The following is a 56,894-nucleotide window of genomic DNA, read 5'->3' as shown; positions in this document are numbered from 1 at the left end:
ACTATGACAGTACAAGAATCTCACCAATCTCATGTTAGCTTTTCTTCCAATAGATCTTGGTGAGGGTTTGTGCTCAGAGCAATATATCTGCCTCTGTGCGGTAATCCCTAGCTACTCCTAGATAGAGATGCTAGTTGTTGAGAGTTGGTGCTAATTTTATGCAGCTTGTAAATGGATAAATCAAATGGAGCAGTTGCTGCCTTATTGAATTGTTCCATTTCCGAGCTGCATAAAATTTGCATCAGCTCGAAATGACGGTATTAGTGTTTCATGGACCATCCCTACTGCTAGGCGTTCTTACCTTGTTGAGACCGGCTTTTTCTTACAGGTATCAATACTTGTTTATTTATTTTTATTGAACAGTTACCTACAGCACTCCTTCCTGCACCTCATCCTGGACCACACCGAAGAATGGATGTGCAAGAAGTGCGGTCTGTTTCTTTCCTATAGTAACTAATCAGCTGCTCCTTTTTTACACTAGAGTTTAAAACTTATCTGTTCCTTTTATAATGAATGCTAGTGAGTAATAAGATTAGAGAGGGTTTCCCTCCTGGTTTATGCACACTTTTTAGCTGTTGCTGGATAGATATGGGGGGGGCATACCAATAGCCCCCAGGCTCGCAGGGGGGCTGTGGGGGTTTACGCCTCCTTTCTCTCCTTACCTGCATGCAGAGTAGCGCAGGGATCGGAGTCACATTTACCTGTTCCACCAGTGAGGGTCTCTTCCATGCATCGCAGCGACACACATACTGCCTTACCCTGGCTGCTGATCACATGACCAATGCAAGTCACATGATTGGGAGCCGTCGAAATGGCAGCAGAGTGTGTGCAGCTGTGATGCATGGAAGAGACCGGCAGCGCTGGAAGCCGATAAATATTACTCCGCTCCCTGTGCTACTCTGCAATGGTGTCAGGGCAATTTGTTTCTCAGTGAGGCCCCTGGGTTGTTTTTATGCTCCTGTTCATACATTTATTATGATTACTATTAATAAAAGTATGAATTTAGCACTTGTTTAAACCCCCTGCTGATGTTTTTACTTACAAACGTCTGGAAATGGTATTTGGCAGTCTTCTAGGTGTTTGTAAGGTGACTGTAGTGTGCTGCTTAAAGGATACCCGAGGTGACATGAGATAGCCATGTGCATGTACAGTGCCTAGCATACAAATAATTATGCTGTGTTCCTTTTTTTTTTCCTCTGCCTGAAAGAGCTAAATATCAGGTATGTAAGTGGCTGACTCAGACAGGAAGTGACTACAGTGTGATCCTCACTGATAAGAAATTCCAACTATAAACCACTTTCCTAGCAGAAAATGGCTTCTGATTGCAGGAAAGAGATTAAAAAAAATCAATAGTTCATAGATTTTAGCTCTGGCATACTCAATGAATGTGTCATTGAGCAAAAACAATAAAAACTTAAGTAGATTTAAACATAAAATAAAACTGTGGTATATTTTAAAGTCATTTTTAGGAGAAGGAAGACAGATACAATTGTTTATTTCATTAGTTTATTTTCGCCTCAGGTGTCCTTTAACCACCCTGGCGTTCTGATAAGATCGCCAGGGAGGCTGCGGGAGGGTTTTTTTTAAATTAAAAAAAAACTATTTCATGCAGCCAACTGAAAGTTGGCTGCATGAAAGCCCACTAGAGGGCGCTCCGGAGGCGTTCTTCCGATCGCCTCCGGCGCCCAGAATAAACAAGGCAGGCCGCAATGAGCGGCCTTCCTTGTTTTGCTTACACCGTCGCCATAGCGACGAGCGGAGTGACGTCATGGACGTCAGCCGACGTCCTGACGTCAGACGCCTCCGATCCAGCCCTAAGCGCTGGCTGGAACTTTTTGTTCCGGCTGCGCAGGGCTCAGGCGGCTGGGGGGACCCTCTTTCGCCGCTGCTCGCGGCGAATCGCCGCAGAGCGGCGGCGATCGGGCAGCACACGCGGCTGGCAAAGTGCCGGCTGCGTGTGCTGCTCTTTATTTGGCGCAAATCGGCCCAGCAGGGCCTGAGCGGCAGCCTCCGGCGGTGATGGACGAGCTGAGCTCGTCCATACCGCCCAGGTGGTTAACCAGGTGTCAGCAATGCCCTGGTGCAGGACATTCCCTCCCTCCGGGCTAATCGTGATAGAGGGCTGACAACTAGAAACCCATTTACCACACGTGAGAGAGGGGGAGGATGATAAACTGCCTGACCAATGATGGAGTGGCAGTCATAGCCAGCACAAGGGTTTGTTTTTCCCCATATAGCTTTTAGAAACAGGTTAGACCCTTCCCAGCAGTGTAACATATAAGCCCAGTGCTGCACTTAATGTTTGGGTTTCGCACTCCACAGGTCCCCCCAATACACTGATAGCCAATGTACATCTTCAAACACAGCAGTTCTATCTGAGCTTATTAAAGAGGCACTGTAATGACACATAATAGAATGCAGTATATTACTCTGTATTACCACTTTTCAGTCATTCCAGCATCAGAAACATTTCCTTTAGCTATATATTGGTATGTAGCCCCGCCCTCAAAGTAATGCTTAGCCTAAGCTGTTTTTGCCGACAGGCCCGTCAGGACTGGCCACACGTAGCTTTTTCCGCATTCCTGACTGCAATTAGCGCTATTGCAGGCCGCAACGCATACAAACATATGCGTTGCCACATATCTATGCGTTCGTAATGCGGCAACGCGTATTTTTGTACGCGTTGCAGCCTGCAATATCGCTAATTGCAGTCGGGAATGCGGAAAAAGCTACGTGTGGCTAGTCCTGACGGGCCTGTCCGCAAAAACGAAACTAGCTGGCAGCAGTGGACCAGAGGATTAGTGAGTGGCTGCGAGGGCACAGGACTGCTGCAGGGGGCTGGTAGAAGCCCCAGGTGAGTAAAACTTTTTTTTTTCCTGGCTTAAGTGTCTCTTTAAAAAGATATAAAATTTTATTCACCACGTTATTTTCACTACAGCTCCTCCTTTAATGTTTGCTAATGGATGAGGATCTTTAAATAAATCCTGACGTGAGAGGGATATGGAGGCAGCCTCCTTTTAAACAATACCAGTTGCCTGGCATCCTGCTGGTCTCTTTGGCTGCAGTAGTGTCTGAAACAAGCACGTGGCTAATCAAGTCAGACTTCAGTCATAGACATCCGATCTGCATGCTTGTTCAGGGTCTATGGAAAAGGATCAGCCGGATAGCCAATCTGCATTTTTTAAGGCTGCTGTTACAGGCGCACGTTACAGCAGCCTGTAACGCACAGTACTGAAAAATCAATGGGCTGTTCAGTGCCCACATTGCGTTGGGAGTACAACGCTGCACGTTCCATGAAAGTGCAGCGTGCTGTGCTTTATACTCGTATGTGGCTGCGTTCGGATGTTTGCACATGCTCAGTACTGTTTTTTTTTTTGTATTTGCCGCATGCACCGTTTTCGTCCGATAGTATGCGTCAAAAAGTACCCATCATGGACGCATGAAGAGACTCATAACGCGGCTCTATATAACGTCCAACTTCAAAGCTCACATGCGTTGCGTTAGGGACACGTTATGCGACCTTAACGTCGCATCCAACGCAACGTCTTAGTGGGAAAGAGCCCTAAAAGGAAATAAATATGGCATCCTCCATGTGCCTCTCTGTTCAGTTGTCCTTTAAAGAACATCTGAGGTGAAAATAAACTGAGATAAACCATTGTATCTATATCTTCCTTCTAACAATGACTTTTTTGTTATCCCAGTTTTATTTTATATTTAAATCTACTTTTTAAATTTTTACTGTTTCATGGCCACTTCAATGAAACATGAATTGAAGTGTGCCAGAGCTAAAATCTATGATCTATTGAATTCCTTTTCTTTCCTGCTCTCAGAAGCTATTTACTGCCAGGAAAGTGTTTTATGGCTGAGATTACTTATCAGTGAGTTCTGCTATAGTCTGACCCAGACAGAAACTGTCACTTGCATACCAGATTTTTAACTTTTTCATGCAGAGAAAGAAAAAAAACACAGCCTAGTTATGTGTGTGCTTGGCACTGTACATACATGTCTATCTCATCATGTCACTTCGGGTATCCTTTAAGATTTTTTAAACTCCATTGTGATTTCTGCCTTCTGCTGTTACATAAGAATCTGCCTGCATGTGTTTGGAGATTTACGCTTTGACTGCATATTAGTTAGTGGAAATCCTCAATCCACATCTTTACTAGTGGCAGGTAAAGCACCCACTGTTTTTTTTTTCTCTTCAATTCTGCACTGATGTCTTTGTATCCTACTGGTCAGCCACCTGTGGTGGAACTACAAGTCCCATGAGGCATTGCAATACTCTGACAGCTTTAAGCATAACTCGGGGAGGCAGATGCATGATGGGATTTGTAGTTTTGTCACAGCTGGAGTGCCAAGGTTAGCCATGACTGGTCTAGGGGATTTATTTTCTAAGTGGTCTTGTATAGCCACTAGATTAATTTATATTAATACACTCCAGAGGCCTGCTGTAGGGCTGAGTCACACTACAAGAGATTTTAAAAGCTCTTGCTAATGCAATGCTATGGGGGATTTTTGCAAATGTGAACACACAAAAGATAACATTAGCAAGAGCTTTTAAAATCACAAATCGCTTAGATAAGCTCTTGTAGAGTGAAAGAGCCGTATATACTGAGGTTCTCTACCAGACTGGCATGATTTGTTAAAATTTTGCAATAAGGTGATAAAGGTTTTGCAGACCTCAGCTGGGCCACGACACATACTGCTGAGATTAGTGAAATGGTGATTTTGCAACTTAAAAGTAAAACTAAACTCAGAACTTCCTGTCTGCTCTAAAATATTAGCCGTTATGGTAAAAAAAATATTCATTTCAATTGATATAAAAAAAAAAAACCTAAAGTTTTACTAGTTACAGTTGCTGGTATGCACTGATTAGACACATTGGTCTGACTAAACAAACGCAGAGAAGTGAATTTCTTCTGTAACTTGTTGTGGAATAAAGACTTTTCTTTGTGTGCTGTGCAAGAGTTCAGCTCCATTTTTAGGGAGTTTTACAAAATCTATTCATTTTATTACTTTCAGTGCCTGTCACTCACTTTGTACATACACCTCTAATCGCACAACTGCCATTTCACTATCTTTAGCAATCCTTGCTCGTCTGTTGTAGTCCTGGTGAGGAGATAAACTGTATAAAATCAAGATAGTTTATTTTTTTTAGGTTTTTTTTTTTTTTTTTTTTTTTTAGGCAAAGATAAGTGGTTGAGCTGTACACCGTATCCCTACTCTAAGATCTGTTGGCACTATTCTCATGCTTTTGGCCTTGACACTGCTATTGTCCTGGTGATGAATCTACAGCACATCCACTGAAGGCTGACATTTTTAGGGCATATGAAAGATCACAGGCCAAGTTTTACCCTATTCCATGTAGTATGACAGCATACCTACAGTCTATTCTATTAAGCTGAACTCCCTATCAGGTAAAAATCTTTGCAAGCTGCTGTACACATTCAAAAGACCAGTTCCTGATAAATGAATTCATAGTCTGATATCTGCAAATCTCATACACACCTTGTTTAATCATCAGATCCCCCAGGATAAATCTTCAGATCTGCGAATGAATGTCTGTTAACCTCCTTGGCGGTAACCCCGTGTGTGACAAGGGGTAAGCCGCCGGAGGGTGCCGCTCAGGCCCTGCTGGGCCAATTTACATAATTTTTTTTTTTGCTGGACGCAGCTAGCACTTTGCTAGCTGCGCCAGCACCCCGATCGCCGCCGCCGCGCGCCGGATCGCAGCTATCCGGTGCGGCGCGCGGTCCCCCCCAGACCCCTGCGCTGCCTGGCCAATCAGTGCCAGGCAGCGCCAAGGGGTGGATCGGGTCTCCCAATGACGTCCCGACGTCATTCCGCCCCGTCGCCATGGCGACGGGGGAAGCCCTCCAGGAAATCCGGTTCTTTGAACGGGATTTCCTGATCGCCTATCGCCGGAGGTGATCGGCGGGGCTGGGGGGATGCCGCTGAGCAGCAGCTATCATGTAGCGAGCCCTCGGCTCGCTACATGATTTAAAAAAAAAAAAAAAAACTGCTGCGCTGCCCCCTGGCAGTATTTTTCATACCGCCAAGGGGGTTAAACAAGGCGTGTATGAGATTTGCATTTTGCAGGAACTGAACTTTTGAATGTGTACAGCATTTGGCAAAGTTTTTTTTATCTGATGGGTGTACTCAGCTCAATAGAATTGACTGTAGGTATACTCTCATGCTACATGGAAGGTGGTAAAATTGGTCTGATCTTTCAGTTTCTAAAGAGTGTACTTAAGTTTAGAGGACAAGGCTTTTTTATGTTCTGGACTCGGCAAGACGAGACAAATCACATTTATATCACGCTTTTCTCCTGGCGGACTCAAAGCAGCCACTAGGGCCCACTCTATAAGCAGTAGCAGTGTTAGGCCTTGTTCACATTAGCGTTCGCTGTCCGGATTCGCCTGATCGGATCCGGACTGTATACTGTACAAACGGAACGTACGTTCCGCCTAGCAATGCAAAGTCTATGCGGACGTTCACATGCGTCCGTTCCGTACAGAACGGACTCCGGACACTTTTCCAACATGCGCTATTTTTCGGGTCCGGATCATCCGGCCCACGCACCCGGACCAGAGCCTGACTGCACCATCCGGAAATAGAAACCAATGGGAAGCGGAAAGCACAGAACACACTGGCTACAAACACTTGACGTTCTACCCCACTTCCTATGCGTATTCTAGCGGCAATTTTGGATGGGGACACATGGGCCAAGCATTTCTGGAGTGGAGCAGCAGTGACTAAAGTGCTGGAGCTGTTTGGCAGTATGTCGGAGGTAGAGGTGAGGCCTAAACAGCGGAGGACCTGATTCCACAGGTGCACCTTCTGCTGACCTCCCAGTCCCCAACAATTATATAGTTTTATTTATAACTTTTACCAAACGGATCTGGATCGCAGCCGTATACATACCTGATGCAACCGGGTCGGAACCGTATGGTTCCGGTCTGGTCATCCGGTCCATTAGGCACAGAAACGCGCATGTGAACGGGGCCTTAAGGAGTCTAGCCCAAGCACCCCTTACTGAAAGGGCCGGGATTTGAACCCTGGTCTCCTGTAGCAGAAACAGAGCCCTTAACTAGTACACTATCCAGCCACACCTTCTCACACAGGTGAGGCACCAATTGGCCAAGTATGGTCTGTGAAATGTAAATTATTCCGAGTTGATGCAGGATTATGCAATTCTGTAAATAAATGTATTGTCATTTGAAAATGGACCAATCAAATCCCACCAAGGTGGAGTTCAGTCAATTTTCAAGCTGCATAAATTTAAAATTATATCATCATCTTGCATCAACTATAGTCAGGTCCGTAAATATTGGGACATGGACACAATTCTAACATTTTTAGCGCTCTACACAACCACAATGGACATGATTCATAAAGCTTTTTTACCTTATATATATGTTACATTTTTAAGCTCTCAAAGAGCAAAAAAACAAAATTAAGATAAGAAAAGTAATATTAAAATGAAGTTAATTAGAAACAATTTTTATCATTTTTTCAATTAGGTGATAAGTCATTTATGAGAAGTTCTGTGAATTGAGTCCAATGGATTTGAAATGAAACTAACAAAATGTGCTTTAACTGCAGACTGTCAGCTTTAATTCGAGGGTATTTACATCCCAATCAGGCGAACGGTGTAGGAATTACCACAGTTTGCAGATGTGCCTCCCACTTATTTGTAAAAATAATTGTGTATGAAAATTTATGCAACTTGAAAATGAACCAATGAGAGGGAATTTCCTTGGTACAACTTCAAATTTGCATTTAAAATCTGCATACTCCCATGTCAACTTAGAATTATTTGCATCTCGACTCAACTTCAGTATGGCTTCAATGTCAATTTTATGCAGTTTGTATTTGGACCGATCAAATGCACTGTCTATTCTGACTGGCCCAATTCCAAGCTGCCTACGATTCTCACTGACCATTTCTAGTCACACAGCAGTGTACATTGTGTTCTGGGGTTGGGTTGCTCAGTCCCCTTTGCTCTGCTGCTCCACTTACTGGCTGCAGGTTCGGAATATGAAAGCCATGTGCTATTTCTCAGATATTTATTATTAACAAACTTCATACAAAAAAAAAAAAAAAGTAAATACCATCCCTACAGGAAGAGATTTTAGGTAGAAGGATTTTCGGTTGTGGGTGGATTATTCCTACAATTGACCTGTGTTGGGTTCAGGGCTGTGGAGTTAGTACAAAAATCATCCGACTCCTCAGTTTATGAAACCGCCGACTCCAGGTACCCAAAATTGCTTCAACTCCTCCGATTGCCACCAGATCGACTAGCAGATAGATCCCTCTGTGATCGAATCTGATCAAAGAGGGATCTATTGGCTGCCTACACTGCAAACAGATTTTGAATCGATTTCACTATGAAACAGATTCACAATCTGTGGAGCTGCCGCTGATCCCCCCCCTGCATACATTACCTGATCCGGCCGGTGCAAGTCCCCCGGTCTCCGCTGTCTTTTTCTCCGCTGTGGGCTCCAGCTTCACTTTACTTCCTGTCAGGGGAAGTTTAAACAGTAGAGGGTGCTCTACTGTTTAAACTTACTGTCCGGACAGGAAGAAGCCTGCCGGAGTCCAGCGGAGAAGGAACAGCGGGGATACACCCCAGCGGAACAGGTAATGTATTGCCACTTGCGTCGGACATTTGAGCGCCGCTATCAAATCACTCCCGACCCGCCGGCGATCGAGCAAAATCTTCAGTGCGGACAGATTGACGGGAACGATCAATTTTGGACAGAAATCGATCGTTCGGTCAACGTTTGTGTAACTATTTCACAGCAGATTCGATCAGTGATCCAATCTGCTGTATATCAGCAGGAATTAGTATAAGTGTATGGGCCCCTTTAGTCTAATATTTACCAGGGCTGTGGAGTTAAAAAAATAAATCATCGTAATGCTAGGTACACACCATACAATTTTCTGTAAGATTTTCCTGCCAGATAGATATTACAACATGTTGGAAATTATCTAACTATCTGCCTAGCAATTAGGCATGGTTTTACTCAGCAGGAGATAACCAGAAGACAATGCACCAGAGAGAACGACCAGTCTCTACCAATACTTTACAGAAAATAATCTAATAACAGAAAAATCTTAAGGTACATACACACGTCTGATTTTCGCATACAACCCGTCGTTTGGACGTCCAAACAACCGGTTGTTTAGACATCAAATTGGGTGTGTGTACAGTCTGTCGTTCAGCTGATAAGACTGGACTTAAAGTGAACCTAAAGCCGATGAAAAAAAATGAGATTAACTCACCTGGGGCTTCCCTCAGCCCCCTGCAGCCGATCGGTGCCCTCGCAGCCCCGCTTTGACGCTCCAGGACCCGCCGGCGACAACTTCCGGTTTCGCCGTCACCGGCCGACAGGCATGGGAACGCAAATGATTGTTCGCGTTCCCAGCCTGTATATCGCCCCCTATGCTGCTATTGCGACCTCCAGGCCGCAATAGCAGCATAGGGGGCGATATACAGGCTGGGAACACGAACAATCACTCGCGTTCCCATGCCTGTTGGCTGGTGACGGCGAAACCGGAAGTCGTCGCCAGCGGGTCCAGAAGCATCGGACCGAAGCTACGAGGGCACCGATCGTCTGCAGGGGGCTGAGGGAAGCCCCAGGTGAGTTCATCTCATTTTTTTTTTTTGATCGGCTTTAGGTTCACTTTAAGCGATCCAGCAAAAGTCAGACGTGTGTACGAGCCTTTACAGAAAATTGTATGGTGTGTACTAGGCATAAGACACCTCAATTTATGAAACCTCCCACTTCAGGTGCCCAAAATTGCTCCAACTCCTCAATTCCGACTCCACAGCCCTGGTTGGGTTTACCTGAAAATACAGTGAATTCATGTCTATCTTCAATGCGGTTTTACACTGTAATAGAATCATGAAATATGTACAGTATATTGTGATAAAAAGGTGCTTTATTTGTGGAAATAAAGCTTTTTAATCAGTTCTGTGGTTGGATGCAGTTCTGTTCTGTTAGCACTCCTGGGTTTAGTCCTCTTTCTTGGATTTCTTGTTCTGCTTCTCCATGATCTTCCTCCTTTCCCGGCCGAGCTGCCTGTGCCACAACCTCTTGGGGTTCAAGCCGTACGCCCGCAGTCTCTGGCTGCTGAAGTCCCGCCCACCCAGCCGCAGCAGTTTGCTGCTCCGAAGGCGCCCACCCTTCCTCTTCGCTTTCTTTTTCTTGTCTTTCAAGCACAGATCATTCACTGTGGCTTCCAGAGATGCAGATTTGGCAGAGTCTCTCTTCCCTGCAGGTACATTGCCACCCGCTGACTTGTCCTGTGGCTTTTCTCCAACACAAGCTTTAGGCAAAGGAGGTTTCACAGATTTGGCTTTTTCCGTAACATCCGGCTTCTTTTTAGCCTCTGCTTTTGATTTAGATTCCACAGGTGGAGGCTTTATGTGAGCCGAGTCCTCAGCTGCTTCTGGTTCCTCAGCTGTCGATGTGAGGACCTGCTTCACCTGCTCTGATTGGTCCTTTAGTTTGTCTCTACGCTTCTTTCCTATCTTTGTCTTGGAGGAAGTCGTAGATTCTGATTGGTCAGCACTAAGAGGATAAAGACAGAATACACATACTTCAGTATTTCAACATGAACCCATTAGCTGTAAATAAAGTACAACCAATCAGCGATAGCATTAGGGTGGACATACATTTAGAGATTTTAGCAGACGAACGGCCAAGAGGCAGGTACCTATAAAGCACTAGGAGGGACAGCGCCAGAGGTTTTGTGGCTTGTTCTGATCCGTACACTCGATCGAGCATGTAGGCCCGAGATATGCCAGGACCTCCGGATCAATACATGCATCAATTTCAGCCAGAAATAGATTGCACTGAAGATTGGGCATTGTTACATCAGCCGCCTAGTCGAATGACATATGTGCACCTTTAAAACCATTGACCAGTGAAACGACGCTGATTATGTAGCCACAATGGCACCTGTCAGAGTTGGCCATAACAGGCAACAAATAGAGATAATGGAAATTAACCAAAAAAACAACAAACAGACAGTAGCTGCCTATTTGCACTGACTCACTTTAATAATTACTAAAGACTTAAAGAGGTACTGTAAGCTCCTCACCTGCTCACCGCCTGTGTATAGATCACATCCACATTATAGGGAAAAACCTGGCTTTTATTAGGATTCGACCTATATTTATTTAGTTTTTACCCCTTTAAGCCTTTAGCCACGCCCACCAGGAGACTTTCATCCGCGGAAGTATATTAATTAGCCCCATTGCCTCATGGGTAGTGACGTGTGAAAAACGTCACTAGAAGCTCTATCTGAGCTGAGGATTACTGCAGCCTCTCCTCCTCCCTGCAGAGTGGAGATCTCCTGTCAATAGACTGCACACGCAGCCTGTAGTGTTATCAGCGATGCTGCTCCTGCTGTCTGTGAGCATCAGCTGATTAATTTATTATGCACAGCCAGCAGAGCCGGATTAAGGCTAAATGGGGCCCTAAGCAAAGTAACTGATTTGGGCCCCCCCATCATGTCGTAATAGAATCAGAAGATGCAGCTGCACAGCAATATGTCGCACACACCGGGCAGCCAAGCTACTGGTTGCTATGGGCAACAGCACGCTTTCCTCTGTGGGTGCACAATGCAGGGAATAGCAGCGGCAAAATGCAGAGTGAGAGATGAATGGCTGGGACATTTGCACTCAGGGGCTGGGGCACCCCTGTGAAGAGGGCGCCAGATATCACAGCAGCAGCACTTTCCCCCTGCATCTCCAGCCTGGCAATAGCAGAAAGCTCTGGACACCGCCAAACCGGAAGCCGTTCCCCAGACAGAATTACATAACCACTCCCACCACCGAACAACCAATTTCCTCCCAAACTAGACAGCCACCATCCCAGTGAATACGATAGTCCAGCAGAGAAGGCAGCTGCAGTGGGGGAGAATGACAGCACCAGATGAATCACATTCACCTATTGCGATCCAAGCAATAGAGGTCCCGTCATCCGGAGCCCATCTGTCTCCTCTAGAGTGCTGCCGCTCTGTTACTACTACTATTACTACTTCCTACTTCATGTCTGATCTGAGAATCAGGAAGTTCAGAGCGAGCGGCTGCACTGTAGAAGAGACAGATGGGTTTCAGATGACGGGATCTCTATTGCTTGGATCATGGATAGGTGAGTGAGCGTTTGCCATCTGCTGCTATCATTCTTGCTGCAGCTGTGGTTCTCTGTGGGAAGGGAGGGTGGAGTGGGCAGCGGCAGAGCGCACAGTAGCAGGAGGGGGACCTAGGAGGAGAGCCTGGCTCTGAAGACAATCAGCAGCGCACGGCATCATTTGACAAGACAAGACAAATAACATTTATATTGCGCTTTTCTCCTGGTGGACTCAAAGCGCCAGAGCTGCAGCCACCTATAGGCAGTAGCAGTGTTAGAGAGACTTGCCTACGGTCTTCTACTGAATAGGTGCTGGCTTACTGAACAGGCAGAGCTGAGATTCGAACCCTGGTCTCCTGTGTCAGTGGCAGAGCCCTTAAAGGGACTCCAAGCAGTGCCTGTGGATATGCCTTTAAGCATACCCACAACTAATTCATTACATCCTCACACCTACCAGCATGATGTTTGTAATTATATCCCCCTGGGTTCCTTATATTTCATTGCATTGTGCTGAATCGAACTGCCAACTTTGGAGAAAAGTCGTCCTGTGGCCGTGATTTCGATCGTGAAAATATCAAAAACTAAAAGGCATAGAGCAGCTGTTTATATATCATTGGAAAGAGGAGAAAAAGAGCTTTAAAATGATATGCATCTTTCCATAGTTACTGCACTGCTCAGAGTCCCTTTAACCATTATACCTTCTAGCCACCGCTGACTTTGGAGAAAAGTCGTCCTGTGGCCACGATTTCAATCGCGAAAATATCGAAAACTAAAAGGCATAGAGCAGCCGTTTAGATATCATTGGAAAGAGGAGAAAGAGAGCTTTAAAATGATATGCATATTTCCATAGTTACTGCACTGCTCAGAGTCCCTTTAACCATTATACCATCCAGCCACCTCTGACTTTGGAGAAAAGTCGTCCTGTGGCCGCGATTTCAATCGCGAAAATATCGAAAACTAAAAGGCATAGAGCAGCTGTTTATATATCATTGGAAAGAGGAGAAAGAGAGCTTTAAAATGATATGAATCTTTCCATAGCTACTGCACTGCTCAGAGTCCCTTTAACCATTATACCATCCAGCCACCGCTGACTTTGGAGAAAAGTCGTCCTGTGGCCGCGATTTCAATCGCGAAAATATCGAAAACTAAAAGGCATAGAGCAGCCGTTTAGATATCATTGGAAAGAGGAGAAAGAGAGCTTTAAAATGATATGCATCTTTCCATAGTTACTGCACTGCTCAGAGTCCCTTTAACCATTATACCATCCAGCCACCGCTGACAGGATGGCAAGGGCTGGTTTATGTGCTAATGGGGCCCCTTTGACTCTGAATGGGGCCCCAAGCGACTGCTTTTGTTGCCTGGTCGGTAATCCGGCCCTGACAGCCAGGGCATCAAAGCAAGGCACAGGAGGGCACCATGGACTGCACTGCATGATGGGGGGCAGCAAGACATCTGCCAAAATAAGTAAATTATTTATCCCTTTTTTTTTTTTTTCTTATATCTTCCCCTGGTCCTGAATGATACCTAGTTGGAATTTAATGCTGAAGGGGGGTGTGGGGTTCTGCAACAGAGCAGAGTATTCTATGGGCAAATGTTCCCCACCCCCTCCCCCTTCATTTCAGGTAGTGCAGCCCGAAGCTGTGAATCGTGTAGCCACTAGCCAGTGCTGAGCAGAGGACAGCCAGACGCTGTACAGCTTCCTTGGCTAGATTGGAGTGAGGTATGCTTCTGATCCTGAGCTTCTCTCCCTCCCCCCATAAGAAACTTTGCAGCCCGACATTTGGAGGCTGCCTGTTCAGAGAGAAGATGGGGCAGTGATTGGGAATCTACTTCTGCAGGCTCAGCTGGCAGCATGAGAGGCGCATCACACACACTATGGAAAGATGCAGGGGAATCACATGATGGCAGCTGACAGAGAGAGAGAGGGTAACCCTGGCTGCAGAGAGAGAGCTGCTTGTGTAATATTTGACACAGCACACAGGCAGGAATCCTGGTCTGCAGAGGTATCCCTCTGACCAGCTGTAACCTGGGATCTGTGTAAATATCAGTCAGCTCGCCTCTTGACATTTGTCCTCCTCCTTTACTTCTCTCTAAGGCCTTGAGCACATTGCGTTCCATTCGTGTTAGCGTTTGCGTTGGGCTTTTCTTTACACATTTTTTTTTTTGATTCCTGGCGCTTGGGTGGGGGTTGCGTTTTTGTGAAAAGCGCTATTCCTGAGCGTTTTTTAATTCACTCCCTGACGCAAGTCAGGAAGTGAACACTTTGAAGCTTTGCGCTTAGAAAAGTGTTTTTCGAATCGCTTTTATTCTGCGAATAATTTTGGCACTTTGTGAACTCGTGAACCCAGAAATAAATAAATACAAAGTATTCATTCATTAAACCACTCGGGAAATCGCAATTCAAAGTGCATTTTCAAGCACTTTGCAATTTCCCTATATTTTCTATTGAGCACAAACCGCTCAAAAAATGGTACAGGTAGCGCACTTGCGATTCAATAGAAAGCGGAATGCTCATATATGAACACTCCCATAGGAAATCATTGCACAAGTGCTTTCAGAGCAATTTCCGATATCGCCAGCACTTTAAAAAAATCTGCAAATGCTCATAGTGTGAACAAGCCCTTAACCCTTGAAAGGCAAACACTAAGGGCTCCTTTCCACATGCGCACTTTCAGACGCACTTATGGAAACGCAATCGCAGCAGACAGTGCATAGACTGCACTGTCTGGTGTTTCCATATATGCATTGCGATTTATCACTGAATTAGTGCCTGCATTTTGGGGCGATTGCGCCTGCGATTCCATTATAATGAATGGGATCGCAAGCGCTGCCCCAGTGACAGACACAGGCAACGCAGAGCTGCGCTGACGCATGGCTGCTGCATTGCTAAATGGAAACGAGCCCTAAGCCTTTGAAAACACGGGCCAGCTAGTCCTCTCAGAGCATGCTGAGACTTGCAGTTCCCTAAAATATAGTTAAAGGGAGGCTTAAATTGATTAAAAAAAATAATTTTAACTTCCCTGGGGCTCCCTGGAGTACTCCTGTGCCTACGATGTTGGTTCAACTCTCTCCAGTAAGCAGCGGCGACCTGTGCAAAGCTGGCTGGTCGCTGCCAGTCAGCGTCTACTGCCCATGCGCACCCTGATTGCGCTCCTAAGGAAGGGAGCAATTTGCGCATGTGAAATAGCGATTTTCGCATACTGCACATGCGCAGAACACTCCCAGCCACTGGAGCGTGATGAGGTGCATGGCAGGCTAGCATTGTGGGGTTGCCGCTACTTGCCGGAGGGACTTGGACTGACGTCATGGGCACTGGATGACTCCAGGGGGCTGCAAGAAGTAAGTTAAAATCATTTTTATTATTTAACTTAACCTCCTGAGCTTTACGCCACTCAGGAGGTGATGCAACTTTGTGCCCCCCGCTGAATAAATGTGCTGCAAAACCTTCTGCTAGCACTAGGCTAGCTGGTAAATGAGTCCTGCACCCTCCGATCCCCACCGCTCCCCTGTTTATACATTACTCTCCCTGGATCCAGCGATCGCGCAGCCTCCCCGGCCAGCTCCGGTCTTCACTATGGGGAGGATCGCACATGACGTCGCTGACGTCATGCGTAAACCCGATCCTCCCCATAGAGAGACCAAAGCTGTGCAGGGAGGCTGCGCGATCGCTGGATCCAGGGAGAGTAATGTATAAACGGGGGGATTTCGGAGGGGAGCGGAGGGTGCAGGACACATTTACTAGCTAGCCTAGTGCTAGCAGAAGGTTTTGCAGGTATTACAGCACATTTATTCAGCGGGGGCACTCAGGAGGACAGATAACGGTATGTCCGACACAGTGTCGGGCATACCGCTAAGGAGGTTAAATGACACATCCGAGGTCTCCAAAAAAATTGAGATCTACTTACCCGGGTCTTCCTCAAGCCCCAGGCAGCTGACATGTCCCTCGCTGCAGCTCCGATGGCTCCCGTTCCCCTCCGGTGCAGACGCAAGGTCGGCATCTACTGCGCCTGAGCGAGCGCCGCTGTCAATCACTCACACGTAGTGGGGAGTGTACTGCGCACAACGCTCCTGACTATGTGCGAGTGATTGACAGCGGCACTTCTGAAGACGCAGAAGATCCCGATCTGGCAAGGTCAGCATCTGCACCGGAGGGGACCGGGAGCCACAAGAGCTGTGGCGAGTGACATGTCAGCTGCTGGGGCTGGAAGACCCGGGTAAGTAGATCTCATTTTTTGGCAACCTCAGATGTGTCCTTAAAGAGAGCCTGTAACAAAAAAAAGTTCCCCTGGGGGGTACTCACCTCGGGAGGGGGAAGCCTCAGGGTCCCAATGAGGCTTCCCCCACCCCTGTAGCTGCAGGCAGTCCAGCGCTGGCTCCCTCGAAGACTCCCGGTGTCCTCCCTCAACAAGCCTGTCGAGCACTAATAAGCGCTGACTTATTTACCTCTCCTGGCTCCAGCGGGGGCACTGTTGTGGCTCTCCGCACAGAGATAGATAGGCGAAAATAGCCGATCTCCGGCGGGTCCGCTCTAATGCGCAGGTGCAGGAGACTTGCGCCTACGCAGTAGAGCGGCCCGACGGAGATCGGCTATTTTCGCCTATCTCTGTGCGGAGAGCCGATACTGCGCCTGCGCTGGAGCCGGGGAGGTAAATATTTACATTGCTGCCATTCTGGGAGGATTTTCGCCGCTGCTGTGGGACTGAGGAGGACGGGGGAAGCCTCAATAGGATCCGGAGGCTTCCCCCACCCGAGGTGAGAACCCCCAGGGGAGGTTTTCTTTGTTACAGGTGTTCTTTAAAGAGACGATTTAAAATAATAGATTTATACATACCTGGGGCTTCCTCCAGCCCCATCCTCATGGATCACTCCCACACCGCCGTCTATCGCCGATACCTGGTTTCGTAACTTCGGCCAGACAGTTCGGCCAGTTTTCCACATGCCCAGTGACTCCCTCTGTCTCTCTAGCACAAGTAAAGCGCGTATCAGCGGCTATGCAGAGACCAGCAGAAATTGATCGGCGATTGGAACGGCATGGAGGTGAGTTGCTCAATACAACTTTTCCCTATTCTAACTCAGCAGTGAAGGAGGGAGCACAGAGCCCTGACCTCTCCCTCCCCGCAGCCAGGGCTCCCCCTTCCATCACGGAGCCCCCCCCTCAGGGCAGCCGCACGGCCTGCACACCCCTAGAAACAGGGCTGAAGCTAGCACATCTTATATTGAGAGAATATATATATATATATATATATATATATATATATATATATATATATATATATATATATATATATATATATATATATATATATATATATATATATATATATATATATATATACACAATTATTTCGAGTGAGGCAGGGGAAATGGAGACAATTATGCTAGGTACACACCACACAATTTTCTGTAAGATTTACATTCCATAGATAGATGTTCTGATCGTTTATCATTTTTTTGATAGTTTTGTAATCGATATTCATAGAACTGAACGAAAATTGATGGAAAAAACTATTAAAAAAAGATTAAAAATGATCGGAAAATTGATCTGGAAGGTAAATCTAACAATCGATCGAAAAATCAATCATAATTCAGATCGGACATGTTGGAAATAATCGATCTGGCAGGTAAATCTAACGGAAAATTGTATGATGTGTACTTAGCATTACTGTCCAGTTTCACACTGTAACACAGCTCTGAACTGAATTGTCATTTCATTTCAGTAATTTCAGCATGAAATTGTTTGGGAATCGGCCTGCAGTGTATTGAAAGCCAACTAATCTCTCGCTAATCAGATTCGATCAGAGAGAGATTTGTCTCTTGGTCAATCTGCCCATCATCACTAGATGTATGGCTAAATTTTGCCTTTCACTCATGCATCATACCTGCATCTACAATCTAATGTGGGGAAAAGTGTTTGCCTTTATTCAGAGGGGCGACATGAAATAGGCAGCACCTATTTCATGCACTGTCCTTCAGGCTGACATTTGATACACACAAACAGAAATAAACACAATCTGCATACTCCTCTATTCCAGTTCATCATAATAAAACATCCATTTATTTACCCTGCGACCATTACTTACTGAAATAGTTTTACACCCACCCATCATCACCTTGCTTATACAGACAGCACGCTCTCATCTTTTAGGCTCCTATAAACAATATCCGAATAGCTATTTATGTAAATTGCACATACACTACACTTTTCATAGTTTCCTAGGTTTCCTGCTCTATTCAGCTAAAACATTACAGTACACTACTTAGCATCTACAGCTGATTCCCTGTCTGCTTCTCTTCACACATGTGCATATTACACTTCCTGGCCTTCTGCAAATGTCAGTTAGAAATATAAAAAAAAAGGTTGGTGGAGGAGGGTGTAACAACCTTCACTGTGGGCGTGGTTTCAACTGCTAGAGTGAAGGAAAAAAACTTGCTAATCCTGCCAGAAGTAAACAGGGATCCTCCCACACTGCCTATGGCATTTTTACAGCACCTTGCTGACAGGGTTTAGGAGATTTATTAGTCGCATGTTCTTATCTATACACCTCGGTCACTCTCATATACTACTTTTTAGGGAATATGTTATTCTGCTTACAGTTCCTCTTTAATAAATTAGTATCACATTGATCATCTTTTGAAGCTGACAGTTCTAGAGGATGATGTGTTGGAAGCAGGAAAAAATTTTTTTGAAGTGTATGGATTTAACCACTTCACCTACAAGGGTTTTTTTTCCCCATTAACCACTTGAGGACCTAGGGCTTTCTACCCCTTAAGGACCGGCCACTTTTTTTCCATTCAGACCACTGCAGCTTTCACGGTTTATTGCTCGCTCATACAACCTACCACCTAAATGAATTTTGGCTCCTTTTCTTGTCACTAATAAAGCTTTCTTTTGATGCTATTTGATTGCTCCTGCGATTTTTACTTTTTATTATATTCATCAAAAAAGACATGAATTTTGGCAAAAAAATGATTTTTTTAACTTTCTGTGCTGACATTTTTCAAATAAAGTAAAATTTCTGTATACATGCAGCGCGAAAAATGTGGACAAACATGTTTTTGATAAAAAAAAACCCATTCAGTGTATATTTATTGGTTTGGGTAAAAGTTATAGCGTTTACAAACTATGGTGCCAAAAGTGAATTTTCCCATTTTCAAGCATCTCTGACTTTTCTGACCCCCTGTCATGTTTCATGAGGGGCTAGAATTCCAGGATAGTATAAATACCCCCCAAATGACCCCATTTTGGAAAGAAGACATCCCAAAGTATTCACTGAGAGGCATAGTGAGTTCATAGAAGATATTATTTTTTGTCACAAGTAAGCGGAAAATGACACTTTGTGAGAAAAAAAAAAAAAAAAAAAAGTTTCCATTTCTTCTAACTTGCGACAAAAAAAAATGAAATCTGCCACGGACTCACCATGCCCCTCTCTGAATACCTTGAAGGGTCTACTTTCCAAAATGGGATCATTTGTGGGGTGTGTTTACTGTCCTGACATTTTGGGGGGTGCTAAATTGTAAGCACCCCTGTAAAGCCTAAAGGTGCTCATTGGACTTTGGACCCCTTAGCGCAGTTAGGCTGCAAAAAAGTGCCACACATGTGGTATTGCCGTACTCAGGAGAAGTAGTATAATGTGTTTTGGGGTGTATTTTTACACATACCCATGCTGGGTGGGAGAAATATCTCTGTAAATGACAATTTGTTAATTTTTTTTACACACAATTGTCCATTTACAGAGATATTTCTCCCACTCAGCATGGGTATGTGTAAAAATACACCACAAAACACATTATACTACTTCTCCTGAGTACGGCGATACCACATGTGTGGCACTTTTTTGCACCCTAACTGCGCTAAAGGGCCCAAAGTCCAATGAGTACCTTTAGGATTTCACAGGTCATTTTGAGAAATTTCGTTTCAAGACTACTCCTCACGGTTTAGGGCCCCTAAAATGCCAGGGCAGTATAGGAACCCCACAAATGACCCCATTTTAGAAAGAAGACACCCCAAGGTATTCCGTTAGTAGTATGGCGAGTTCATAGAAGATTTTATTTTTTGTCACAAGTTAGCGGAAAATGACACTTTGTGAAAAAACACAATTAAAATCAATTTCCGCTAACTTTTGACAAAAAATAAAATCTTCTATGAACTCACCATACTCCTAACGGAATACCTTGGGGTGTCTTCTTTCTAAAATGGGGTCATTTGTGGGGTTCCTATACTGCCCTGGCATTTTAGGGGCCCTAAACCGTGAGGAGTAGTCTTGAAACGAAATTTCTCAAAATGACCTGTGAAATCCTAAAGGTACTCATTGGACTTTGGGCCCTTTAGCGCAGTTAGGGTGCAAAAAAGTGCCACACATGTGGTATCGCCATACTCGGGAGAAGTAGTACAATGTGTTTTGGGGTGTATTTTTACACATACCCATGCTGGGTGGGAGAAATACCTCTGTAAATGGACAATTGTGTGTAAAAAAATCAAAAGATTGTCATTTACAGAGGTATTTCTCCCACCCAGCATGGGTATGTGTAAAAATACACCCCAAAACACATTGTACTACTTCTCCCGAGTACGGCGATACCACATGTGTGGCACTTTTTTTGCACCCTAACTGCACTAAGGGGCCCAAAGTCCAATGAGTACCTTTAGGATTTCACAGGTCATTTTTGTTTCAAGACTACTCCTCACGGTTTAGGGCCCCTAAAATGCCAGGGCAGTATAGGAACCCCACTAATGACCCCATTTTAGAAAGAAGACACCCCAAGGTATTCCGTTAGGAGTATGGTGAGTTCATAGAAGTTTTTATTTTTTTGTCACAAGTTAGCGGAAATTGATTTTAATTGTGTTTTTTCACAAAGTGTCATTTTCCGCTAACTTGTGACAAAAAATAAAATCTTCTATGAACTCACCATACTCTGTACGGAATACCTTTGGGTGTCTTCTTTCTAGAATGGGGTCATTTGTGGGGTTCCTATACTGCCCTGGCATTTAAGGGGCCCTAAACCGTGAGGAGTAGTCTTGAAACCAAATGTCGCAAAATGACCTGTGAAATCCTAAAGGTACTCATTGGACTTTGGGCCCCTTAGCGTACTTAGGGTGTAAAAAAGTGCCACACATGTGGTACCGCTGTACTCAGGAGAAGTAGTATAATGCGTTTTGGGGTGTATTTTTACACATACCCATGCTAAGTGGGAGAAATATCTCTGTAAATGACAATTGTTTGATTTTTTTACACACAATTGTCCATTTACATAGAAATTTCTCCCACCCAGCATGGGTATGTGTAAAAATACACCCCAAAACACATTATACTACTTTTCCTGAGTACGGCGGTACCACATGTGTGACACTTTTTTGCAGCCTAGGTGCGCTAAGGGGCCCAACGTCCTATTCACAGGTCATTTTGAAGCATTTGTTTTCTAGACTACTCCTCGCGGTTTAGGGCCCCTAAAATGCCAGGGCAGTATAGGAACCCCACAAGTGACCCCATTTTAGAAAGAAGACACCCCAAGGTATTCCGTTAGGTGTATGGCGAGTTCATAGAAGATTTTATTTTTTGTCACAAGTTAGTGAAAAATGACACTTTGTGAAAAAAAAACAATAAAAATTAATTTCCGCTAACTTTTGACAAAAAATTAAATCTTCTATGAACTAGTCATACACCTAACATAATACCTTGGGGTGTCTTTTTTTTCTAAAATGGGGTCACTTGTGGGGTTCCTATACCGCCCTGGCATTTTACAGGCCCAAAACCGTGAGTAGTCTGGAAACCAAATGTCTCAAAATGACTGTTCAGGGGTATAAGCATCTGCAAATTTTGATGACAGGTGGTCTATGAGGGGGCGAATTTTGTGGAACCGGTCATAAGCAGGGTGGCCTTTTAGATGACAGGTTGTATTGGGCCTGATCTGATGGATAGGAGTGCTAGGGGGGTGACAGGAGGTGATTGATGGGTGTCTCAGGGGGTGGTTAGAGGGGAAAATAGATGCAATCTATGCACTGGGGAGGTGATCGGAAGGGGGTCTGAGGGTTTGGCCGAGTGATCAGGAGCCCACACGGGGCAAATTGGGGCCTGATCTGATGGGTAGGTGTGCTAGGGGGTGACAGGAGGTGATTGATGGGTGTCTCAAGGTGTGATTAGAGGGGGGAATGGATGCAAGCAATGCACTGGCGAGGTGATCAGGGCTGGGGTCTGAGGGCATTCTGAGGGTGTGGGCGGGTGATTGAGTGCCCTAGGGGCAGATAGGGGTCTAATCTGATAGGTAGCAGTGACAGGGGGTGATTGATGGGTAATTAGTGGGTGTTTAGGGTAGAGAATAGATGGAAACACTGCGCTTGGGTGGTGATCTGATGTCGGATCTGCGGGCGATCTATTGGTGTGGGTGGGTGATCAGTTTGCCCGCAAGGGGCAGGTTAGGGGCTGATTGATGGGTGGCAGTGACAGCGGGTGATTGATGGGTGGCAGTGACAGGGGGTGATTGACAGGTAATCAGTGGGTTATTACAGGGGAGAACAGATGTAAATATTGCACTGGCGAATTGATAAGGGGGGGTCTGAGGGCAATCTGAGCGTGTAGGCGGTCGATTGGGTGCCCGCAAGGGGCAGATTAGGGTCTGATCTGATAGGTAACAGTGACAGGTGGTGATAGGGAGTGATTGATGGGTGATTGATGGGTAATTAGTGGGTGTTTAGAGGAGAGAATAGATGGAAACACTGCGCTTGGGTGGTGATCTGATGTCGGATCTGCGGGCGATCTATTGGTGTGGGTGGGTGATCAGATTGCCCGCAAGGGGCAGGTTAGGGGCTGATTGTTGGGTGGCAGTGACAGGGGGTGATTGATGGGTGATAGGTGATTGGCAGGTGATTGACAGGTGATCAGTGGGTTATTACAGGGAAGGACAGATGTAATTAATGCACTGGCGAATTGATAAGGGGGGGGGGGGGGGTCTGAGGGCAATCTGAGCGTGTGGGCGGGTGATTGGGTGCCCGCAAGGGGCAGATTAGGGTCTGATCTGATAGGTAACAGTGACAGGTGGTGATAGGGGGTGATTGATGGGTAATTAGTGGGTGTTTAGAGAAGATAACAGATGTAAACGATACATTTGGGAGGTAATCTGACGGCGGGTTTGCGGGCGATCTAATGGTGTGGGTGGGTGATCAGATTGCCCGCAAGGGGCAGGTTAGGGGCTGATTGATGGGTGGCAGTGACAGGGGGTGACAGGGGGTGATTGATGGGTGATAGGTGATTGGTAGGTGATTGACAGGTGATCAGTGGGTTATTACAGGGAAGAACAGATGTAATTAATGCACTGGTGAATTGATAAGGGGGGGTCAGAGGGCAATCTGAGCGTGTGGGCGGGTGATTGGGTGCCCGCAAGGGGCAGATTAGGGTCTGATCTGATAGGTAACAGTGACAGGTGGTGATAGGGGGTGATTGATGGGTAATTAGTGGGTGTTTAGAGAAGATAACAGATGTAAACGATACATTTGGGAGGTAATCTGACGGCGGGTTTGCGGGCGATCTAATGGTGTGGGTGGGTGATCAGATTGCCCGCAAGGGGCAGGTTAGGGGCTGATTGATGGGTGGCAGTGACAGGGGGTGATTGATGGGTGATAGGTGATTGGCAGGTGATTGACAGGTGATCAGTGGGTTATTACAGGGAAGAACAGATGTAATTAATGCACTGGTGAATTGATAAGGGGGGGTCAGAGGGCAATCTGAGCGTGTGGGCGGGTGATTGGGTGCCCGCAAGGGGCAGATTAGGGTCTGATCTGATAGGTAAAAGTGACAAGTGGTGATAGGGGGTGATTGATGGGTGATTGATGGGTAATTAGTGGGTGTTTAGAGGAGAGAATAGATGTAAACAATGGATTTGGGAGGTGATCTGATGTCGGATCTGTGGGCGATCTATTGGTGTGGGGGGGTGATCAGATTGCCCGCAAGGGGCAGGTTAGGGGCTGATTGATGGGTGGCAGTGACAGGGGGTGATTGATGGGTGATTGACGGGTGATTGACAGGTGATTGACAGGTGATCAGGGGGATAGATGCATACAGTAAACAGGGGGGGGGGGTGGTCTGGGGGGGTGGTCTGGGGAGAATCTGAGGGGTGATCAGGAGGGGGCAGGGAGCAGGGGGGGGGATAAAAAAAAAAATAGCGTTGACAGATAGTGACAGGGAGTGATTGATGGGTGATTAGGGGGGTGATTGGGTGCAAACAGGGGTCTGGGGGGTGGGCAGGGGGGGGGTCTGATGGGTGCTGTGGGCGATCTGGGGCAGGGGGGGGGAGAAATCAGTGTGTTTGGGTGCAGACTAGGGTGGCTGCAGCCTGCCCTGGTGGTCCCTCGGACACTGGGACCACCAGGGCAGGAGGCAGCCTGTATAATACACTTTGTAAACATTACAAAGTGTATTATACACTTTGTATGCGGCGATCGCGGGGTTAACATCCCGCCGGCGCTTCCGTATAGCCGGCGGGATGTTGCGGCGAGCGAGCGGTGACAGGCGCCGGCGGAGGATCGCGTCACGGATGACGCGATCGCTCCGCCCATGCCCTTAAATGGACCGCCGCCTCTGTGGGTGAGGCCGTCCTGCAGGGCTCCACTTCCCCGCCGCCCCTGTGTAGTGGGCGGTCGGGAAGTGGTTAAAATGAACCTGATCTCTTTAGACAAAAACATTTCTTTGTTACCACTAATACAAATCCTAAGATAAATCTGCACAGTTTATACTTCCTAATTCATAGAAGCAGACATATTGTTAACACCCTGTGCTTCCAAATGAGTTTATTACCATATCTGCCATAGGCAGTGATGTGACACAGGGAGAGATCAAATTACAACCAGTGATTAGACACAAATGAGGGGGAATTAGACAGGCTAAACTCTCAAGTACGTACAACAGGGTGCATTTCTTTAGGTTTTCCTTCTGTCCAGTGCAAGCATTCATGTCCACTTAAAAAAAAAAAAAAGTCAGCCTCCATATTATTATCACTTCAAATTGAGATGGCTAGACAACTGGCCCGCAGCATCTCAAAACTGGCAGGTGTTGTGGTGTTCTCCCGGTATGCATTGGTCAATACCTGATAAAAGTGGTTCAATGGACAAGCTTGGCAAATGGGTTGCGGGCACCTGAGGCTCACTGATGCATGTAGGGAATTCATGCTGGCTGTGAGAGAATGGCGTCAGAACATATAGTGCATAGCAGCTCATTATCTATGGGGCTCCAGACCAATCAGTGTTCCATCAATAATAGGCCTGGCCGTGGTGACGGTGAGACAGGTGTTTTGATCACCAGGATAAATTAAGAATAAAAAAGGAATCAAAGAGGAATCACTCACCTCTCAGACAGGGACTTTAAGATTTGTTGTTTCTTCCACATGTTCTGTCCTTTCTGGCTGAAGATATTCTGATCATAAATATCTTCTTTGTCAGATCTGTAATAGAGAACATTTTTAATTTGAAGCCATTTGTCTTTGCTTGTTAACTCTCCTCTGGAACAGTGGTCATTACAAGCATAACATTATTATCCACCGATTGTGGCTTCAGTGAAGTGTAAATATGCCTTCAAATGACATCAGACTAGTCTTAAAGTGGAAATGAAATTCAGCATTTTTTCTTTGCTCTAAAATATTATTTACAGCCTTAAACCTACTACCACACACACACACACGACAGACAGACACACGACTCACAGACAGACAGACACACACACACACACGACTGACAGACAGACAGACAGACAGACAGACACACACACAGTCCTTCAGTGGAAAGCTCCATTCTTCAGTGGGCAACTTCTGGCCACATCCCAAGAGGTGATAACATTATCTTTTGTTTACATTCCTTTGTCAGACACATTTAGCAAACATTAGCAATGTGCTGAAACGGAGCTCGCTCTGCTTCTAGTATGTGTGCAGTTGAGAAGTGATCACTAGATAAGTTTAATATATAAATACAACAGCTATGCAATAAAATGCAATGACAGCTTTCAGGACAGATAAACTGCACTTTGGAACCTTGTCATTTGTAAACACACAATATTACTTGTGCACAAAAAGTTACTTAGGCACAAAATTAGAAACCTAAAGAGAAGGAAGCCTTAAGGCCCATACTCACGGGCGAGAAATGTGGCCTGTCGCCAGCACACGTGAGCGTGTGGGCGACAGGCCGGCGACAGCTTCTCGCCAGGTCCCTCCGCGTACACACGCGGAAGAGGGACCAGCGGCAAGGCGTACTCACGCGGACTAGCGACAGTTGCGGCGGGGGGGCAGCGGCGACTGTCGCCATGCGATTGAAAGTTTCAATCGCCTGGCGACATGAGCGACAGTTCGGGGTCCGCGCGCGTGCGGCGGCCCATACTCACGGGCGACCTGTCGCCGCAACACGCGCGCGCCGCGTGTTGCGGCGACAAATGTCACTCGTGAGTATGGGCCTTTAAGATCCTATTGAGGCTTCCCTCTGTATTCTAATGACCCCCCATTGCTGAGTGCAATCCCCTGGAAGATTAGCGACAAGGCACTGTCGCTAATCAGATCGGGCCACGCATTAGCTGATTGAGCCCGCCCATGTATGCACAGTAAGCCGGAGCCGCGGGCGCCGTGTTACTGTGCATGAGCGGGCGGGGTCATGCGGCTACAGCGCAGACATAAATAATGAAGTGGAGCTGCGTGGCCCTGATGTGGAGGGGGCCGCGCTCTGCAACTGGGGGCTTTAGACAAGCGAGGTAAGCCTAAATCGGATCCTGAGGCTTCCTTCTCTTCAGAGTAAGATTACACCACACATGCGCAGTACTGTCACGCCGGCCTCTGATGACGCGAGGCGGCCGGCGTGGTGACGACTGCCGTCCGCTTTCAGGAAGAGAAGCCCGACACTCGGGCCCAGTGTCGCCGGGAGCCATTTCTGATCAGGCCCTGGGAGAAGAGCCAGATGGACATCGAGGGACCTGTCGACCTACGGTGGGCTGGAGAAAGCCCCAGGTAAGTTCAGATTTTGATTTTTAGTTAGAGCTCGGAGTCCGTTTAAAACTTCAGGAATGGGGATATTATACTTACCTTATCAAGAAGCCTTCCTCTGATACACATCTTTCTGTTTTGGGATCAGGACTACCCATATCCCCAACTGCTGCCTTTCCATGATGAAAACCTTCAGATTGCCACCCCCATAGATGGTTGCTGCTGTACTCCCCCCTACACGGAATTCATGTCATTAAGGTGCCGGGAGATTTGGGTGCAGGGCAAAGCAAAAAAAAATGGCTTAACCTGCTCCTGCAAAACTCCAGGTGGCGTTAATTACTATTCCCCCTCCAGGCCGCCATGGACTCGGGCAAGATGTAATTTGGCTGTCATCTATTGCTGGCAACCGAATTATGCTGTTTTTATAGTAATTTGGCCTCTGTCTTTTGATGGCACCCAAATTACCATCTGAGCACCACTTTAGGCATAATTCACATTACGGCCTATGGCGGCGCATGGTGTGTCCAAATTTCCAGAGCCCTTTTTACCTGTCCCCAGGACCCTGCACTGAAACAGTTATGGGAGCTGCCTTGAATTGAAACAGACACTACCCACCTACAAGCAAGGCATCTAGAAGCTTGTGGGGCTGACTGCCTTTAAGTTGCCTATGTAGTGACAGCAAAAACAATCGGGGAGAGGCGCCCCAAAAAGAGAAGGGAGACTTCCTACCAGGATTGAGGAGTCGGTACAAAAATCTTCCGACCTCAACTCCTCCGTTTATGAAACCACCAACTCCAGGTAACCAAAATTGCTCTGACTCCTCAACTCTGTCTCCACAGCCCTGCTTCCTACAGTAGGACAAGTATATTGTATCCTCCCTACAGGTAACATTTTATGCCCAGAAATGGCTGTTTGAAGGCCAATCAGACTCACCTGTACATACAAGTTTTCCTTAGCGAACACCATCTGTTCAGATCCTTGTCATCCGATGACAAAATCTGTAGGGAACAGTGACAAGAGTGATGTCAGCTTTAGATACAAATAGTACCAGAATTCATGTAACCAGCATAACATAAAACCCAGTGTATGGAAATCTAGTTAGATGAGATTGAATGTAGAACATTCTTCTACTCAGATGACAAATTATTTCACTTGCAATTTACAGGTGAAACTCAAAAAATTTGAATATCGTGCAGAAGTCCATTTATCTCAGTAATTCATCTTAAAAAAGGTGAAACAAATATTAAATAGGAACCCTTTACAGGTGTTTTGGATGAAATAGCCGATTAGAGTGACACTTTGAGCCCAGACTATTGACCATGTTCATAATATTCTAATGGTCTGATCTTTTGATTTGGGAGTTTTTATAAGCAGTAAGCCATAATCGTCAAAATGATAAATAAAGGCTTGAAATCTCTCATGTTGCATGCAATGAGTCTATTTCATATGCTTCACCTTTTACATTGAATTACTGAAATAAATTACCTTTTGCACGATTTTTTCGAGTTTTACCTGTACTACTGAAAAAATGGAGTTGGTCCATGACCAACCTAAGCCAACAGCCCCACATGCACTTCTGTACGGGAAACACTGGTCCTCTAACACCTGCAACAAATATGATAAAACTATTCCAAGAGACAAATGTCGGGTGTGTACATGGCTATTATCCTTATGCTGCAAGTTAAGATCCCACCTGCTACACTGTTTCAGATAGGCCTCTCAGACATGAGGTTGAACTGCTTGCCTCTCGAGTAGTTCAGCCTCCCACAAGCACCATCCTAGTGCAATTAAAATGCAGTGTCAGTGCTTGACACAACGTGGTGTTACTACGCATCAGAGAACCACGATATGTCCCATCTGAGCACGGCTGCGGCCACACTCAGTCATAACTGCATGGGTGGGGCCTCCTGTACAGTGCCAGTACCAAGCGCTAACAAGCCCCAGAATGGTGCACGACAGCAGCTGACAGGCAGTGAATTCAACATCTTCAGCTGTTCATATGAAAAAAGCATGGATAGCTAATAATTACCACCAATAGGGTCTTGAAAACAAGTTGCTGAAGGACATCTTAGACCTGTTTGTAGAGAGTGCATGGTTTACCCAAATACAGTTCTAGCTCTGCAAATCTCACCTCCTCTGTGGTGAGTCCAAAGTCACAAGGAAGAACCTGGCGATATCTGAATCGGCACGGCAGATCATCCACAATATCCTCATAATCCATCTTATAGTACTCGTCCACGTATTGCTGGAATGTTTTTTCATCTGTGGAAAATATACAGGAAAATGGTGAATTTATAATCTTAAAAAAGGAAGCCAAGTATCATAGACCCTGAACAAGCATGCAGCAGATCAGGTGTTCCTGACATTGTCAGATCTGACAAGATTAGCGGCATGCTTGTTTCTGGTGTGATTCAGACACTACTGCAGCCAAATAGATCAGCTGGGCTGTGTGTTTATAGAGAGTAGCCTGTCTAATTATCCCTTCTCAGCAGGTAATGAGCTAGTGCAATTTGAGCTGTTGGCCAATATGTAAACAAACCCTTTCTGTGCTCCCAGGATAACAGCAAGTACTCACGTTGCAGCATCTCTGTAGGCGTTCTATATGCTGTAACAAAGGTTATTATGCTGTTACTTATCTTTTAGAGCAGAGAGGAAGTTCTGAGTTCAGATCCACTTTAATGGCAGAAGTTTCTTCCCATTTTCTACTTATATTGCTGTATACAGCCTTTATTAGAAGGCGAACAGAGGCACTGATACCCCTACACACAATATACTGAAGTCTACCAGTCTGTACCACTATCTTTATAATACACCCACCATGCTACACTGACCTGGATTAAAGACAGGCTTCTGTTTGCTCACAGCTTCTGCAAACACAGACTTCTTCCTCTTCTTGGCTTCCTTCTCTCTTTCCAATCGCAGCCTCTTCCTTTCCTTTCGAGATGGTGCTGAAGAGGTCTGGGGGTCAAAATCTGCATCCATCTGTGACAGGAATCATAGCAGTATGAACACAAATTCCTCTTCCACAATGATGTCAGGTTCATAAAAAAAAAAAAAACCAGGGCTTTGGAGTTGGTACAAAAATCATCCGACGACTCAGTTTATGAAACCACCGACTCCAGGTACCCAAAATTGCTCCGACTCCTTAATCCAGAGTTCCCCAACCCTGTCCTCCAGGCCCACCAACCGTACAGGTTTTGCAGGAAACCACAAACATTCACAGGTGGGATAATTAGTGTCTCAGCAGAGCCGATTATCTACCTCTGTGGATTTCCACAAAACATGCACTGTTGGTGGGCATTGAGGACAGGGTTGGGGAATACTGCCTTATGGTGCCCATACATGGTACAATATTTTCAATTTTTTTTCGATTACATTCATTCAATTATTCCGTTAGATCCAATATAAAGATTTTTTTCAACATGCCTAATCGGATTTTTATTGAAAAAAAAAAAAAAACTGGATAATCGTTCATTTTTCTTGATAGAAAAAAAAAAGGATTCTTCTAAACTTTTATTCGATTTGATCGAATAAACTAGAAATTGGAACATTTTTATTGTACCGTGTATGGGCACCAAAAAAACAGAAGTTTGCCTTCTTAAAACAGACAGTACTTACATTTATTCAGGTTGGAGTCGAGTATAAGAGGTCTGACATGTTTCGGGCAGCAATGTCCTTACTCATAGCTATGAGTAAAGAAATTGCTGTCTAAAACAGGTCAGCCTTTTTACCCATTTTGTTGTTGCCCGATAACCATTTTGGACTTCACCTGGTGAAGTGCGCGGATACTACCTCTAAAATACGTTACTTGCTGACACCGGTTTCCTGCACCTCCTGATGGGGAGCGCAAGTGTAGCGGTTTCTTTCCTTATTTTTGAGTATATGAGATCTACCACAATATGTATCACTGCTAAATAAGGGCTCGTTTCCACTAGGAGCAGTGCGATGCAGCTACATAGCCGCATCGCACCGCGGGTGTCCTGAAACACATGCACAGCAATGGAAGAGTTTCCACTGCGTGCATGTTGTGCGGAGCGATCCGAGAATCTGCAGAATGCTGCAGAATCTCGCACGGCAGCAGCCGCGTCCCATCTCTTCAATTCACTTCTGCATCGGGAGATGCGGAAGTGATGCTGCCGGCGGCGGAAGTGATGCGATGCGGCTAGGTAGCTGTATTCGCATCACTTAGTAGTAGAAACGGGCCCTAAGCCAATCATCTCTTTCTTGTCCTTGAAAGCTAGCCACACCTCCAAAACCGCTGGAATGCAATGATGTGTCAGCTTGTTTATTGTACAGAGCCACAATAATCCAACATGCCTACACACTGTTTCAAATTGGTTGGTTCTCATCAGTGCATGGAATGGATTCATATGGCTCTATGGAGTAGGACTACAGTTACAGATTGCCCAGCAAGCTCATGGTGAACCAGAACTCCTAGGAGTATGTAAGCGGCTAAAAAGGACTTAAAAGCCCTCTTACTACTGAGGAGGATCAACTAGTCTGAAACAGTCTGTATGCTTGTTGGATTGTTGTTGCTCTGTATAATTAACAAACTGACACATCGTTGCATTCCAGCAGGTTCTGGAGGTATGTTTAGCTTTCAGGGACATCAAAAGGGATGATTTGCAGATTTGCATTAGCATAAAATTTGCATCAACTTGGGGCTGTAAGCCTGTGGTCCTTAAGTGGTTAATTATCAGTTCAGGTTTGCTGTAAGTGTGAACGCAGTTTAGGATGTTCATTTGTGGCGGCAGGAAATGGGGGAGCAAAATCTGACTTTGATATACTGTCATTCACTGCCACTGGAGGCAGTACATCCATTTACACTAGAAATAGGTCGAATGACTATGCAATAGTCACATTACCACAAAGTTTGGGTCATCACAGTAGGGCAGGTCTTCCTCTCCCTCTTCACGCTTGTTCTCCTCAGCTGCCTCTCCATCTGCTTCAGCACCAGTCCAGTTGTCCCAGTTCCACTCCTCTGTGAGGAAGAAAGCAGGAATTAAGAGCTCTGGGTTAAAAAAAAAAAAAGAACTCCAGCAGGAAGACCACTGACTTCTGAGCAGCAAAAAATCAAGTCTCAGTCTTTGTCATTACTCAAAAAGACTTGAAGAAAAATGTACCACAATGAACTCTTCTGCAGTATGGAAATCTCTACAGGAGATCGCCAATTACAAACAAAGTACCACAATCAGACAACCAGCAGTTTGCAAATGAGCAGAATACATTCTACTGTAGATTTGACAATAAATGCCTTCCATTTATAGAGATAACCCACTGGATTTGTATCTCTTTACTAACAGGCAGACAACACTTTCTACATCTGAGCACTCCAACAGTCATTGTCTCCACCCCCTGCTGTGCCTCTGCACGCTCTAGCACAGTGGTTCTCAACCTGTGGTCCGTGGACCCCTGGGGGCACATCAGCACCTGTCAGGGGGTCCCCAGGGACCGCAGACCAAATGGCAGATCTCGCCCCCCCCCCCAGGAGAGTACAAGTGGCAGGCAGCATCCACGGCAAGGGGCGCCGTAACTTACATAACCCGTTCCAGCGCAGACTCCTCTCACTGCTCTCTCCTGTGTCTGTTAGGTAACAACAAAGTCACACTCCTTGTAAGTGTAAACCTATTTGGCCAAACAAAATTGTTTCTGATACTGGACCCAAGGCAAAGCTACCTAATGTTACTACAGAGGTATGTTCATGCTGGATCCACCTATCTCTGTGTGATGTTCGTTCATATTAATGTCGCATGCGCAGTAGAGCCCGGAGGACGTCCGATGACATCAGAGCGCCGGCGTGGGACACAGAAGTTCCGGGCCTTGGAGCGCAGAAGAGCCCGACCTGGCAGCCGGCCTGGCCAGGTCGGGCGCGCCACCAGAGACCACCGGGAGCCTGCGGAGCGGCGGCGAGGGCACCTCCTGCCTGCCACGGGCTGGAGGAAGCCCCAGGTAAGTGGAAATTGATTTAGATTTTTTTACCCACCCTCCCTGAACCTTCGCTTTAACATGTATAAATACATCAGAGGGCAATATAAAAGATTGGCGGATAAGCTTTTTGTCCTTAGGCCTTCACAAAGGACTAGAGGACATGATCTGCGCATGGAGAAAAACAGTTTTAGCCATTTATTTAGGAAAGGGTTCTTTACAGTAAGAGTAATTAAGATGTGGAATGCATTGCCACAGGAAGTAGTTATGGCAAATTCTATACCTGCATTTAAAGGGGGCTTAGATGCTTTCCTTGCGTTGAAAGACATCCATGGCTACAATTACTAGGTAATGCCAAATGATGTTGATCCAGGGATTTTACCTGATTGCCTCCTGGAGTCGGGAAGGAATTTTTTCCCTTTGGGGCTAATTGGACCATGCCTTGTAAGGGTTTTTCACCTTCCTCTGGATCAACAGGGATATGTGAGGGAGCAGGCTGGTGTTGTACTTTGTTTTCTGGTTGAACTCGATGGACGTATGTCTTTTTTTCAACCCAAATAACTACTGTGTTAAGATGAAAAATGTATCCCAAGGGAGAACATGCAAGAGAACTCACCATCCAACTCCTCCTCCTCATCATCAAACTGAGGCTTCTGATCCTCCTCCACCCCATAGTACTCATCACCAAAGCATTTCTGCAAGAAAATAGATTTACTGTTTATTTAAAAGTGTGTACATGATAAGATACATGCACAGTGAAGTGCAGTTAAAGGACAACTAAAAGCGAGAGGTATATGGAGGCTGCCATATTGATTTCCTTTTAGAGGAGTTAGGGAAAAAAAAAAAAAAAAAAAAAAAAGTTTTACGTACCTGGGGCTTCTATCCAGCCCCATGCAGCCATCCTGTGCCCTCGTAGTCACTCACTGCTGCTCTGGTCCCCCTCCGTCAGCTAGTTTATTTTTTGCCGACCTCGGGGTCGGCGGGACATACATTTTTACGCGTTAGTGGTTCAACACGTAAATTTTTATCTTTTAGAGCAGAGAGGAAGTTTTGAGTTCAGGTCCGCTTTAATGGCAGAAGTTTCCTCCCATTTTCTTATATTGCTGTATACAGCCTTTATTAGAAGGAGAACAGAGGCACCGATATCCCTACACACAATATACTGAAGTCTACCAATCTGTACCACTATCTTTATCATAATACAGCCACCATGCCATTTGGTCTGCGGTCCCTGGGGACCCCCTGACAGGTGCTGATGTACCCCCAGGGGTCCACGGATCGCAGGTGGAGAACCACTGTGCTAGAGAGTGCTGAGGCACAGTAGGGGGTGGAGACAATGACTGTTGGAGTGCTCAGATGTAGAAAGTGTTGTCTGCCTGTTAGTAAAGAGATACAAATCCAGTGGGTTAGCTCTATATGGAAGGCATTTTTTAGCACTTTTTTTTTTTTTTTTTATACCACCACAGAATCCCTTTAACCTGTATAGCTGCGACACGCTGATAGTCGTGACCGCGGTGGCAGCCCCAGGACCGCGACACGCCGATCGGCGTAAAGTTCTGGGGCTGGCTTTTGCAGGAGATGCGCATTTCCGCTTCAGTCTCCCAGCAGCGATCGCTGCTAGGAGAATATTAGATGACGAAACCGCCGTCTATTTAGTACGTACAGCGCTGTGATCTAAGGCAGCGCTGTACAGGGGACATCCGTGTCACTCGGCTGTCCCCTCCAGAGGGACAAAAGCGAAAAGCTGATCACAGCCGATTGTGCTGATTGTCTGGCGGGGAAATAGTAAAAAAAACACACAACACCTGGGGTGCGATCAGACCCCACCAACAGAGAGCTCTGTTGGTGGGGAGAAAAGGGGAGGGGGCGGGGGGGACAGGACACTTGTGCGCTGAGTTGTGAAAAAAATGGCCTGGTCTTTGGGGGGGGGGGGGGGGGGGGGGGGGAGACTGTGGTTGTGAAGAGGTTAAGCGCTTGCAAGCCAGTTATTTATTAGATTTATAAAGCACCAATGCTGGACAATAAATACATACAACGATACAAACGATACAAACGATGACAGACGTAACGTAACAAGGTTATACAACATAGGACAAAGTTATACAAGGCAAACAGTACAAAAATAACTGATCATGTTATTGTGGGCTGGTTAGGTAGGCCCAGTAATACAGTACAAGTACGTCATAGGAAATGAGCACACAATCATGTAAAATGCACTAGGGAAGGGAGGACCCTGCTAAGGGCTAACAATCTAGTGCGATGGACACACTAGGTAGGGCTGTAGAATATGTATTCAGTAGACAGTTTGGTAGGTAGGGTGTGCGGTAGGGGTGGGTAGGACATCTTGAAGAAGTTGGTTTTGAGGGCTTGCTTGAATGTGTTGAACGAGCAGGCAAGCCTGATGGGAGGTGTAAGGGAGTTCCAGAGGGTGGGGCAGCTCTTGAGAAATCCTGCAGGCGTACATGAGAGAGGGAAATGCATGGGGAAGTTAGGATACCAATTGATACTCAAGACCCACAACACTGGCAGCTGTCACCTTCCCGCTCTCCCCGCGTGAAATCAGAACTGTCTCTGGGTAACATAAGTACTGTAAGGGGGAGGACAGTGTATACTCACCTCCTCAATGGCTGCCTCAGTGCTTGCAAGTCCCTTGATACCAGTCTCCCACAACAATAGCAGTTGCCACCTCCCTAAGACCTTTACAGGGCTGGGGACAGATTAATGTACCTGCATAATTTGGTCATGCTTTTCTGGATCAAAATCTTCCAGCAGATCCTCCTCAGTGACACCGAGTTCCTGATCTCCTGTCAGCTCCCTCAGCTTCTGCAACTTCTCCTGCAACTCCTTCCTCTTCAGGTTCTTCAGCTGCTTCAGCTCCTCCTTCTTCTTGTCCTTTTCCTGTAGACAGAACAACACAAAATGGCTGCTATGAGTCTGCCAGCTACTACACCTACCAATCCATACTGTTCCCACAGAACACACTTTCATGACCCACCTTCTTTTTCCTCTCCTTTATCTCATCTCGTTTTTTCTTCCTCCGATCGTCTTTACTCCGCACAGACTGAGCGATGGTTCTGGGGAAAGTCTTGATCTAATGTAGATAAATCAGGATATCCATTACAACAGATGAGCACGAGTGTCCTTGTACACTATATTCTGCTTCTACCAAGTGGTGTAAATGCCCCATAGGAGGGGCATTTTATTTTTTTTCCTGTCTGGCCTCTCATAAGCAGCCCAGATATCCAGTTGTACACCGTGAGGCCTGTTCACTTCTTTGGCTACAATACTCATTTTTTTTATTATTATTTAGTGCATTATTTTCACCCCACTCCATGATAGAAAGAGTGTAGCTAAGGTGTGAATTAGCCTTATTTGCTAGAGTCAGTCAGTGAATTAGAGCAGTATTGCTGTGTGTGTAAAGCAGTAATATTTCTGCCATTCATCAAAGCTGGATTTTAGTTATTTCTCCAGTTCAACCCTAAGGGCTGGTGCACACCGAGCGGGTTTTTCTGCGTTTTTGTAGCAGCTTGCGGCTCCGGATACACTTGGTCAATGTATCTCAATGGGGTGGTTCACACCAGAGCAGGAGGCGTTTTGCTGAAACGCATACTCCCGGGGTGAGGCATTTTTTGGATTGCGGAGGCGTTTCTGCCTCCAATGTAAAGTATAGGAAAAACGCAAACTGCTCTGAAAAAACCGGCAGTTCAGAGCGGTTTTGCAGGCGTTTTTGTTACAGAAGCTGTTCAGTAACAGCTTTACTGTAACAAAATATGAAATATACTACACCAAAAACGCTTCCTAAAACCGCAAAATGCTAGGTGAAACGCTACACAAAAATAAGAAAAAGCATTTCAAAATCTGCTAGCGGGTTTTGGTGTGCACCGGGCCTAAAAGGTGGCAAATTATGTTCATGGTCTGTCACCAGAGACCAGCGGGAGTGCATTTTAAATGGCCATGGCCAAATGTCAGTGTCGGGTGCAGCCGAAAGACCGCCTCAACCTGCTGCAGGCAAACTCCTGTGTAGCGTTGATGCTATTCCCAGGGCAGCACGGTGGTGTAGTGGTTAGCTCTCTCGCCTTGCAGCACTGGGTCCCTGGTTCGAATCCCAGCCAGGGCACTATCTGCAAAGAGTTTGTATGTTCTCTTCGTGTCTGCGTGGGTTTCCTCCGGGCACTCCGGTTTCCTCCCACATTCCAAAAACATAAGGATAAGTTAATTGGCTCCCCCTAAAAATTGGCCCTAGACTACAGTACTTACACTACATAATATAGACATATGGCAATGGTGCAATGGTAGGGATTAAATTGTGAGCTCCTTTGAGGGACAGTTAGTGACAAGAGATAGATAGATAGAGATATATATATATATTACACACACACTGTACAGCGCTGCGTAATATGCGTATATATATATATATATATATATATACATACACACTGTACAGCGCTGCGTAATATGTCGGCGCTATATAAATACTTAATAATAATTCCCCATTGTTGCAACCCAAATTAGTCACTGAACGCAATTTTAGCAGTAATTCTCATTACGGCCTATGGCAGCATCCAAAGCGCTATGCTGGAATTAGCCTATTTGACCAGCAGACTTCTGGCACACATTCTAATTATCTCTTGTTTTGACTAGCACATCACCCAGTCCCATGCACGCCTCCAGGACTTCTCAAGAGTTGCTCCAACACTACGGAAATCTCTACCTTCCACCCATTAGGATTTCCGCCTCATAAAAGTTTCAAGAAGACCTTCAAAACTCACCTTTTCACTCTGGCCTACCCCCCAATAGTGCTCTAAACCCGCAACTGAACTCTGGTCCCCTGCCTTTCGTGTCCCTACCTCTCCCTCTCGATTGTAAGCCTTCGGCCAGGGTCCTCATTATGTCTCCTACCTGTTCACACACCTCCATTATTGTACACCCATCCTATGGATCTTAGTGCTCAAACACACAAAGTATTTTCTAAGCGCTAGTGATTTGAAAAAGCTCTTGCTAATGCAATGCTATGGGGGATTTTTATAAAATCACATTGCTCAAGTGGGATCACACCCATAGCATTACATTGGCAAGAGCTTTTCAAATCACAAAGCGCTCAGAAAAGCTCTCCTAGTGGGTTCCAGGCCTCAGTGAACTCGACTTGCCTAATCTCCACACTCCCATCCAGTGACTGACTAAGCATTACCTGGTACTCATATTGTGCTGCGTGATCTGGTCTTTCTTGTATTCCTGTATTATCATATTGCTGTATGTCACCCCTAAATATAGTCTGTAACCTAAACTGATGTTCAACGCTGCGTAATATGTTGGCGCTTTATAAATACAATAAATAATAACATTACTATAACAGGCTCTTGTCTGGTATTCCGCTAAAAAGAGTCTCTCCTCCGCAATTCATCATCATTTCTAAAGGCAAACATACACTATCTGTCCTCCTCTCCGCTCTTCTGCTCCTCCCCACAGTTCTGTACACTGGAATTCCATTTGAATCAAATTCAAGCTACTGCGCTCTGCCTTTAAATCAATCTGCTATTCTTGTCCTACGCGCACCTCCGACTTTACACATAAATACACCCCTAATTAGCCTTTTCCTTCTTTCAATGAACTTCCAATGACTTTCTCACTAAAAGAAAAAAAGTCTTCCCATAGAGTGAATTGTGTTAAAGTGATAAGAAACTCATTATTAAATGTTTGCTCTGAAACAGGCGTGTTGAACTCCAGCCATCAAGGGCCGAGGTCCTCACATTTCTGGCACAGCTAAAATTAATTGATGGGACTGAATCAGGAAAGGTGTGGCTCATTAAAGTCTGAAGCCAATTAAAATACTTCTTTTTACTGGCAATTTATGTTAAGCAATATGAGCAGTGCTGAAAAGTGCTGAAATGCCGCATTACTGCAGCAGAACGAGGTCTTTATACCCCCCAAATCCCCAGGGCAAAAATCAGGACGCGCTTCCTGGTAGAGGCAGAAATTTGCATTGTAGCTCTGCCTCTACTGGAGTCAATCTCCGCCTCTCCCCGCCCCTCTCAGTGAAAGAAGACAGAGGGGCGGGAAGAGGCGGTGATCGGTGGAGATTGACTCCAGTAGAGGCAGAGCTACAATGCAAATTTCTGCCTCTACCAGGAAGCGCTTCCCGATTTTTTGCCCTGGTGATTTGGGGGTATAAAGACCTCGTTCTGCCGTGGGAACGCGGTGTTTCAGCACTGCTCATATCGCTTAACATAAATAGCAGGTATAAAGACGTATTTTACATTAAATCTTTTAATCGGTAAGAGGTTTTCCTTTAAAGAGTCTGTAATTAAAAAAAAAAAAGGCTCCTGGCGTGTACTCACCTCGGGAGGGGGAAGCCTAGGTCCCAATGAGGCTTTCCCATCCCTGTAGCTGCAGGCAATCCAGCGCTGGCTCCCCCAAAGCGTCCCGCAATCCTGGCTCGACAAGCCTGACAAGGCTTGCTATATTTACCTTCCCGGCTCCAGCGGGGGCGCTGTTGTGGCTCTCAGCATGGAAATAGACAGAAATAGCCGATCTCTGTCGGGTCCGCTCTACTGCGCAGGTGGATATGGAGGCTTCCCCCACCCAAGGTGAGTACCCCCCCCCCCCCCCCCCCCCCGGGGAACTTTTTTTAGTTACAAGTTATCTTTAAAACAATGAACAAGATCAAATGACAGAAAGATATTACAAATAAACTGGACGGAAGCTTGATCAATGTTACTTAACATGTGGAGTAAAGGGATATTCCAAAGCTGTCTATGTATGGAGGAGGAATCTCCCATCTGAATCAACTACACGTAATACCTTTTGGTGCAATATTCTAGCGCAAACCATCAAAACAAGAGACGTGTGAACAAACTATGCATATATGAAGAAATAACACCAAACAGCAACAGTCATCCCAGATAGACAAGTTGAGCTCATTGGTAGGTTGGAGATGTTGTACTGTGGCTCGCGGGGAGGAGGGTGAGGGGATGGATGGGAGTACGGTCCTGGAAATTTAGCATGGATGAGGCATTGCCTTGTGAGGAGAAGCAGCTGGGAGGCCATAGGCACTGCTCCTTTGTTAGTTTAAATGTTCATTCTGACTGAGCAGTGAGATTTCAGCAGATTGAACGATGTATAACACACAGCCTATTTATCTAGGATACATTACTTAAGGGTATGTAGAGACCCTAGGTGACGAGTTGGACATGGGATGTCAAGATCACATGACTAGCCTAAATCTGGGTGAATCAGAAGAGCATGTTAATCAAACTTAAAAAGGAGTACTGTAGGGGGGTAAGGGAAGGAAGGGGAAAAAAAAGTTGAACTTACCCGGGGCTTCTAATGGTCCCCCCCGCAATGTCCTGCGCCCGCGCAGCCACTCACTGATGCTCCAGTCCCCCCCTCCGGTTCACTTCTGGAATTTCTGACTTCAAGGTTGGAACCACTGCGCCTGTGCTGCCGCCCACTCGCTCCCGCTGACGTCAGCAGGAGTGTATTGCGCAGGTCCAGTACGGCCGGCGCCTGCGCAGTAGGCTCCTGGTGACGTCAGCGAGAGTGAGGGGCGGCAGCACAGGCGCAGTGGAAATTCCAGAAGTGAACAGGAGGCGGGGCCGGAGCATCGGTGAGTGGCACAGAATGTCTGCGGGGGACCGTTAGAAGCCCCAGATAAGTTCAACTCTCTTTCCCCCGACCCCCCTACAGTAGTCTTAACATTATTAGACTTTATACTAAGCTGGTTTGGGTAGACCAGGGGAGGTTTCAGGTAAGACGTATTTTTATTGGCTTCAGGCATGGGCAAACTTGGCCCTCCAGCTGCTGCATTGCAGGAGTCTGACAGCCACAGTCATGACTCAAAGGCAAATGCATTGTGGGATTTGTAGTTCCTTAACAGCTGGAGGGCCAAGTTTGCCCATGTCTGCTTCAGACTCTCTTTAAGGAGAACACATTTCTCCATTTTTTCAGTCATCCTAAACACTGGCACTAATATGGCCCTTGAGGACTGGAGTTCGATACCTGTGCTCTAAAACATTATACGTAGCTAAAAAACAAACAAAAAAAGATGAAAGACTGATATTATGTTACTGAAAGACATGTTTGCAATTCACTAAGGGCTCGTTTAAACTAAGAGCGATCTGCTATGTTTGCCATGTGAGTTTGGATGGGGATATAAATAGGTCCTCAGAATCTCCCACCGAACAATGAAGTGATGATACAAGCAAGAACGCAGTGTAGGACAGATCAGACAAATGAAAAATAAATAAATACACTACTTACCAAATCAGAATCAGGCTCTTCAAATCGGAAATTATATTTTCTTTCAAAATCTTCCTGTTTCTTCAGGAAGAGTTCCCCTTCATCCTCGGAATCTGAGACATGCGGAGCTTCCTCCAACGCTGGAGGGCTGAAGGGAAAACAGACAGCAATTCCTCTAATATTCAGTTACACTGTACTAGTGATTAAAGCACTGGCCATCATCAACACAAATCACATCACTCCTTTATAAATACAGTAGTCTAAAAAAGGGGCAATCCTATTTCTAAAACGAGTAAGGCCTGACATTCAGACTATATGTGGTCCTCTGAGAGCTGATACAGTTCATTCATAAGTGTGTTTACAGAAAGCACCCCAGAGATCTCACCATTCCTCGTCCTCCTCAGACTCAGACTCCACATACTCCTTATTCAGTATATAATCTCTGAGGAACTTCTCGCCTTCCTCCAACGCAGGACTGGTCCAATATTCCTTCAGATAACTCTATAGGAAGAATAAACAAGATTACCGTTAATCTTTCCTCAAGAACAGCTGGAAGATGGTCCTCTATTGCTTGTATGACAAACTAAGCTAACCACAAGTTGAGAGAAGCGAGCGTGCATTGGTAGCAGACGTAACGAGCACACACTCGTATATGAGCACAAACACACTTCTGCATGGTGAATTGCCCAGCTGCAGTCCATCATGAATGCGGCAGCCAGAATTATCCAACTCCTCCCATCGCTCCACCACAGCGGCTCCCCTCTGTGAATCCCTCCATTGGCTTCCTATCCAGTCCAGAATCAGATTCAAGATACTGCGCTACCTACAAATCTGTCCACAAAACCTGTCCAACCTACATTTCCGATCTTACTAAGAGGTACACACCTAGCCGCTCACTCCGCTCTTCCAATGTACTTCACCTGACCGCCCCCCGCACCACCCTGTCCCATGCACGCCTCCAGGACTTCTCAAGAGCTGCTCCAACACTATGGAACTTCCTACCTCCACCCATTAGGGCAGCCCCCTCCTTCAACATCTTCAAGAAGGCCCACAAAACTCACCTGTTCACTCAGCCTACCACCCCTTCCCTGGTGTTCTAAATCGGCAGCTGAACTCTGTTCCCCTACCTTTCGTGTCCCTATCTCTCCCTCTAGATTGTAAGCCTTTGAGCAGGGTCCTCCTCCTTGTGTTTCCTACCTGATCATGCACCTCCCTTGCCGTACACACATCCTATGGATCTGAGTGAACCTAACTTGCCTAATCTCCATGCTTCCCTCCAGTGACTAAGCATTACCTTGTACTCATACTGTGCTGTGTGATCTGGTTTTCTTGTATTACTGTATTGTCATTTTGCTGTATGTCACCCCTAAATATTGTCTGTAAACTTAACTAATGTTCAGCACTGCGTAATAAGTTGCCTCTTTATAAATACAATAAATAAAAAAAGAATTGGTGTATGGGGACTTGTTCAACATTTATGCAGATAAGTGCTGTTTGGGAATCATGAATCTCCCTTATGGATCACAAAGTTACCCAATGGGACATGCATCATAACTCCATATCGCTTTGTGCAGGAGGCTTTATAGGCAGGCACAGCAGAAACAGAGAAGAGCTGCACCCACCATTTCCTGCAGATCCTCCTTCTCTTCCAGCTTCTTCTGCCCTTTTAGCCACGAGATGTATTCTTCATCTTCCTCTTCCTGCAAGATGACCATATAACACATTATACAAATATCCAGAAGACAAGTGGAATAAAGGAATAGTAAACTACAGTATGTTCCAGGTCACCACGCAAGATAATCATTGCCTATTACACAGCGGGAAGGTCACTGCAGTTGAGATCATGTAGAAAAATAATCTATTCCTTTTAAGGAGACCCTAAAGTGGTCTGCAAAATGCTTACCGGTACCTAGTAGAGGGAAAGCGCTGAATCCCAGGTCATTTCAGAGCGCACTCTTTCCCACGCTGCACCTGACGTGGTCTTCACCATAGACCTAATGTTATGTCTATGGCCATGCAGCAGTGTAATTGAGCCTGAATTACCTCTTCCTCCGAGTTGCTATGACTTGGAGGGGGAATAGTAATGAATGCCGCCTGGAATTCGCACGGCAGCAGGGAGAGCAGTCATTCGGCTCACCCTGCGCCAAAGTGACCAGGCGCCGAAACAGAATGTACCCATGTCCCCCAGTGAAATTATTCAACTCACAGGTCCAATTAAGTCTTTGGCCCTTCAGAAGTACTGCGCCCGTATCCGAGTCCTTCTGAAGATGAGAGGACCAGTACTAAGCGCTTGAGGTCACAAGTGCTTCTGAAACCTTTCGAGTAGTCCTGAAGTCACCAATGTTGAACGAGTGACAGTGGAGAGTCGGAGAGAGGACCAGGCTCTATGGGACCCAAAAGCTTCCCTCTAAATAGGTATATTTCTTTATTTACTTTTTTTTTTTCTTCTTTGACTTGGTTCAGGTTTGCTTTATAGTGATCCTTTTGCATTTATGAACAGGGCAGAGCAGCACAACTAAGGGGAGCACATCCAAACCAGAGTACCAGTAATTGTTAGGACCTCATATTAAACACATTAGTTTAACAGGTATGGGGTCATTTCAGGTATCCTTTAACAGGGACAAAGACAATCCAGTCATGAACGACTGTCGAAGGTCAACATCTTTGCTTGTGTGTCTCTAGCTTGGGAACTACACAAATGATTGATGTATATGGTCACTTTCTGAGCAGCCAAAACACTGAAAGGGACGCTGAGCGGAGCTTTAAAATGAAAAAAATCGGTACTTACCTGTGGCTTTCTCCAGCCCCCTGTAGCCCACAAGGTTCCTCGGCATTTTAAAGCTCAGCAAAAATGATTGCATTAGGCCCCCTGCAGGGCCGAGCCTGGGCGGGTGCTGCGGGTGCAAGGCACCCAGGCGCCTGCCTCTGAGAGGCGCCGTCCGTCCGGTGTCGCTCTCCCCCTGTGGCCGCCGGTCTGCCTCTCTCCCTCCCTCCCGCAGCAGGTGCACTGGCGCCGCGTCAGACCTCGATCAGGCGGCGACCAGTAGTGCGGGCGCTAGGACCTACCACGCCGCACTGATATGCGGAAGTGATATCACTTCCGCATATAGAGCGGGTGCGTCCGGCGCCCTCTTACTGGTCGGGTCGCCCGCTGATCGAGGTCTGACGCGGTGAGGGCGGCGGCGGCGGCGGCTAGGGAGGGGGGGGGGGGAGACTGTCACTCACTCACTCACTCAAGGGGGTCCCTGTCACTACATCTTTTGAGCACATATACCCCCTGGCTCCATCTACTGGGCACATATACCCCCTGGCTCCATCTACTGGGCACATATAACCCCTGGCTCCATCTACTGGGCACATATACCCCCTGGCTCCATCTACTGGCCACATATACCACCTGGCTCCATCTACTGGGCACATATACCCCCTGGCTCCATCTACTGGGCACATATATCCCCTGGCTCCATCTACTGGGCACATATACCCCCTGGCTCCATCTACTGGGCACATATACCCCCTGGCTCCATCTACTGGGCACATATACCCCCTGGCTCCATATACTGGGCACATATACCCCCTGGCTCCATATACTGGGCACATATACCCCCTGGCTCCATATACTGGGGACACTGGCTGTTTGTCATTATGTGCATTTACTGGTGAAAAGCGGTCTCTTGTTAAGTGCATTTACTGGTGAAAAGCCGTCTCTTATGTGCATTTACTCTTGTTATGTGCATTTACTGGTGAAAAGCTGTCTCTTATGTGCATTTACTGGTGAAAAGCTGTCTGTCATTACGTGCATTTACTGGTGAAACGCTGTCTCTTATGTGCATTTAGTGGGGAAATTTTGTCAGTAAAAATCTTTTGTCAGTAAATGTTTAGGTATTTGTCAGTAACATGGCAGGACATGGGTGTGGTTATGTGGTTGGGCGTGGTTAATTTAACCACTCCCATAGGCGCCAGAGAAAATCTTGCACCCAGGTGCCAGGCACCCCAGGCTCACCCCTGGCCCCCTGTACACTGCAAATCCAATTTGCGATTTCGATTTTCCTTGGCTGCTACCAAAATAAACGCAGAAAAAAAATGCAGCATGCTGTACCGATTCAAAATCGCAAATCGGAATTGCATGTAGTGTGCAAGAGGCCTTATAACAACTTGCTGATCATGAAAAAAAAAAAAAAAAAAAAAAAAAATATAAAGATTTTTCTGATTATTTTAATAAATATCTAATTGGCTTGTTTTATTTGACCATTTTTAAAAAATGTTCAGAAAAAAATAAAAATCAATCACAAGCGTTTGGTACATTGGTTAAACTTTTCAAATTCAAGGAAAAGTCTCAGATTTTGTTGGTCAGAAAAAAAAATGAATCGTGTACGTGTAGCGAGCTGGGTTTGAACAATGTGATCTGCATAGTGAGGCTGGATCTGCCTATACAGCCCAGCCTCTGTTGATATTCCAAACCCCCCTAAGGTCCCCCTGCACTCTGCAATCCCTCATAAATCACAGCCGTGCTGTCGACACACAGCGTGTCTGCAGCGGGCTGTGTTTTTCTCTATAGTGTCAGTCTGCTGCTCTCCCCACCTCCTGCAGAACTCCGGTCCCCGCCTGCTGATTAGAGGGAAGGGAGGGGGGCAGGGACCGGAGCTCTGCAGGAGGCGGGGGAGCAGCCGAGACTGACACTACAGATGTAGACACAGCCACACAGCGCGGCTGTGATCTATGTCTGATTTCAGAGTGCAGGGGGACATTAGGGGGGTTTGGAATACCAACAGAGGCTGGGCTGTATAGGCAGATCCAGCCTCTGTATTCAGATCACATTCTTAAAACCCAGCTCGGGTTCTCTTTAAAGAGAACCTGTACTGAGTAAAAATATTTAAAATAAATCACATGAGGTAACTTCAAATGAACATTACATAGTTACCTTGCCATCAGTTCCTCCCAGAAGCTCACCATTTTCTTCTGACAATGATCCCTTCCAGTTCTGACAACCATTTTGTCAGATCTGAAATATATCAGTTGCTGTCAATAAAATATCAGTTGCTGTCAGTTATAGCTGAGAGGAAAACTGATGTACCAGGTAATGTCCATGTTTCCCTATGGCTCAAGTGGGCGATGTTATAGTTTAACTGTGTGCTGACCAGAAAGCTGTTATGGTGTAATGGTCATTTTCAAAATGGAGGACGGAAAATTCCCTTGATCACAGTGAACAAACAGGACGCGGGACAGGAGAAAGACACTGAGTAGACTACATGGAAGGTAAGTATGACTTGTGTATGCTTATTTTGACTTTTAATTTCAGTTCAGGTTTTCTTTAAGGCAGATGGTTTCCCAGCATTTAAAGCAAACCTATGACTTTCAAAAACACAAATATTAGATACAGTCACTAGAGGAAATCCCCCGGATGCTCCTCCGATCCTTCTTGAGCTCACCGCTGATCACCAGGACACTCTTTCTTCTTTGCGGCCGCGCTCCTGGTTGTGAAGTAGCCTGGCTGCACTGTGCAGGTGCACAGCCAGCTAACACCTGCACAGTAGTATGGAGCACTGCATGAGTGACTCCGGGCAAGCTGTCTTGCACCTGCACAGTATGGCCACGCTTGTACATGGATAGGAGTGTGCTGTGCAAACCTATTCAACAAACCCTTCTAAAACGAGGGTACATTAAATGCTGAGTTTACATACCTCAAGACTTGCATTCATTAGTTAATGCCATTCAAGTGGCTGTACACAAAGGATTTAAAGACATGAAATTTAAGTGCATTTCAGTAAACGTAGCATGCAATTGCCCAGTGACCATTTCATGGGAAATAAAAGCAAGCAAACGCATTCTAATGTAGCCAAAATCGTCAGGTCCGCATGCCAAATACTGTATCCAGTTCACCATGTGATACAAATACTGTATCCAGTTCACCATGTGTTTGAAAAATGTGTAAACTGCCTAAATCTGTTTGATGCATATAGACCGTTCCTGCTCACCTGTTCTTTCTTGGTCTTCACTCTTCTGGTTAGCAGGTTAGCCGTGGTCCCCTCCTCTTCCTCGCTGTCGCTGTCCTGCACAAACTCCCGGAAGCTGCCAAGATAAAAAGCATATTTTCATTCTCTTCCCAGTTACAAAAAAATAAATAAATAAATAAAAAAAAGCAAAGCCTGGCAACACATACCGAAACGGAAAGTAAACGAACTGACAAGTGCGACAACCCCCCAGTTAAACAAGTTATGTGGATATGATTAAATATGCTGGTAAATAACCTTTTTTTAAAGGAAAAAGGAGTTATCACATCTTCTATTGTGCAGTGTTATTTCAGGCCCCACTGCCCTTCGGACAGGTAGGCGTGACCAAGATTCTGCTCTCCACCCTTCCCAATCAGGACACTCAACCCTCCTCCCATAGTGGCTAATGAAGACGAGAAGGAGGAGTTTCTCAGATTCTGCAGAACAGCCTGCCAATTATTTTCAAGTGGGGATGGTCAATGAAATGCAATAATCATGAGTATTATGGAAATGTATGCAGCTTAAAAGTGGACCAATCGAGTCCTTTCAAGGTGGAATTTAATTGGTCCATTTTCAGGTTGCATAAATTTACATACAGAATTTTTAGCTTATTGACCATCCTATATTAAAGTATTAAAGGGACTCCGAGCTCTGATTAAAAATAAAATTTGAACTTACCCGGGGCTTTCTCCATCCCAGCCCTGGTCGGGACGTCCCACGCCGATTAAACCGCGCATGCGCCGTGCTGTCACGCCGGCCGCCGTCATGACGCGCGGCGGCCGGCGTGTGACGTCATTCGTGACGTATCGGGAAGGAGAAGCCCCGACACTCGCCAGTGTCGCCCGGGGGCCCGGCCTGTCCGCGCTATGCGGACAGCCGCCGGGAGAAGAGCCAGGAGGCCGGCGTGGGACGTCCCGATGGAGAAAGCCCCGGGTAAGTTCAAATTTTATTTTTAATCAGAGCTCGGAGTCCCTTTAAGTTGCATGACTGACTGATTTCTTCAAAATATGGGTAGTGAAGAGGTTTTAATTATTTTTTTGTCAGACATCCTACATTTCACTTATATTATACCATGAAGCCCATCTCCATCGCAGTAGCCTAGGCCTGCCACATCTGACATGCACAGCGGCTTGGATGTGAAAGCTGTGACAATTCTTACACACAGGCCTCAATTCACGGATTTTATCAAACGTTTATCAAACACTTTATCAAACGTTTGATAATTTACCTCATGGGTAAAATCTCATTTTGAATTCACTAAGGTGTTATATATTTGTTGAACGTTTTATCGGTAAAACATTCGATAAATATATAACACCTTATTGACTTTAAAAGTAGATTTTACCCATGAGGTAAATTATCAAACGTTTGATAAAGTGTTTGATAAACGTTTGATAATGCTCCGTGAATTGAGCCCACAGTGTATACCGGAGCCTGGAGAACCGAAAGCTTCTTTATTCTACAGGCTGCCTGCCTGGTCTGTTTTATATACAGGTCACATTGTGGTGGAATGGACATAACGTCACATGACCAGCTCACCCACCTCTCTTTGATTTGTCTCTGTTCTTCCAGGTAAGTCGGGGACCGAGATCTCTGCAGATAAATGAAACACAACTGATGACTCTCTCCACAAACAAAACTACAGTATATTTTTCATATGCAAACATATCCTCGTCTTCATTTTATAACAACACACATTTCTGTGAAGGTCCCCACTTATTTCAGCTGCGTTGTAGAAGACATTGCATCACTCTTACCAAGCAACTTCTTTAGTACAGGTACTCCCCATACTTCAGCCAACAGTCTAGCTAACTGACACTATTACGCAGCACTGTTTAAAGGCTTGGCTAAAGGTGAGTACTGACTCCAAAATATCCAGGCAAACATGATAAAACTATATACGTTAATGACAACTGGTGTCAAACGCCCCCTCCAGTTTAGGAATGATTGAACCGGTTTGACATAGTTGGCCTGTTTCATGTAAACCAGTTGTCCTGGGTCCAAAATGTGCTTCTCACCAGGCTCAAAAGGGAGTCCTTTCAACTTGAAATTAAGACTGCCGAATCTCGACCTAAAGTTTTAGCCTCTAAAATTATTTATATTTGCATAATGGTATCAATTAGGTAGACTGTAAGCCTATGGCAGGGTCCTCTTATCTAGTGTACTCTACGTGATTGTGTGCCCATTGTGCTCCTTTCCTATGACTGCCTCTTACTTGAATTACTGGACCTACCTAACCAGCCCCAAATGGCATGGACCATTGAACCTCACAAGTTCAATGGATGCAAGAATTGTGAAGCTGCTATCAAATAAGGGTTCCTTTGCTAATCGAGGCTGACTGCCACTTGCATCAACTATTTAGGAAAATTATATAAAGATAATTTGCATAATAATTATGGCGTGTAAGACACTTAGCTGTCCGTTTTCTGTGTGCTTTTTCTTCACACCGAGTCTTTATGCGTGCGTTTTTTTTACACAGAAGCTAATGTAATTGGCAGTGCTATACTGCTATCAGTTTTTTTTCTGCATGGGAATAACACAAGTGTACCTGAGTTGAGGAATTAAACAAAAAATAAAAATACCTGGGACTTCTTCAAGCCCCAGTAAGTCGTCCAGTTGAAGCAGTCCGGCTGGACACGCTCCTGAAGCTGGTAGAGTACTACGCAGGTGCAAAATGCCCCCATCGACGGGAGCACGTGCGGCCACGCATGTACAGTTGGCCCCGAACCAGGGCAGACAGAGGGGGGCGGTGTGATAGCGATGAGCCTGGAGGGAGCCCATCGCAGCTACTTCCTGGTCGGCCCGTCAGGCATTAGTGTGCAGGCGCTGGCCCGGCTGCGAAGGATATAGTGTGACCCCTGCCTAAGCCCCAAGACAGCACTAATAGCTACCTGATCTTGGATTAGTCCTTCCTCTCCATCCGAGCTTTCTTCATCTTCATATTTTCTATAGAAAGAGGACAAAGTGAAATATTGGTTTAAAACAGAGAAATCTATTTATTCCCAACTAAAATGTATTTAACCCTCCAACAGAGCAAATAAAAAATATATTTGAAGAAAAAACAACAACAAAAAAAAAAACAACACACACACACAACTAGGACAGAGGCAATCGAGAATTCAGGAGATGGCTGGACGCGTGTAAGTTGACCTGAAGTCTGGAGGTGAAAACATCCAGGCGAGAAGGATCAGGACACTATTGCGGATGGTAAAGAAGGATGCATGTGGACAGAGCTGCGCAGGCGCAGTGGCTCGCCGACTCCAAGTCGGCAAAGAAGAAACTAACCCGCAGTGGGGGAAAGGAGGATCGTTGAGGACCGGTGAGGGCGCAGGAAGGCTGCAGGGGGCTGGTAGAAGGCCCAGGTAAGTGAAACGTTTTTTTCTTGCCTTTAGGATCCACTCTTTTCCAATTTAAAGAGAACCTGAGGTGGGTTTGAAGAATATTATCTGCATACAGAGGCTGGATCTGCCTATACAGCCCAGCCTCTGTTGCTATCCCAAACCCCCCTAAGCTCCCCCTGCACTCTGCAATCCCTCATAAATCACAGCCACGCTGCTGACAAACAGCTGGTCAGAGCTGGCTGTGTTTATCTCTATAGTTCCAGTCTGCTGCTCTCCCCGCCTCCTGCAGAACTCCAGTCCCCGCCTGCATCCCTTCCCTCCCTGCTGATTGGAGGGAAGGGACAGGGGCAGGGACCGGAGCTATGCAGGAGGCGGGGGAGCAGCTGAGACTGACACTACAGATGTAAACACAGCCTCACAGCACGGCTGTGATTTATGAGGGATTGCAGAGTGCAGGGGGACCTTAGTGGGGTTTGGGATAGCAACAGAGGCTGGGCTGTATAGGCAGATCCAGCCTCTGTATGCAGATAATATTCTTCAAACCCACCTCGGGTTCTCTTTAAGAGGGTCAAAAATTAAGGGGCTGACATATAATAAATGCTGGCTTTATTTCGAGCATATGCAGTGTATGTACATTGTACACGATATGGCTAAAACATAGCTGTAAAAGCTACATTGCCTCGTTTGTCAAGGTACTTCTTGTATAAAATGGTATTTTCACAGCCCTGATAGCTCTATACAAAGCAAAAAGCAATAACACATGCATTACCACAAAAGCTCCTACTTACCCTTCTTTCTCCAGGATCACCTTCCGCTCATAGTCCTTCAGAAACATGGGCTTCTCCTTTGTGGCTTTATTTTGACTGGAAGTTGATGGTTCTGAAAGGCCACAGTGCATTTTTAGAGATTTTTTTTTTTACCATGAGCACCACAATTCAGACTAAACTAACGTCCACGAGCATCAATGACAGTGTGGACAGCCTATAAGCTGGGACAGAACCTGTTACAACAATTCAGATCATAGCAATGCTCCTATTAGACAACACTCATTGCCCAACTGGTGTAAAAGCATTTTCCTAGGTAGTTCAGATAAGGAACATGATCAACATGAGACACTCCTGTAGCACAATAGTAATGGTTAAGTTCATCAATAACACTTAAAGACTACCTGTAGTGAAAAAGGTGCCCCTAGGGGGGTTCTTACCTCGGGAGGGGGAAGTCTCTGGATACAAATGAGGCTTCCCTTCCAGTGTTGGCCCCCAGAAAGCACAGGCACACTACGGCTTCCTTTGCTGGGTTCCCTGAACAGTGTGCACCCCTCGCAGGCACAGTAGCTGCTGCCCGCTCAGGCTCTGGTGGAAATAGCCGAGCCCCATCAGGTCCACTCTACAGGCTTGCGTCTGCGCTGTAGAGCAGGTCTGATCGGGCTCAGCTATATACACCAGAGCCCAAGCGGGAAGCTGATACTGTACTGCGCCTGCGCAAGGCTAGCAGTGTAAATATTATAGTGACCATTTCTCCAAGGGAGCCAGCATTGGATCAAAGCTGTGTGTGGGGGAGGGGGGGGTCATAGGGATCCAGAGGCTTCCCGCCTCCCGAGGTAAGTACCCCCCAGGGGCAGTTTTTTCCCTACATGTTTCCTTTAAGGTACCAATAATTAGGGTTAGGGTAGGTGATGATAACAGTGGTAAGAGTTAAGCAATAACAAGGAGGCTCAAAGTGTGTGCACATACTAAACTAAATAGCCACTCTCCCCTAAGTATATTGTCCCTATGTAAGCATTCTCACTGCATCGTTGCGATTTGCATAAAACTGCAGTATCACTGGGGTTAAAAAAAAAAAAAAAAAAAAAAAAAAACAACAACACACCTCTTGCACACTACATGTGATTCCGATTTTTTATTCCGATTAAAAAAATTACTGCATGTGGCTATGTTTTTTTTAAATCGGAATTTAAAAAAATAAATTCGGAATCGCATGTAGTACGCAAGAGGCCTAATACAGTAATCACAATCTCATTCTAAATAATTTCCGTCCCACATTACAAGTATACTATACTATACCAGCAAGTAAAATCCTTCACAGAACAAAAGAAAAAGGAGAAATAAAGACTTGGAGCAATACATGACTTTTGCCCATACCTGTCGCTCTATAAAAAGAGACATCCTCCTGGTATATTCTGGGGTCTTTCTTCTTGAGCAGAGAAAGAGTGCGATAAAAGTCTTTGTCCAGTTGTGGATCAAGTGTCTAGAGCGGGCAGAAGAAAGGATCAATTTAACTCACGCCAGGTAAACATGACTGACATTAAACAACATACTGCCCATCTATAAAATTAGAACCTTAAACAGGGGACACACTTTCCATTATGATTGGTCAACCACTGACCAATTTTACCACCTCTATGTGGCATGAGCCTCAACAGAGATTGAATACTATGCGCAGATTGTGTATGTAAACTCTCATACTGCATGGAGAAGGTACAATAGGTCAGTGATTAGCCAATGGTAACTGAACCTTTAGTGAGCCTGGAATTCACAGCCATAGCTCAATATTTTATCAGGGCATTAAACAACCTTTATTCCAAAAGATCCACCAATGCTTGAAGCTAGAAGGGATCTAAAAGTTATGTGTTATTAACCCATTAGAATGAATGATCTCATTTGAGATAAGTACACTGCTTCTGATCTCAGCCAGCAGAACTCGTGCTGTAAATTCTTGGAATGCTCTGATGTCTCTCTGCTAGCAAAAAAAAAATATAGAAACTGAAAGCAGAAGTCCTCTGTTATGGTCTCACACTGCCCCCTAGTGACAAGTGGCCATAAATACACATTACTAAATAGTACTAATTAGAAGCAAGGAAATGTAACAAGTCAGGAATAAAAAGAATGTGCTAAAATAAATTGGCCTGGAGCACTTGAAAACCTCTGAATAAATTGGCTGCTAAAGGGTTCATTTGCCTGACACAGAAGGGTTGTGCATGAATTAAAAAAATACACGCTCACCTGGCTGCATCAGTCTTTATTCCAAGCACCTTCTTACTACCGCAGCTGCAGTAGTGGTTGTGCATTCATGATGTGTGACCTGGCGCTGTCCTCTCCTGCTAAGGCAATGTAGCACCAACTCAGCTGATGCAAAGCACTCCCCACCATCTGATTGGTGCAGAGAGAGGTGGAAGTGCCGGAGCAGCATGGCAGTTACATCATCACACACATGAATTAGCCAGAGGACAGGCAGCGGATGGAGGACCATGGCACTGCACAACAAAGTAGGGCTTTCCTGCTAAGTAGGGTCAGTGAACCAATGGGAATTCACCCGGGGAGAAAGGATCCCCATTGGACAGTTGCAATCCAATGAGTGGGCACCATGCTTCTGCCTGTGCTCCGATGTATACTGGCGCTTATCGCCAGCAGTGGACCCGAGCAGTGGTGTCAGCAGCGGCGTTTGACAAGGTATGGACTGGCATACACTGGACTGGTTATGACCATGTGTAGGACATGGGAGAGCATTGCTATAAGGTACGCATGACCTAAAGAGTACCAGGAAAATTATACATGTCTTGGGCCGAATGGGATTTAAACTGTAAAACACTTCAAATGACAGGTTTTTTTTATTCTTCAACAGGAATTATTTGCAAATATCAATTCCACAAAGAAGGGTAGTTCCCACCAAGACAGTGTTTGACCATCAAATTTGATAATCAATTTTTTGTAGTATTCTAACCCACCTGAAATATTTGGCACTAGTGTAGTTTATGGGACCCAACAGGAAAACCCATAGGAAACTGTTCTCCAGTCACAGCCCCTTGTACAGCACAAAGCATTGTGATTGTCCCTATAATGTGGGCGTAATTTACTACCACCTATCTGAAACCTAATATCCTGGGAGCACAGATAGGGTTAACCTCCATGGCTCACAACTCAGCAGAGAGCTGACAGTTCAAATTACACTGGCTCTTTAATTGCAGATAAGGAAGAATTAGAAAGGCTGTTCTTATAAACACACACAGGGTGAATTTCTCTGGGTTTTCCTTCTCTCCTGTGCAAGAGTTAAGGTGCCGCTTTAACTGGTTCCAAAGTTACATTGAAAACTTACCGGCTCATCTCCACTGTCAGACTCCGAGCTGGAAGACTCGCTGTCCTCCTCCTCCCCTCTGTCCCCATATCGATCCTTCACTGCAAGCGACAAAAACAATCAGTAAAGAAACATTTGTCAAAAAGACATTTATTTTCAATTTACAAAAAAAGGTCTTTAAAGAGAAGCTGTACTCTAATATTCTTACAATAAAAAGCATACCATTCTATTCATTATTTTCTCCTGTGCCCCTCTGTGCTGTTTCTGCCACTCCCTGCTGCAATCCTGGCTTGTAATTAACAGTTTTAGGCAGTGTTTACAAACAAACTAACCAGCTTCTAATAGGCTCAGCTAAGCATAGTGTGTGAGTCATTCAAAGTATGCAAGGGGCCTGCAGATGGTGTGTATCGCTTCTACCAATCACAAGCAGCCCTGCACATTCCACACAATCAAGCTTTAGCCCGACAAACAGGACAGAGGAAAGATACATTGATTTATTACAGAGACAGTGCAGTTAGGAAAGACTGCAGTAAGCCAGAGCAGATTAGAACAGGCATAGGAATTTATAGGATAGAAGAACTAAGGCTGAAAAATTTGTTACAGAGTCTCTTTAATAATAACAATTAAGTGCACTCCTCCACCAAAAATATTGGCATGAATGCAGTCATAGAATTACACCGTATTTTTGTCCCGTACACACAGCAAAAGGACTGTCAGGGAATGTTGGTGTGTTATGCTACCGTGAATCTAACCTTATGACTGACACATGACGCATTAATCAGCTGTCAGGTCATTATTAACCTTCTATTTCGGATTAGCCCCTTGCAAAGTGTTGGCTTTATCCAGGTGAGTTCTGATTTCTATGATGCAAGAACCTGAGCAGGTCTAGTTGAGAAAATACAGCAGCAAACCTCACAAACCAACGGCCGCTCCCGGCAATTTGGTCACGAACACTAATTTGTAAGAAATAGGGGACCCAACAAGAGAAACAAACTATAAAATCGAGCATCAGGACCCTCTCGACTGCGGCCTTCAGCTTTCCTACACCTATTCGGTTGATAGCGTAGATAGGTTTTCCCACTGGATGCGTACGAGAGGTATCGCCGCCGGGAGACTTGGGTGCAGGATACAACCGGTATATGGCTTATCCTGCTGCTGCACAAGTCCTTGTGGCGTTAAATACTATACCCCCTCCAGGTCCATGTGGATGGTGGGGAATTATACAATTCAGCTCCCAGCTATTGCTGGAAAGCGAATTACAGTGTTTTAAAAGTCACTTCAGCTCCGTCTTCTGGACGGCACCAAAGTTACTCCCTGTGCGCTGCTATAGCCATAATTCCTGTTACGGTCTATGGTGGCGCCGGCTGCGCCCAAATCTCCTGCACTGGATTGCCAGTGTTCGCGCTGGGTCCCCTATTTCTTACAAATTAGGGGACATGACAAAATCGCTACAAGCAATCTAAACCAAAAGTTAGAAGCTGTGTCATCTGAACAAGAATGATCTGATCTGGTGAATCATAAGAGGGTCCATAGATATCAGATTATTACTAGCACCTCCCACATTTGGTGAGTTTGCCATCAGATCAGCCCCTTCTGTGGAAGCAGCAGCACAAGATGAGCTCTCCGGCCTGAGCTCTGCACATCCCAGCTGCAGGCACTGAGACTTCCCTGCTCATCTGCCCGGTGCGGGGTCACACTAGGCCCTGAGCCCAGCCTGGAGCCGCAGTGACAGCCTGTGCCCGGCCCAGCCATAGGAAACGCTGCGGAGTCCGGGGAACACTTACGCCGCTGCAGCTCCTCCTTCTCCCGGTAGCGATCATAGCGCTCTGCGAACTTTCGGTTGATCTTTAACTCAGCCATGCTGGTTTTCCGTTCACGAACCACGTTACTGTAACAGGACACGCCCAACTCTTACGTCATGCGTTCCAAGCAGGGCCGTCCGCAAATCCCTGCGGCGTACCATGCGTTCCACCCCACTCCCACCCAATCATGAATCAGGAGGGCGTGACTAGTTATTCATTTGTAATATATATACCATGAAATGCAAATGTACGGTAGCTAATTTACCTGTCTACATTACATTTTGACAGAATGCACTGCTAGCAGTGTTGCCAACTCATCCCTTTAATTACTGACACATATGAATTATACAGGTTTTGTGGCTAGGTAGATGCAGTTAAAGCACTGATTATGTGCAAATAGCCCCAGAACCTGTATAACTTAGATGTGTCAGTAATTAA

At 45.8% G+C, this 56,894-nt stretch overlaps 1 protein-coding gene across 1 annotated transcript; it reads right to left on the bottom strand.

The window, feature by feature from the left end:
* Positions 1-9,930: 9,930 nt before the first annotated feature.
* On the bottom strand, positions 9,931-56,564 carry KRI1 (KRI1 homolog). Its single transcript, XM_068274370.1, has 19 exons — positions 56,439-56,564; positions 54,676-54,755; positions 52,725-52,830; positions 51,372-51,462; positions 50,134-50,188; positions 48,786-48,835; positions 47,228-47,321; positions 42,875-42,952; positions 41,638-41,753; positions 41,274-41,400; positions 36,013-36,108; positions 35,745-35,915; positions 33,634-33,712; positions 31,958-32,073; positions 29,924-30,074; positions 29,224-29,354; positions 28,026-28,090; positions 25,479-25,574; positions 9,931-10,580 (listed from the first exon to the last, which is right to left on the bottom strand). Exons 1-19 carry the CDS (start codon positions 56,512-56,514, stop codon positions 10,022-10,024), a joined length of 2,337 nt encoding a protein of 778 aa, XP_068130471.1. The 5' UTR covers positions 56,515-56,564; the 3' UTR covers positions 9,931-10,021.
* Between the last annotated feature and the right edge of the window lie 330 nt (positions 56,565-56,894).

The sequence above is a fragment of the Hyperolius riggenbachi genome, chromosome 3, assembly GCF_040937935.1.
Source record: "Hyperolius riggenbachi isolate aHypRig1 chromosome 3, aHypRig1.pri, whole genome shotgun sequence".
Classification (NCBI taxonomy): domain Eukaryota; kingdom Metazoa; phylum Chordata; class Amphibia; order Anura; family Hyperoliidae; genus Hyperolius; species Hyperolius riggenbachi.
The sequence above is the reverse complement of the archived record's forward strand: the minus strand, read 5'-3'. Positions and strand labels throughout refer to the sequence as shown.

Excerpts from the sequence above, each read along its gene's own strand:
- KRI1 (XM_068274370.1), bottom strand. The coding sequence starts at position 56,514 with ATGGCTGAGTTAAAGATCAACCGAAAGTTCGCAGAGCGCTATGATCGC. Across the intron at positions 41,754-42,874 it reads AGGAGGATCTGCAGGAAATG|AGTTATCTGAAGGAATATTG; the intron begins GTGGGTGCAGCT and ends TTCTTCCTATAG. Across the intron at positions 29,355-29,923 it reads GAAGCCTGTCTTTAATCCAG|ATGAAAAAACATTCCAGCAA; the intron begins GTCAGTGTAGCA and ends TATTTTCCACAG.